The 71,019-nt window shown below is 50.8% G+C and overlaps 2 protein-coding genes and 1 pseudogene across 3 annotated transcripts in view; all 3 read left to right on the top strand.

The window, feature by feature from the left end:
* The window catches only part of LOC139228097 (serine/threonine-protein kinase TBK1-like), a 74,748-nt gene extending 53,744 nt beyond the window's left edge, over nt 1-21,004 (top strand). For both annotated transcript variants that reach the window (XM_070859281.1, XM_070859280.1), the window contains exons 19-21: nt 14,073-14,179; nt 15,401-15,472; nt 18,768-21,004. In XM_070859281.1, the coding sequence (XP_070715382.1) occupies nt 14,073-14,179; nt 15,401-15,472; nt 18,768-18,801 (213 nt within the window). In that variant the 3' untranslated portion in view covers nt 18,802-21,004. The remainder of the gene's footprint in view (nt 1-14,072; nt 14,180-15,400; nt 15,473-18,767) is intronic.
* LOC139228361 (U2 spliceosomal RNA) lies at nt 2,431-2,580 on the top strand (annotated as a pseudogene).
* Nucleotides 21,005-35,847: 14,843 nt separating the features above from the next.
* On the top strand, nt 35,848-70,525 carry LOC139228095 (synaptophysin-like protein 2). Its single transcript, XM_070859278.1, has 6 exons — nt 35,848-36,065; nt 36,170-36,241; nt 57,377-57,498; nt 59,836-60,037; nt 65,472-65,663; nt 69,067-70,525. Exons 1-6 carry the CDS (start codon nt 36,045-36,047, stop codon nt 69,190-69,192), a joined length of 735 nt encoding a protein of 244 aa, XP_070715379.1. The 5' UTR covers nt 35,848-36,044; the 3' UTR covers nt 69,193-70,525.
* The last annotated feature ends 494 nt before the right edge of the window (nt 70,526-71,019 follow it).

Raw genomic sequence — 71,019 nt, 5'->3', positions numbered from 1 at the left:
CGTGTCCGCGCCGGTCGATCAAGAGCTACCCAGCCTAATCCCACTTTCCCGCTCTCGGTCCGTAGCCCTGTAGATTACAGCGTTTCAAGTGCACATCCAAGTACTTTTTAAATGTGGTGAGGGTTTCTGCCTCTACCACCCTTTCAGGCAGTGAGTTCCAGACCCCCACCACCCTCTGGGTGAAAAAATTTCCCCTCAAATCCCCTCTAAACCTCCCCCAATTACTTTAGCTCTATGCCCCCTGGTTGTTGACCCCTCTGCTAAAGGAAACAGATCCTTCCTATCCACTCTATCCAGGCCCCTCATAATTTTGTACACCTCAATCAGGTCTCCCCTCAGCCTCCTCTGTTCCAAGGAAAACAGACCCAGCATATCCAATCTTTCCTCAGCCAAAATTCTCCAGTCCATGCAACATTATTGTAAATCTCCTCTGCACCCTTTTCAGTGCAAACACATCTTTCCTGTAATGTGGTGACCAGAACTGCACACAGTACTACAGCTGTGGCTTAACCAGTGTTTTATATAGTTCAAGCATAACCTCCCTGCTCTTGTATTCTATGCCTCGGCTAATAAAGGCAAGTATTCCGAATGCCTTCTTAACCACCTTATCCACCTGGCCTGCTACCTTCAGGGATCTGTGGACCTGTACTCCAAGGTCCCTCTGTCCCTCTACACTGCTCAGTGTCCTACCATTTAATGTGTATTCCCTTGCCTTGTTAGCCCTCCCCAAATGCATTACCTCACACTTGTCCGGATTGAATTCCATTTGCCACTGTTCTGCCCACCTGACCAGTACATCGATATCTTCCTGCAGTCTACAGCTTTCTTCTTTGTTATCAACCACACGGCCGATTTTAGTGTCCTCTGCAAACCTCTTAATCATACCCCCAACATTTTAGTCCCAGTCATTGATATATACCACAAAAAGCAAGGGACCCAGCACTGAGCCCTGTGGAACCCCACTGGAAACAGCCTTCCAGTCATAAAAACACCCATCAACCATTACCCTTTGTTTCCTGCCTCTGAGCCAATTTTGGATCCAACTTGCCACTTTGCCCTGGATCCTATTGGATATTACTTTCGTGACCAGTCTGCCATGTGGGGCCTGATCAAAAGCTTTGCTAAAATCCACTGGTTACTCCTGGTTACTTCCTCTTAAAATTCAATCAAGTTAATCAGACACGACCTTCCCTTGACAAATCCATGCTGACTGTCCCTGATTAATCCATGTCTTTCCAAATAAAGATTTATCCTGTCCCTCAAGATTTTTTCCAATAATGTTCCCACCACCGAGGTTAGGCTGACTGGCCTGTAATTTCTCGGTCTATCACTTTTTAACCAAATGTACAACATTAGCAGACCTCCAGTCCTCTGGCAGCACACATGTAGCCAGAGAGGATTGGAAAATGATGGTCAGAGCCTCTGCTATTTCCTCTTTTGCTTCTCTTAACAGCCTGGGATACATTTCATCCGGGCCTGGGGGATTTATCCACTTTCAAAGCTGCTAAGCCCCTTAATACTTCCTCTCTTACTATGTTTATCTTGTCTAATATTTCACACTCCTTCTCCCTCATTGCAAAGTCCACATCGTCCCTCTCTTTTGTGAAAAGTATTCATTAAGAATCATACTCACATCTTCTGCCTCCACACACAGATTTCCGTTATAGTCTCCAATAGGCCCCACTCTTTCTCTAGTTATCCTCTTGTAATTAATGTATTTGTAAAACATCTTCGGTTTCCTGAATGCATTTTAGGAATTCCACACCCTCTGTACCGAGAGAACGAGAGGTACGTGGATAGCTCGTTTCAGGCGTTGGTCACCCCACAGATTAAAAGGGTACAGGAGGATAGGGAATGGGTGACCGTCGCACACAAGTGTATGGCGAGGCAGGGAGTGCAGGAGTCCCCTGAGGCTATCCTGCTCTCCAACCGGTACTCTATTCTGACTACTGGCGAGGGCGGTGATGCCTCTGGGGATTGCAGCCAGGGCCAAGTCCACAGCACTGTGGGTGGCTCAGCTGCACGGGGGGGGGGGGGGGGCGGAGAAGAAGACGAGAAGGGCTATAGTGATAGGAGATTAAATAGTTAGGGGAGCAGATAGGCGCTTCTGCGGCAACAAAAGTGACATCAGGATGGTGTGTTGCCTCCCTGGTGCAAGGGTCAATGATGTCACTGAGCGACTGCAGGGCATTCTGGGGAGGGAAGGGGAACAGCAAATGGTTGTGGTCCACATTGATACCAACGACATAGGTAGAAAGAGGGGTGAAGTCCTGAAAGCTGAGTTTAGGGAGCTAGGAGTAAGATTGAAAGCAAGGACCTCAAAGGTGGTAATCTCGGGATTACTGCCAGTGCCACGTATTAGTGAGGGTAGAAATAGGAAGGCTATTCGGATAAATACGTGGCTGGGGCATTGGTGTAGGAGGGAGGGCTTTAGTTTCCTGGTATCTGTTCTTATCAGTTTGGTGTATGGGGACATGTTATTGAATTGATTTTTGGACAGGGAGCTGGATCAGGGGCATGCCCCGTCCAGTCCATGCACCGACCTGGTATTGCAATATTTCCAGGAACGGTGCAACTTCGCCTCTCGGCCTTTTGGCCTAAGATCAAACACATTGGCGCAAAGTGATCTTTGGCGTTAGAGTTGATCTGGAACGAAATTGGATATAAAAAATTTAAAAAAATAAAAAAAATTAGGACCGCTTCTGGGGTAGGTGGGACCTGTACAAGTCGGACAGGTTACACCTCAACAGAGACGGGACCAATGTTCTCGCGGTTGGTTTTGATAGTACGGTTGGGAGGGCTTTAAACTAGCTTGGCAGGGGGATGGGAACCCAGGAGAGGGCTCTGAGCTAGTTCAGAGTGGGTGAGAGCTCAGATGAACAGAACCACAAGAAAGAATGCAAAAGGCAGGAGGCAACAGAGCAGAGTAGCACTGGGGTAAGTGTAAACCACAAGGTGATAGGAAGGGACAATATGTTTGAATATAAAGGGGCTGCAGGAGGGGTCAAAACTAAAAATCATGGTTTAAAAACTAGTAATAAAACGCATGCAGCATTCGAAACAAAGTAAATGAGTTGATGGCACAAATCATTACAAATGGGTATGATTTGGTGGCCATTACAGAAACATGGTTGCAGGGTGGCCAAGACTGGGAATTAAACATACAGGGGTATCTGACAATTCGGAAGGATAGACAAGAGGGAAAGGAGGTGGGGTAGCTCTGTTAATAAAGGATGATATCAGGGCAGTTGTGAGAGACGATATTGGCTCTAATGAACAAAATGTTGAATCATTGTGGGTGGAGATTAGAGATAGTAAGGGAAAAAGTCACTGGTGGGCATAGTTTATAGGCCCCCAAATAATAACTTCACGGTGGGGCGGACAATAACCAAGGGAATAATGGAGGCATGTGAAAAAGGAACGGCAGTAATCATGGGGGATTTTAACCTACATATCGATTGGTCAAATCAAATCGCACGGGGTAGCCTTGAGGAGGAATTCATAGAATGCATACAGGATTGTTTCTTAGAACAGTATGTTACAGAACCTACAAGGGAGCAAGCTATCTTAGATCTGGTCCTGTGTAATCAGACAGGAATAATAAACGATCTCCTAGTAAAAGATCCTCTCGGAATGAGTGATCACAGTATGGTTGAATTTGTAATACAGATTGAGGCTGAGGAAGTAGTGTCTCAAATGAGCGTACTATGCTTAAACAAAGGGGACTACAGTGGGAAGAGGGCAGAGTTGGCTAAAGTAGACTGGGAACACAGACTAAATGGTGGCACAATTGAGGAACAGTGGAGGACTTTTAAGGAGCTCTTTCATAGTGCTGAACAAAAATATATTCCAGTGAAAAAGAAGGGCGGTAAGAGAAGGGATAACCAGCCGTGGATAACCAAGGAAATAAAGGAGAGTATCAAATTAAAAACCAATGCGTATAAGGTGGCCAAGGTTAGTGGGAAACTAGAAGATTGGGAAAATTTTAAACGACAGCAACGAATGACTAAGAAAGCAATAAAGAAAGGAAAGATAGATTACGAAGGTAAACTTGCGCAAAACATAAAAATGGATAGTAAAAGCTTTTACAGATAGATAAAACGGAAAAGAGTGACTAAAGTAAATGTTGGTCCCTTAGAAGATGAGAAGGGGGATTTAATAATGGGAAATGTGGAAATGACTGAGACCTTAAACAATTATTTTGCTTCAGTCTTCACAGTGGAAGACACAAAAACCATGCCAAAAATTGCTGGTCACGAGAATGTGGGAAGAGAGGACCTTGAGACAATCACTATCACTAGGGGGGTAGTGCTGGACAGGCTAATGGATCTCAAGGTAGAAAAGTCCCCTGGTCCTGATGAAATGCATCCCAGGATATTAAAAGAGATGGTGGAAGTTATAGCAGATGCATTCGTTATAATCTACCAAAATTCTCTGGACTCTGGGGAGGTACCAGCGGATCGGAAAGCAGCTAATGTAACGCCTCTGTTTAAAAAAAAAAAGGGGGCAGACAAAAGGCAGGTAACTATAGGCCGGTTAGTTTAACATCTGTAGTGGGGAAATGCTTGAAGCTATCATTAAGGAAGAAATAGCGGGACATCTAGATAGGAATAGTGCAATCAAGCAGACGCAACATGGATTCATGAAGGGGAAATCATGTTCAACTAATTTACTGGAATTCTTTGAGGATATAACGAGCATGGTGGATAGAGGTGTACCGATGGATGTGGTGTATTTAGATTTCCAAAAGGCATTCGATAAGTTGCCACACAAAAGGTTACTGCAGAAGATAAAGGTACGTGGAGTCAGAGGAAATGTATTAGCATGGGTAGAGAATTGGCTAGCTAACAGAAAGCAGAGAGTCGGGATAAATGGGTCCTTTTCGGGTTGGAAATCGGAGGTTAATGGTGTGCCACAGGGATCGGTGCTGGGACCACAACTGTTTACAATATACATAGATGACCTGGAAGAGGGGACAGAGTGTAGTGTAACAAAATTTTCAGATGACACAAAGATTAGTGGGAAAGTGGGTTGTGTAGAGGACACAGAGAGGCTGCAAAGAGATTTAGATAGGTTAATCGAATGGGCTAAGGTTTGGCAGATGGAATACAATGTCGGAAAATGTGAGGTCATCCACCTTGGGAAAAAAAACAGTAAAAGGGAATACTATTTGAATGGGGAGAAAGTACAACATGCTGCGGTGCAGAGGGACCAGGGGGTCCTTGTGCATGAAACTCTTTTGAGTTTACCTGCAAAACATAAAAACATTAAACGGTGCCACCCGACCTGGGTGACACTCCAGACATTAACAAGGCCCTTTTTTTTTTTCCCCCCCTTTTTTTTGGTTTTTTTTTTTGGGCACTAAAATCACAATTTTCCCCAGTGCCCCCTATAAAAGGGAAGGGGGACACTAAAAGCACCGGCAATTAAGACAAATTAAACTTAAAAAACGTAAAATCAAATTAAAATTTGGTTGCCGGGCGTGATGATGCACTCCAGTCCCTCCGGTGCCCACCTCTCGCGGAAGGCCGCGAGCGTACCGGTGGACACCGCGTGCTCCATCTCCAAGGACACCCTGGACCGGATGTAAGAGCGGAAGAGAGGCAGGCAGTCAGGTTGAACGACCCCCTCGACCGCCCGCTGCCTGGACCGGCTGATGGCACCCTTGGCCGTGCCCAGGAGCAGTCCTACGAGGAGGCCTTCGGACCTACCCGCTCCCCTCCGCACAGGGTGCCCAAAGATCAGGAGTGTGGGACTGAAGTGCAGCCAGAATTTCAGGAGCAGCCCCTTCAAATAATGGAACAGGGGCTGCAACCTTGTGCACTCAATAAAAACATGGAACACGGACTCCTCCAGACCGCAGAAATTGCAGGCGGCCTGGGAGTCCGTGAACCGGCTTAAAAATTTATTGCACGGCACTGCTCCGTGCACCACCCTCCAGGCCAAGTCCCCGATGAATAGTGGGAGGACCCCCGCGTAGAGTGCCCTCCATCGGGGACCCCCGCCTCCTCCGGACGGCAAGATGGTACGCCATTGCGTGTCCGGACGGCCGGCGAGGATGGCAAAGTTGTGGGTGTGCAGGAGCAGCCCGTACAGGAAACCCCTCCGCGCGGAACTGAAAGGCACGGAGGGGATTTCCCCGAGGCGGCTCAAGTTGTGAGGCGCCGGCCCCCGAGGGAGGTTCCGGGGTTTGGCGCCGATGAGGAATTCCGTCCGGACGGGGGTCAGTTCGGACGGGATCTCCCCACGTGCTTGAGCCTCCTCGATACACCTAACGGAGTCAGGGCCCAGAGCTGTTTTTAGCGACTCGATGGCATCGGCCGCGTGGCGGACGTTGGCAGAATTTAGGCGCCGCGTCAGCGTGTCTGGCGCCATCCAGCCCGCTCCTCCGCCATCGAGCAGGTCCCTGACCCTGGTCACCTCACCAGCCACAGCCCTCTCTTCCGACCGCCACATAAAACCTCGGCCGTGGAGGTACGGATTCCCGAGCAGCGGTTCCTGCAGGACGGCCGCCACTCCAGCCGGCGGAGAGCTGCGCTTGGTGGAGACTTTGTTCCAGACCCTGATGAGTTCCCTGTAAAAGACAGGCAGCTCCCGGAGGGCGGTCCTGGCACCCCCCAAGTTCACAAACAGGAGCTGCGTGTCATAATTGAGGTCGAGCTGCTGGCGGAAGAAATACCTCGCCAGAGCACACCACCTAGGAGGGGGCTCGACGTAAAGGTATCTCTGCAGGGTCTGAAGACGGAAAGTCGCGAGCTGGGCGCTGACGCACACCAACGACTGACCGCCCTCCTCAAGCGGGAGACTCAGGACCGCGGCAGAGACCCAGTGCTTCCTGTTGTTCCAGAAGAAGTCCACCAGCTTCTTCTGTATCTTGGCGACAAACGCAGGGGGAGGGGTCAAAGTGACCAGCCGGTACCACAACATTGCGGCCACCAGCTGGTTTATGACTAGCGCTCGACCCCTGTAGGACAGCACTCGGAGCAGTCCTGTCCAGCGCCCTAGGCGAGCGGCGACCTTGGCCTCCAGCTCCTGCCAGTTCGCCGGCCAGGCTCCCTCGTCGGGGCTAAGGTAGACTCCCAGATAGAGGAGATGGGTCGTGCTCCAGGCAAAAGGCCTGAGCTCCTCCGGCAGGGAGTCCACCCGCCACTGACCCACCAGGAGTCCGGAACATTTCTCCCAGTTGATCCTGGCGGAGGACGCGGCCGAGTAAATCTCCTGGCACTCACGCATCCTCCGCAGGTCAGCGGGATCCTCTACCGCGAGGAGCACGTCATCGGCGTAAGCCGAGAGGACGACCTCCACGCCCGGCCCTTGCAGAGCCAGTCCCGTCAACCTCGTCCGCAAGAGGCGCAGGAAAGGCTCCACGCAAACGGCGTATAACTGGCCGGACATGGGGCATCCCTGGCGCACCCCTCTCCTAAAGCGAAGGGGCGCCGTCAAGGACCCGTTAACCTTAATCAGACACTCCGCGGCGGCGTATAAAAGTCGGATCCGGGCGACGAAATGCGTCCCGAACCCGAAAGCGCGCAGAGTTCCGAGCAGATAGTCGTGATCCACCCTGTCGAACGCCTTCTCTTGGTCGAGGGATAGGAAGGCGACCGACAGACCAGCCTCCTGGGAACAATGGATGAGGTCCCGGACCAGATGGATGTTATCGTGGATTGTCCGGCCCGGGACCGTGTAGGACTGGTCGGGGTGGATCATGTGGTCCAGCACAGCACCAAGGCGAGCAGACATCGCCCTGGCGAAGATTTTGTAGTCCGTGCTGAGGAGGGAGACCGGGCGCCAGTTCTTAAGGAGGCGGAGATCGCCCTTCTTAGGCAGCAGGACGATGACTGCCCTGCGCCAAGAGAAGGGCATCTCCCCAGTCGCCAGACTTTCCCCCAGGACCCGCGCGTAGTCGCTCCCCAGGACGTCCCAGAACGCCCTGTGGAACTCCACGGTCAGCCCGTCCAGCCCCGGGGATTTTCCCCTCGAGAGCCGGTCGAGGGCACCGGTCAGCTCCGCCAGGCTTAGCGGAGCTTCCAGATTTTCGGCGCCCTCCGGGCTGACCTTCGGCAGGTCCTCCCACAAAACTCTACGCGCTTCCTCGCTGGACGGATCCGGAGAGAACAGAGCCCCGTAATATTCACGGACCCTGTTGTTGACGCCCTCCGGATCCGAGACGAGAGAGCCGTCGTCGGCCAGCAGCATCAAGAGCTGCTTACGGACACTCTGCCTTTTTTCCAGCGAGTAGAAGAAGGGGGAGCCGCGGTCCAGATCCCGCAGGAACCGGATCCGCGACCTCACGAACGCGCCTCGGGACCCGACGAGCTGCAGGTCCTTCAGCGCGGCCTTCTTCGCTTCGTACTCCGTCCGCAGGGCCGGGTCCTCGACGACTTGACCGAGACGGGCTTCCAGGTCGAGCACCTCTTTTTCTAGGCGCCCGACTCTGGCCGCCCGCCTCTTGGTCGACCCCCTCGCGTACTCTTGACAGAAGACGCGGACGTGAGCCTTGCCCACGTCCCACCATAGCCTCAAGGAGGGGAAGCCCCCCTGCTTCCTTCTCCAGTCGGACCAGAATCGACGGAACGAGTCCTGGAACCGCACGTCCTCCAGCAGCTGGTTGTTAAAATGCCAGTACGCGGACCCCGTCCTCGCGCGGAGCGAAGCGAGCTCCGCCCACACCAGGTGGTGGTCCGAACACGGCACCGGCCGCATGGAGGCCGCCGGGACGCAGGAAACGTACGCCCGAGACACGTAAAGGCGGTCGACTCTGGACCATCCAACTCCAGGCCTCACCCAAGTAAAGGCGCTGGAGTCGGGGTGGAGATTTCGCCAGACGTCCACCAAGTCGAAGGACCCGACCAGGTCCCTCAACTTCTCCATCGCCGTCATGCACTGCGGGGCACCGGAGCGGTCCCTCGCCTCGAGGGTGCAGTTAAAATCCCCCCCGAGGACAATGCAGTCGCCGACGTCGACGGAGCCAAGAAGAGCGGACACCTCTTCAAAGAAGCGCGTTTGCTGCGGGCCGGGCTGAGGGGCGTACACGTTCACGAGATGGAGCGGCACGTCCCCCAGGCGAACCGTTACGTGCAGCAAGAGGCCTGGCACGGGCTCCTCGATCCCCAAGATCTCTGGCTGAAAATGCGGGCCCAGCAAGATGGCCACCCCACTAGAAGTGGCGGTGAGGTGGCTCATGCGGACCTCTCCTTGCCATTCCAGGAGCCACGTGGCTTCGTCTCCCGGAACGGTGTGGGTTTCTTGCAGGAAGCACACCGCATATTTCCCCTCCCGCAGGAGCGAAAAATTGTCAAATCTACGGCGTGCCCCTCTGCCGCCGTTGATGTTGAGGCTGGCTATGGTTATCTTCATGGCAAAAGCATAGTGCAACCTCTACCTTAACCTATTGTGGGGGAGGGAGCGGAGTCTTTTGTTGAACTCCGCTCCCTCCGCAGCCCAGCGAGGAGTCCCTCGAGCTCGCGCAGCTCAAGGTGTTGCGCCTTTGTCAAGGGCCCGCCCGCGGCCAAGGTTTTGACGGCGGCGCGGACGGACGCCTTGATCAGCTCCGGCTCGGACCATTTTTCCAGGGCCAGTCGGGCTTGGTCGCGGCGACCCCGGCTCTGGGCCAAAAAGTCCCGGAGTTCCTTTGCAGGAATGAGGATGGTCTCGGCGGCGGCCGCGAGCAGATCCACCGCCTCACTGGCGGTGGTCTCTAGGTCTTCACCCGCGTCCCCCACCGAGTCCCCGTCCTCCTCCGGGAGGTGGCCGCCAGCAGCCAGCCCATCGACCGCACAAGGTACGGCAAATGAACCGGCCGCTCCAACCGGCCCTGGCTCTGCCCCGATCCCACCCCCAGGATCGTTGGCAGAGGAGTCCCCACTGGGCTCTTTTAAAAATGGTGCTGGGTCGGGAAATGACAGCGGAAGGGGTTCCCCCTCCGCCCCAGGAACCGGGGAACAAGGAGAGACCCGGCCATAGGAAATCCCCAGGCTCTCCAAGTGCTCCAGCCCCACAGCAAGAGGCGAGGGTGGGTGTTCCTCCCCCTCCCCGCTGCCACCCCCCGGCCCAGCATCTACAGTTTCATTAAAATCAATAAATTGTGTTTCTGCCGGGTCGAGCGACTCCCGGGGGAAGTTGGGTATTGGCTGGGCGGGCTCAGGTTCGGCCTTTTCGGCCCCGCCCGCCTCAGTCCCCGGGACGCCCGGCCCGGCGGCAATGCATTCTTCCGCTGGCCCCACGCCCCCCACGACAGGCAGATCTTCCACTCCATCCCCGGGAGGCAGAGGCTGGGCAGCCTCAACTGTCTCACCCTCCCCGGGGAAAGACTCTTCGCGCCTGCAGCGCAATTTGGGAGCGCTGGTGGGGGACGCGGTGGGCATCGCCTCCTCCGCGGAGGGATGTTGTTCCCCCTCCGCCTCATTGGGGCGGTGCCTCTTTTTGTTCCTGGGGGCGCGCGGAGGCAGGGAGACCCCCATGTCTGCCGAGGCCTCCCGCTCCGCCCCCCCCTTTTCCTTTTCTTGCCCGCGCCTGGGCCCCTCTGTGGTGTTATTCAAGGGCCCGGGCACGGGCTCGGGGCACCCCGCGCTCGCCGGTGACTGGGTTGGGCCGAGCGCGGTAAACAAATTGTCTGGCGCACCGAGGGGACCCGCCTCTAGATGTCTCGTCTTCTTCCGCGCCTTCCTTCCGTTCGGACGCTCTCCCTCCCCCCCGCCGGAGGCCCTGAAAACAAAGGCCTCCGACGATGCCCGCGCACCTATGGCTCCCGGCACGCGGACGCAACTAGGGGGAGGGGTGGCGGCGGCGCCAGCCTTGGCCGCCTTCGGTGGTTTGGCGGCCTTGGAGGTGGGGCAGTTCTTGCGAACGTGCCCCACCTCCCTGCAGGCATGGCACCGCACGCCGTCCGACGTCCAGAAGACGCGGTAGGCAGTCCCCTCGTGCACCACATTAAAACTTCCCTCCGTCGTGTCCTCCCGCGCCAGCCGGACAAAGAGCTGGCAGCGGAAGGAGAACACGTGGCGCAGGCTGCTCTCCCTGAGGCCGAGCGGTTTGGGGTTGATCCCTGACCTTACCTCCCCCAGTTGTTGTAGGTGAGGGAGGAGGAGCTCAGCGGGAACAAAGGGCGGGATGTTCGACACGATGACCCTCTGCGCGGTGGCCTCGAGAGGGTCCACCGGCAGGAACGTCCCGCCCACCGTGAGCCCCCTTTCGAGGGCCAGGGACACCGCTCGCTCCGACCCCAGGAAGAACACAGCCTTCCCAGACATCTTGGAGGCTGCGACAATGGCCGAGGGGCCGACTACCCCAGCCATCGCCCGCACGCACTCCTCGATGCTCATTGTGGGGTGAGTGTAGCTCTTGACCCCGTGTTTCCTGGTTATAAGTCTGAAAGGTGGCAGGGCAGCGGGTGGCGCAGGAGGTGCCGTGGAAGCGGTTGCCACCTGCGCATACGTCTTCGCTGGCCCTGCCACCGGCGTGGATGGGGTCGCCATCACGGGGTCCCTTTAAGGGCTACACCCACCCCAAAGTCACAGGCTCGTTGGTCTAGGGGTATGATTCTCGCTTAGGGGTTTTAATAATTGAAATGCGAGAGGTCCCGGGTTCAAATACCGGACGAGCCCTGCCAACTTTTAGGGGTCGGGGGGTCTAGTAAGGAGGAGGAACTGAGGGAAATCCTTATTAGCCGGGAAATTGTGTTGGGGAAATTGATGGGATTGAAGGCCGATAAATCCCCAGGGCCTGATGGACTGCATCCCAGAGTACTTAAGGAGGTGGCCTTGGGAATAGTGGATGCGTTGACAGTCATTTTCCAACATTCCATTGACTCTGGATCAGTTCCTATGGAGTGGAGGGTAGCCAATGTAACCCCACTTTTTAAAAAAGGAGGGAGAGAGAAAACAGGGAATTATAGACCGGTCAGCCTGACATCGGTAGTGGGTAAAATGATGGAATCAATTATTAAGGATGTCATAGCAGTGCATTTGGAAAGAGGTGACATGATAGGTCCAAGTCAGCATGGATTTGTGAAAGGGAAATCATGCTTGACAAATCTTCTGGAATTTTTTGAGGATGTTTCCAGTAGAGTGGATAAGGGAGAACCAGTTGATGTGGTATATTTGGACTTTCAGAAGGCGTTCGACAAGGTCCCACACAAGAGATTGATGTGCAAAGTTAGAGCACATGGGATTGGGGGTAGTGTACTGACATGGATTGAGAACTGGTTGTCAGACAGGAAGCAAAGAGTAGGAGTAAATGGGTACTTTTCAGAATGGCAGGCAGTGACTAGTGGGGTACCGCAAGGTTCTGTGCTGGGGCCCCAGCTGTTTACACTGTACATTAATGATTTAGATGAGGGGATTAAATGTAGTATCTCCAAATTTGCAGATGACACTAAGTTGGGTGGCAGTGTGAGCTGCGAGGAGGATGCTGTGAGGCTGCAGAGCGACTTGGATAGGTTAGGTGAGTGGGCAAATGCATGGCAGATGAAGTATAATGTGGATAAATGTGAGGTTATCCACTTTGGTGGTAAAAACAGAGAGACAGACTATTATCTGAATGGTGACAGATTAGGAAAAGGGGAGGTGCAAAGAGACCTGGGTGTCATGGTACATCAGTCATTGAAGGTTGGCATGCAGGTGCAGCAGGCGGTTAAGAAAGCAAATGGCATGTTGGCCTTCATAGCAAGGGGATTTGAGTACAGGGGCAGGGAGGTGTTGCTACAGTTGTACAGGGCATTGGTGAGGCCACACCTGGAGTATTGTGTACAGTTTTGGTCTCCTAACCTGAGGAAGGACATTCTTGCTATTGAGGGAGTGCAGCGAAGGTTCACCAGACTGATTCCCGGGATGGCGGGACTGACCTATCAAGAAAGACTGGATCAACTGGGCTTGTATTCACTGGAGTTCAGAAGAATGAGAGGGGACCTCATAGAAACATATAAAATTCTGACGGGGTTAGACAGGTTAGATGCAGGAAGAATGTTCCCAATGTTGGGGAAGTCCAGAACCAGGGGTCACAGTCTAAGGATAAGGGGTAAGCCATTTAGGACCGAGATGCGGAGGAACTTCTTCACCCAGAGAGTGGTGAACCTGTGGAATTCTCTACCACAGAAAGTTGTTGAGGCCAATTCACTAAATATATTCAAAAAGGAGTTAGATGAGGTCCTTACTGCTAGGGGGATCAAGGGGTATGGCGAGAAAGCAGGAATGGGGTACTGAAGTTGAATGTTCAGCCATGAACTCATTGAATGGCGGTGCAGGCTAGAAGGGCCGAATGGCCTACTCCTGCACCTATTTTCTATGTTTCTATGTTTCTATGTTTCTATGTTAATGGTCTTTAATGGCCTCGTATATTTAACTGAGCAGAGGAGCCCTTAACGAGGCACCTCTCCCCTCGTTGTTGAGGCCAATTCACTAAATATATTCAAAAAGGAGTTAGATGAAGTCCTTACTGCTAGGGGGATCAAGGGGTATGGTGAGAAAGCAGGAATGGGGTACTGAAGTTGAATGTTCAGCCATGAACTCATTGAATGGCGGTGCAGGCTAGAAGGGCCGAATGGCCTACTCCTGCACCTATTTTCTATGTTTCTATGTTTCTATCACCCCTTTTCTGTTCTTTAGTTCAACCCATATGGCTTTGTTTGATGACCCCTCTAACATATCACCCTCCTCGCAGCTGTAATTGTTTATTTAATCAATACTGTGACCCCCCCTCCTTTTTCACCCCCCTCTCTATCCTGTCTGAAAACCCCTGTAACCAGGAATGTTGAGCTGCCATACCTGCCCTTCTTTCAGCTGTGTCTCACTGATACCCATAATATCGTACTCCCAAGTGTCAATCTGTGCTCTCAGCTTACCTGCCTTATGCTGATGGGGTAAGATGGAGAGGGATGTGAGGGGGTTGGTGTGGAGTATAGACACCGGCACGGAGCGGTGGGGCCGAATGCCCTGTTTCTGTGCCGTACACTCTCTGTAATTCTACATAAACAAAGAAGAATATTGGAGAGTTGTGTTATTTACAGTTCAGGAGATGCCTTGTTCATTTTCCTGATTTGGACATCTCTCCCCAACCTATTCCTTCCTGATTTGCAGATATTGGATGTGGGAGCTGCGAGACTCCAAGGGGAACAACAACCCGTGACCAAATCACCAGCTCCTGCTGACTGTGTCGAACAGAAATGTCTGGAAATGACCATCAGGTGTGTCCGACTGTTTCCAGGGAGTTCCCTGACTGGGGGGGGGGCGGGGGTTGGGTGGGGGAAGTAGGGGAGGGGCCAGAGGGTGGGGGAATGGGGGGGGGGCAGTGGGGGGGGAAGGGGGCGGGGGTTGGGTGGGGGAATGGGGGTGCCAGGGGGTGGGGGAAGGGGGGGGTGGCGGGGGTTGGGTGGGGGAAGTAGGGGGGGGGGCCAGGGGGGGTGGTTGTGCAGAATGTTTCCCAATGCAATATAAAACAGAATTATCCTCTCCTATCGTGTCCTGTAGGGGTCTGTGCATCCTTCAGTTTGCTCATTTTAATTTTCTCCCCCTCTTGCTGGTCAGGGATCTGAAGACAGAATCTTACAGCACAGGAGGAGGCCATTTGGCCCATCGTGCCTGTGCTGTCTCTTTAGTAGAGTGATCTAAGCAGTCCCACTCCCCCTGCTCTTTTCCCATAGCCCTGCAAATTTCTCCTTTTCAAGTATTTATTTATCCAATTCCTTTGGAAAATTATTGTTGAATGGAGTTGTTGACCAATCACAGCGATCAATCTCTATCAATGGCCAATCGCAGCGATCAATCTCTATCAATGGCCAATCACAGCGATCACCCTCTATCAATGGCCAATCACAGCGATCAATCTCTATCAATGGCCAATCACAGCGATCACCCTCTATCAATGGCCAATCACAGCGATCAGCCTCTATCAATGGCCAATCACAGCGATCAATCTCTAACAATGAGTCTACAACAGAGCCAGACACAAGGTGAGTTGAACCCCCAGTGGGGAAGAGCTGTGGGAACTAGCGGCCCAAAGTCCCCTGTTCCTCCCGAACGTTTGCCGCCTGCCCTGTGTTGTCGGATGTGGTGCTAACTGGAGACTAGAGCTCTCGAGTGGACCACTTGCCGCTCTGCCTCATGGAGACAGTGGAGAAAGGAAGAGCTATCCTCAGCCCGGTTACAGCCCCTTGCTGCCGGCCGTCGTGGTTAATCTCACCTTGGTCGCCGTGTCCTGCAAGCTGGAGCCGCAGGTCTGGTCACTGATGGTCGAGAAGGGCAGACAAAGAGAAGCATTTTCTTTTATATTGCCTTAGTTGAGCCCAGCTCTGAGGTATACTGCGCAGAGCTAGAATGGTTCACGGTCGTTATTGTTCCAGCTTATTGCAGACTCGAAGCTTTTGCTGAAAAGGTGATTAGCTTTGACTGTGTTTAATTGCCAACAGGATGAAACAGCTCAAGCAGGAGGTGGAAGATGTAACTCGGGAACTCCAGCACAACAACATGATCATCGAAAGGTGAATCAGACCATTCTCCTTCACGGGGCGGTTGGCTTTATTGGGAGGACCGAAGCCATGGTCTTCAGCCCCCCTGCTCCCCAATCCCTACCCCCACAAATTCTGTAACGTTGAGACTGAGTCCATCGCCCTCCCCCAGCCACAGTCTCCAGTCCAACCACAGTGTTCACAATCTCCGCGTCCTATCTGACCCCGGGCTGAGCTTCCGATCCCTGACCCTCTCCATCCCAAAGATCACCCTTTTCCACTTCCGTAGCATTGCCCGTCTCCGCCCCTGCCCCAGTTTATTTGTTGCTGAAACCCTCGTCCGTGCCTTTGTTACCTCCTGACGCGACTAATTTCAATGATTTCATGACCGGTCTCCCATCATCTACGATCAGTAAACTTGAGTTCATCCAAAACTATTTGGTCGAGCTGTCTAACTACTCCCACTCCCCTGTCTTTCCCCGTAGCCCAGCACATTCCCCCCGCCCCCGCTCAGTATTTACCCAATTATACAAGTTATATAAGCAGTCCGGTTATATAAGCAGTCCTCCAATGCCTCAGATTTAAAATTCTCATCCTTGTGTTTAAATGCCTTTCTCCCTCGCCCCTCCCTATCTCTAATGTCTACCAGCCTTACAAACTCCCAACAATCTCCGCTCCTCTGACCCTCAACCATTGTGCATCTCACCGCCTCCAAGTGACACCATCGGTGACCGTGCCTTCAGCCGCCTCGCCCCCATGCTCGGAATTCTCTCCCTCAACCTCTCCTCATTTGACCATCCTTAAACACCACTTTCACCAATCCTTTGGTCACCCATCCTGATATCTCCGTCTCTTGGCTCAGTGTTAATTTTTTGACTACACCTATAAAGCACTTTGGGATATTCTTCTACCTTGAAGGAGTCCTATAAATGCAAGTTGATGATATTGTATGTGTACAGCAAACTGTGTACTGGGCGTATCACTCCTGTATATAATATATAATAACACACCTTGTGTTACTGGGTATAATGTTCCTGTATATATTATATAATAACACACTGTGTGTTACTGGGGTATAACACTCCTGTATATATTACTCTCACACACTGTGTTACAGGGTATAACACTCCTGTATATATTATCTAATAACACACTGTGTGTTACTGGGTATAACACTCCTGTATATATTATATAATAATACACCTTGTGTTACTGGGGTATATCACTCCTGTATATATTACTCTCACACACTGTGTGTTACTGGGTATAACACCCCTGTATATATTATATAATAACACACTGTGTGTTACTGGGTATAACACTCTGTATATATTATATAATAACACACTGTGTGTTACTGGGTATAACACTCCTGTATATATTATATAATAACACACTGTGTGTTACTGGGTATAACACTCCTGTATATATTATATAATAACACACTGTGTTACTGGTTATAACACTCCTGTATATATTATTCTCTCACACTGTGTGTTACTGGGTATAACACTCCTGTATATATTATATACCAACACACCGTGTGTTACTGGGTATAACACTCCTGTATATATTATATAATAACACACTGTGTTACTGGGTATAACACTCTGTATATATTATATAATAACACACTGTGTTACTGGGGTATAACACTCCTGTATATATTATATAATAACACACTGTGTTACTGGGTATAACACTCCTGTATATATTATTATCACACACCGTGAGTTACTGGGTATAACACTCTGTATATATTATATAATAACACACTGTGTTACTGGGGTATAACACTCCTGTATATATTATATAATAACACACTGTGTTACAGGGTATAACACTCCTGTATATATTATATAATAACACACTGTGTGTTACTGGGCGTAATACTCCTGTATATATTATATAATAACACACTGTGTTACTGGGTATAACACCCCTGTATATATTATATAATAACACACTGTGTTACTGGTTATAACACTCCTGTATATATTATATAATAACACACTGTGTGTTACTGGGCGTAATACTCCTGTATATAATATTATATACTAACACACTGTGTTACTGGGTATAACACTCCTGTATATAATATTATATACTAACACACTGTGTGTTACTGGGTATAACACTCTGTATGTATTATATAATAACACACTGTGTTACTGGGTATAACACTCCTGTATATATTATATAATAACACACTGTGTGTTACTGGGTATAACACTCTGTATATATTATATAATAACACACTGTTACTGGGTATAACGCTCCTGTATATATTATATAATAACACACCGTGTGTTACTGGGTATAACACTCCTGTATATATTATATAATAACACACTGTGTTACTGGGTATAACACTCTGTATATATTATATAATAACACACTGTGTTACTGGGGTATAACACTCCTGTATATATTATACAATAACACACTGTGTTACTGGGGTATAACACTCCTGTATATAATATTATATACTAACACACTGTGTGTTACTGGGGTATAACACTCCTGTATATATTATATAATAACACACTGTGTTACTGGGTATAACGCTCCTGTATATATTATTATCACACACCGTGTGTTACTGGGTATAACACTCTGTATATATTATATAATAACACACTGTGTTACTGGGGTATAACACTCCTGTATATATTATATAATAACACACTGTGTTACAGGGTATAACACTCCTGTATATATTATATAATAACACACTGTGTGTTACTGGGCGTAATACTCCTGTATATATTATATAATAACACACTGTGTTACTGGGTATAACACCCCTGTATATATTATATAATAACACACTGTGTTACTGGGCGTAATACTCCTGTATATAATATTATATACTAACACACTGTGTTACTGGGTATAACACTCCTGTATATAATATTATATACTAACACACTGTGTGTTACTGGGTATAACACTCTGTATATATTATATAATAACACACTGTGTTACTGGGTATAACACTCCTGTATATATTATATAATAACACATTGTGTTATTGGGTATAACACTCCTGTATATATTATATACTAACACACTGTGTTACTGGGTATAACACTCTGTATATAATATTATATACTAACACACTGTGTGTTACTGGGTATAACACTCTGTATATATTATACAATAACACACTGTGTTACTGGGTATAACATCCTGTATATATTATATAATAACACACTGTGTTACTGGGGTATAACACTCTGTATATATTATATAATAACACACTGTGTTACTGGGTATAACGCTCCTGTATATATTATTATCACACACTGTGTGCTTTTGTCTCTAGGCTTGGAGCAGTTCCGAAGCCTCAAGGTGTCTGAGGCCTGGGTTGTTGAGGACGAGATGCCGGATGTGATGAGAGAGCGACAGTGTCGTGCTGTGACTTTATAATTCGTTACCACGTCTTTCGAAGGAGCACGCTGTGTCTGAACTCCCCCCACCGAACGCTGGGCGGACCTTATTGCTGAGCAGAGAGGCACGAGGCTCAGACTGCCTGGGGCACAGTGTGACTTGGTGCGATAGTGTATAACAGAAAAGAAATAGAATTATTTAATGGAAATAAAAATGGGTTGTGTTGTAAAATGAGCGGCCGTGTTGCCGACACCCCTTTAAACTATTGAGCAAGGTGATGATATACCCCCATCAGAAATTCTTCATCACTGATTTAAGTTCAGTTTGTGTGTATATACAGTTGCATCTGCCTGTGACTGGGTTTATACTCCAGCACCCCTGACATGGGAACGTTGAGCAATTGAGCCCCCTGATGCAATACTCTGGGGAAACAGTGACATTGGAGACTAAACCGCAGCGACTCCTGCCTGTAGTCGACAATCTGTAGACTCCGTATTAACAGAAAACAAAGACCAACCTTCCCGTTTCTCTTGTCATCATTGAGTCACGATCCATAACCTCCAAGAAAATTGGGCGCTCCCCCAGTGTCTCTCGCTGGGCCCCTGATCCACAGGCCCTGGCTGCTGTCCCATACCAGCTGCATCTGGTCATTCTGCATCAGCCCCGACAGTGAGTGACCCACGGCTATTCCTCACTGGAGGCCATCACAGACGAGCCCTGTCTGCTCGGGCTGCCCGCGCACAGACGCTTCCCAGCAGGGGGGCACTGCACAGCGACGTTTAAGCTCAGCTCCTTCCCTGGTGCTGATCAGATAACTCGGACCAGGGGTCAATCCGAGGGCTTTCCTGGTCCTTGTAGCCCAGTATCACCGAGCAACACACTTAGCAACAGGAGGCCATTCAGCCCCTCGAGCCTGCTCCGCCATTCAATCAGATCGTGGCTGATCTGTATCTCTAATCCCATTTTCCCATCTTTCCTCCGTATCCCCCGATACCCTTTCCCAACAAAAATCTGTCAAGCTCAGTCTTGAAAGCTCCAACTGTGACCCCCAGTGTCCACGGCTTTTTGGGGAAGAGAGTTCCAGATTTCTACTAACCTTTGTGTGAAATATTTCCCAGATTTCCCTTCTGAACGGCCTGGCTCTAATTTTAAGGTTCTGCCCTGTCAGAGGAAATAGTGTGGACCGAGAGAAACTATCAACTCCTTTTAACAGTTTAAACACCTCGATTACATCGCCCCTTAAGCTTCTATACTTCAAGGAATACAAGCCCACTGTGTGCAAACCGTCCTGATAATTTAACCCTTTCAGCCCCGGTACCATTCTGGAGAATCTGCCTCGCTCTCACTCCGAGACCGATATATCCTCCCTGAGGGGCGGGGCCCAGGACTGGACGCGGTTACTCCCGACGGCGTCTGACTGGTACTCTACAACTGAAGCATCGATTCCTCCCCTTTGTATTCCAGCCCTTGAGATAAAGGCCAGCATTCCATGAGCCTTATTGACGACCTTTTGTACCTGTGCACCTGCTCGTGGTGACTTGTGTTCACAGACACTCCGACTCCTCTGTTCCTCCACACCTCCGGGTCACTCGCTGTTAGAAAAAAACAATTCCGATTTGTCAGGCATGGATCCGGAGTGGGTGCTCTGGCACTCCACATGGAACGCCGTCTGCCAGAGTTTTGCCCCCTCACCAAGTCTGTCAAAGTCCCTTTGCACATTCGTGCTCCTGCTTGAAGTGCTGCAACCCACAGGGCTCCCGACCAAGAGCTGGAAAGTGGGATTAGGCTGGGTAGCTCTTTTTGGGCCGGCACGGACACAATGGGCTGAATGGCCTCCTTCCGTGCCGTAAATTGCTCTCCCTCCCTTTTTAAAAAGTGGTGTTACATTAGCTACCCTGCAGTCCATAGGAACTGATCCAGAGTCGACAGACTGTTGGAAAATGATCACCAATGCATCCACTATTTCTAGGGCCACTTCCTTAAGTACTCTGGGATTTAGCGGCCTTCAATCCCATCAATTTCCCGAACACAATTTCCTGACTAATAAGGATTTCCTTCAGTTCCTCCTTCTCACTAGACCCTCGGTCCCCTAGTACATTCGGAAGGTTATTTGTGTCTTCCTTCGTGAAGACAGAACCAAAGTATTTGTTCAACTGGTCTGCCGTTTCTTTGTTCCCCATTATAAATTCACCTGATGCTGATTGCAAGGGACCTACATTTGTCCTCACTAATCTTTTTCTCATCACATATCTATAGAATCTACATTCTGCAGCACTAGTTAGCTCTCAGTAACGGCCCCCCTCCCCCCCGCTGATTTCTCCCTCTCTGGTCCTGAGGCAGACATGTCAGTTGTGGGGCACCTTCTCACCCGCCCCCCCCCCACCCCAATCGGAGGACGACTGACTCTGCACACACCGGGGATCGGATCCCGCACTGGGGCTCAGTTCCACGGCAGGCGGTACGGCAACCCACTGAGCTGTTCCAGCGTGGGGATACACACGCTGGGATCGGAGTGCTGACATCCATCTACCTGGTCCCAAGGGCTCAAAGGGAAGACTTGCATTTCTATAGCGCCTTTCACGACCTCAGGAAGTCCCAAAGTGCTTCACAGCCAGTGAAGTTGTGTTGAGGTGCAGTCACTGCAGTAATGTAGCGAACCCCGGCCACCAAATCTGCGCACAGCAAGATCCCACAAACATCAAGCTGGGTACGGTGGCACAGTGGTGATGTCACTGGGCCAGTAATCCCGAGGCCTGGACTAATGATCCGGAGACGTGAGTTCAAATCCCCCCACGGCAGCTGGGGAATTTAAATTCAGTTAATTAAATAAATCTGGAATAAAAAGCCAGTGTCAGTAATGGTGACCATTAAACTACCGGATTGTCGTAAAAACCCGTCTGGTTCACTAATGTCCTTTAGGGAAGGAAATCTGTCGCCCTTACCCTGTCTATGTGACTCCAGACCCACAGCAATGTGGTTGACTCTTAACTGCCCCCTGAAATGGCGGCTCACCACCACCTCGAGGGTAATTAGCGATGGGCAATAAATGCCGGCCTTGCTGGCAACGCCCACATCCTGTGAGCGAATAAATTTAAAAAACAATGAGATAAATGACCAATGAAATGGAATCATGTCACACGGGAAGGCGATTCGGCCCATCGGGCCTGTGCAGGCTTCTGACAGAGCAATCCAGTTAGTTCCCCTCCCCCTTACCCCATAGCCCTGAAAGAACATTCTCCTCATCTCCCCTTGGTTCTTTTGTCAATTGTCTTAAATGGGTTTAGTCATGTCGATTAAGAGATAAATGTGTTATGCAACCCTTTACGTTGGCTTGAGGGGGCAGACGAGACCTCAGATTATTGTCTCGTCCAAAAGACAACAGTATCACGCTGATGTGAGAGAGATTTGCGGCACGGAAGAAGGCCATTCGGCCCATCGTGTGTGTGCCTGAAGTGTCAGGCGAGATGATATGTTCAAGTCCTGGAGTGGAGCTTGAACCTACAACCTTCTGATGTAGAAGGCAAGAGTGCTCCTGAGCCAAGGCAGAATATCCTTCGTGGCCTCTGGTTCACAGCCTGTTACAGTGAGTTGCTGAGTCTCATTTCCGAACAGTGGTTCATGAACGAAACCCAGAGTAGTTTTAGTCAGTAAAGCTGAGGCTGGGGCTTTACTAATGAATCTGACGCAAAACACTTCAACTTAAATTATTGTGCATGGTGTTCATTTCTGTGCAGAACCGTGGCGCTCTATTTGACCCTGAGCAGAGTTTCCGACCCCACAGCCACACCATCATCCAGAGCGTAATATCGCCTGGCTCCGGCCCGCCTCAGCCCAACTGCGGCTGAAAACCTTAGCCCAACGCTCTCCTGGCCGACCTCCCACCTTCCATCCTCCTGATCTCATCCAAAACCTAGCTGCCCCATGTCTTAACTCGCACCAAGTCCCGTTCATCCATCACCCCCTGTGCTTGCTGCCCCGTGTCCTAACTCGCACCGAGTCCCACTCACCCATCACCCCCTGTGCTCGCTGCCCCGTGTCCTAACTCGCACCGAGTCCCGCTCACCCATCACCCCCTGTGCTCGCTGCCCCGTGTCCTAACTCGCACCGAGTCCCGCTCACCCATCACCCCCTGTGCCCGCTGCCCCGTGTCCTAACTCGCACCGAGTCCCGCTCACGCATCACCCCCTGTGCCCGCTGCCCCGTGTCCTAACTCGCACCGAGTCCCGCTCACCCATCACCCCCTATGCTCGCTGCCCCGTGTCCTAACTCGCACCGAGTCCCACTCACCCATCACCCCCTATGCTCGCTGCCCCATGTCCTAACTCGCACCGAGTCCCGCTCACCCATCACCCCCTGTGCTCGCTGCCCCGTGTCCTAACTCGCACCGAGTCCCGCTCACCCATCACCCCCTGTGCTCGCTGCCCCGTGTCCTAACTCGCACCGAGTCCCGCTCACCCATCACCCCTTGTGCTCGCTGCCCCGTGTCCTAACTCGCAACGAGTCCCACTCACCCATCACCCCCTGTGCTCACTGACCCCGTGTCCTAACTCGCACCGAGTCCCGCTCACCCATCACCCCCTGTGCTCGCTGCCCCGTGTCCTAACTCGCACCGAGTCCCGCTCACCCATCACCCCCTGTGCTCGCTGCCCCGTGTCCTAACTCGCACCGAGTCCCGCTCACCCATCACCCCCTGTGCCCGCTGCCCCGTGTCCTAACTCGCACCGAGTCCCGCTCACCCATCACCCCCTGTGCTCGCTGCCCCGTGTCCTAACTCGCACCGAGTCCCGCTCACCCATCACCCCCTGTGCCCGCTGCCCCGTGTCCTAACTCGCACCGAGTCCCGCTCACGCATCACCCCCTGTGCCCGCTGCCCCGTGTCCTAACTCGCACCGAGTCCCGCTCACCCATCACCCCCTATGCTCGCTGCCCCGTGTCCTAACTCGCACCGAGTCCCACTCACCCATCACCCCCTATGCTCGCTGCCCCGTGTCCTAACTCGCACCGAGTCCCACTCACCCATCACCCCCTGTGCTCGCTGCCCCGTGTCCTAACTCGCACCGAGTCCCACTCACCCATCACCCTCTGTGCTCGCTGCCCCGTGTCCTAACTCGCACCGAGTCCCACTCACCCATCACCCTCTGTGCTCGCTGCCCCGTGTCCTAACTCATCCTCGTTTACAAATCCCTCCATGGCCCTCGCCCCTCCCTAGCTCTGTAATCTCCTACAGCCCTACAACAACAACTTTTATTTAAATAGAGCCTTTAACATAGTAAAACGTCCCAGGATGCTTCACAGCAGCGTTATAAGACAAAAATAAATTTGACACCAAACCACATAAGGAGAGATTAGGGCAGGTGACTAAAAGCTTGGTCAGAGAGGTCGGTTTTAAGGAGCGTCTTAAAGGAGGAGAGAGAGGTGGAGAGGTTCCAGAGCTTGGGGCCCAGGCAACAGAAGGCACGGCCACCGATGGTGGAGCGATTATAATCAGGGATGCTCAAGAGGGCAGAATTAGAGGAGCGCAGACATTGTCAGCCATGGCTCAGTGGGCAACACTCTCGCCTATGTCAGAAAGTTGTGGTTTTAAGCCCCACGCCAGGGACTTGAGCACAAAAAATCTAGGCTGACACTCCAGTGCAGTACTGAGGGAGTGCTGCACTGTCGGAGGGGCAGTACTGAGGGAGTGCCGCACTGTCAGAGGGCCAGTACTGAGGGAGTGCTGCACTGTCAGAGGGGCAGTACTGAGGGAGTGCTGCACTGTCAGAGGGGCAGTACTGAGGGAGTGCTGCACTGTCAGAGGGGCAGTACTGAGGGAGTGCTGCACTGTCGGAAGGGCAGTGCTGAGGGAGTGCTGCACTGTCGGAGGGGCAGTGCTGAGGGAGTGCCGCACTGTCGGAGGGGCAGTGCTGAGGGAGTGCCGCACTGTCGGAGGAGCAGTGCTGAGGGAGTGCCGCACTGTCGGAGGGGCAGTGCTGAGGGAGTGCCGCACTGTCGGAGGGGCAGTACTGAGGGAGTGCCGCACTGTCGGAGGGGCAGTACTGAGGGAGCACTGCACTGTCGGAGGGGCAGTACTGAGGGAATGCAGCACTGTCGGAGGGGCAGTACTGAGGGAGTGCCGCACTGTCAGAGGGGCAGTACTGAGGGAGCACTGCACTGTCGGAGGGGCAGTACTGAGGGAATGCCGCACTGTAGGAGGGGCAGTACTGAGGGAGCGCTGCACTGTCGGAGGGGCAGTACTGAGGGAGTGCCGCACTGTCGGAGGGGCAGTACTGAGGGAGATCTGCACTGTCGGAGGGGCAGTACTGAGGGTGCACCGCACTATAGGAGGGACAGTACTGAGGGAGTGCCGCACTGTCGGAGGGGCAGTACTGAGGGAGTGCCGCACTGTCGGAGGGACCGTCTTTCGGATTAGACATTAAACCGAGGCCCCGTCTGCTCTCTCAGGTGGACGTAAAAGATCCCATGGCACTATTTCGAAGAAGAGCAGGGGAGTTATCCCCGGTGTCCTGGGGCCAATATTTATTCCTCAATCAACATCACTAAAACAGATTTTCTTGACATTATCACATTGCTGTTTGTGGGAGCTTGCTGTGCGCAAGTTGACAGCTGCGTTCCCCACATTACAACAGTGACTACACTCCAAATTGGCTGTAAAGCGCTTTGAGACACCCGGTGGCCGTGAAAGACGCTATATAAATGCAAGTCTGTCTTTTTTAAATCAATGCAAGTTTTTGGTCCATCTCACTCATTGTATCAATCATTGTATCATTGTCTCAATCACACATCGGATCGCAGTTTGCATAAAGTACAGAATGGATCTATCACAAAACATGAAACTATTGGATTATTTCGCCTGTTCTGTTGAAGGAACATCACAACACATGGAATGCATCAATCACAAAATATGGAGCGGACTCCACTAAAGAATGGATGTTTCCATTGCAAGACATGGAGTAGAGCTTCCCAAGCCTGATTGATTGGATCTGCCTACAACAGAACAATTTTTCCTACCTGGATATTTCTTCCGCAAATAGCACGGAAGTCAGGCCGACACTCCAGTGCAGTGCTGAGGGAGTGCTGCACTGTCTGAGGGGCAGTACTGAGAGAGCGCTGCACTGTCGGAGGGGCAGTACTGAAGGAGCGCTGCACTGTCGGAGGGGCAGTACTGAAGGAGCGCTGCACTGTCGGAGGTGCTGTCTTTCAGATGAGACGTTAAACCAAGGCCCCATCTGCTCTCCCAGGTGTGTGTAAAAGATCCCATGGCACTGCGAAGAAGAAGGAAAGACTTGCATTTATATAGCGCCTTTCATGACCATCGGATGTCTCAAAGCGCATTACAGCCAATGAAATACTTTTGAAGTGTAGTCACTGTTGTAGGAAATGCGGCAGCCAATTTGCGCACAGCAAGCTCCCGCAAACAGCAATGTGATAATGACCAGATAATCTGTTTTTTGTTGTGTTGATTGAGAGATAAATATTGGCCCCAGGTCACCAGAGATAATTCCCCTGCTCTTCTTTGAAATAGTGCCCTGGGATCTTTTATGTTCATCCGAGAGGGCAGACGGGGCCTCGGTTTAACATTTCCTCCGACAATGTAGCACTCCCTCAGTACTGCATTGGGAGTGTTAGCCTAGATTTTTGTGTTCAAGGCTGGAATGGGATTTGAACCCACTACCTTTTGACTCAGAGGCGCGAGTGCTACCTGTTATGTCCTTACACACTACTATAAATTCACACGAGGCACATTCTGCAGACAAGGTCACTCTGTGACCCAAACCTATATTCACAGGATCAAGAAGTGATGACCCTGTGTGGGACCTCCCTTTATATACCTGGATGACCAGGTGAGGAATGTCTCCCACAAGTTCACCCCCTGTGGTCAAGGTGTGCATTTCTTAGGTGTATACAGTATGCAGTGTTGTTACATGAAGGTTACATACATGACACTACCCACTGAGCCACGGCTGAGGGGGGGAGATGAGTGCAAGGGAGTTCTCCCCGATTGCTTTGATCTCTGACCCTTGCATGCGGAAGTTAAAATGTAGAGTTACCAATCGCTGTTTGACGGACAGCTGGAATGTTTGAAGGGAGGGGCTGTGGGCAGTTGGGTTGCTGGATTTGACACAAGTCCCAGGTACAATCATCAAGGCTCAATCCATGAGACGCATTTCCTTTCTGTGAAGTATCACCCAGTGCTCCCTATGTGGTTCCCAGCCGTGGCCCAATGGGTTATATTGTGTTCCTAACACAGATGAGACTGCACACAGGGAGGTTAAAGTAATAGTGACCTTTATTAAGACACTCCAGAGTGAGGAACAGGCCTTAGGGGCCGGCTTATATACAGTGCTTCCTTGGGACTTCAGGGGATGCATTCCCTGGTGGCGGAACATGGGAGTGCATGCTTTACAGATACACAACAGGTTACACTCTCTCCTCTCAGTCAGAAGGTTGTGGGTTCAAGTCCCACAACAACAACAATAACAACTTGTATATTTATAGCACCTTTAATGTCGCCGAGCTACAGTACGCAAACGATGCCTGCATCTGTGCACATACAGAGGCTGCACTCCAGGATATAGTCAATGTATTTACTGAGGGGTACGAAAGCAGGGGCCTTACACTAAACATCAGTAAGACAAAGGTCCTCCACCAGCCTGTCCTCACCGCACAGCACTGCCCCCCAGTCATCAAGATCCACGGCGTGGCCCTGGACAACGTGGACCATTTCCCACACCTCGGGAGCCTCTTTTCAACAAGAGCAGACATTGTCGACGAGGTCCAACACCACCTCCAGTGCAGCCTTCGGCCACGTGAGGAAAAGAGTGTTTGAAGACCAGGCCCTCAAAAGTGCCACCAAGCTCATGGTCTACAGGGCTGTAGTGATACCCGCCCTCCTGTATGGCTCAGAGACATGAACCATGTACAATAGACACCTCAAATTGCTGGAGAAATACCACCAATGATGCCTCTGCAAGATCCTGCAAATCCCCTGGGAGGACAGATGCACCAACATCAGTGTCCTCGACCAGGCCAACATCCGCAGCATTGAAGCACTGACCACACTCGATCAGCTCCGCTGGGCAGGCCACATTGTCCACATGCGAGAACGACACGAGATTCCCAAAGCAAGCGCTCTACTTGCCAAACGAGCCAACGAGCCAAAGGTGGGCAGAGGAAACGTTACAAGGACACCCTCAAAGCCTCCTTGATAAAGTGCAACAACCCCACTGACACCTGGGAGTCCCTGGCCAAAGACCACACTAAGCGGAGGAAGTGCATCCGGGAGGGCGCTGAGCACCTCGAGTCTCGTCGCCGAGAGCATGCAGAAACCAAGCGCAGGCAGCGGAAGGAGCGTGCGGCAAACCAGTCCCACACTCCCTTTCCCTCAACCACTGTCTGTCCCACCTGTGACAGGGACAGTGGTTCTTGTATTGGACTGTTCAGTCACCTGCGTTCTCACTTTAAGAGTGGAAGCAAGTCTTCCTCGATTCCGAGGGACTGCCTATGATGACGATGAACATAATGAAACATCCCAGGGCGCTTCACAGGAGTATTATGAGATAAAATGTTTGACACCGAGCCACATAAGGAGAAATTAGCACAGGTGACCAAAAGCTTGGTCAAAGAGGTCGGTTTTAAGGAGCGTCTTAAAGGAGCAGAGAGAGGCGGAGAGGTTCAGGGAGGGAGTTCCAGAGCTTGGGGCCTCGACAGCTGAAGGAACGGCCGACGAAGATGGATGATTAAAATTGGGGATGCTCAAGAGGCCAGAATCGGAGGAGTTAACGAGATTTCAAAGGTTGGAAGGGCTGGAGGAGGTTACAGAGATAGGGAGGGAGCGAGGCCATGGAGGGATTTGAACATGATGAGAATTGTGGATTTGTTAGACACAGATGTGCCGTGCAGGGCTGTGGATCCTCCCGTGTTTCCCCAGGGCGATGATGGATAAATCCAGCTGTGCTGTCAGCGGGAGAGGTGTGAATAGAGCCTCACCCCCCATTCATAGAGTGAGGCAGGCAGTAAGGGACTCGCAGAGTCTGAAGAGTTCACTTCAACTCACTCTCACACCACTGATACCCATAGCACAGCTTTCCTCGATTAGGGGAGAACTTAGACAGCACCATGCCCGATCAGCGCTTCACAGCCAATGAAGTATTTCTGAAGTGCAGTCACTGCTGTAATGTAGGAAACGCGGCAGCCAATTAGTGCACAGCAAGTTCCCACAATGAAACAACGACCAGATAATCAGTTTTTAGTGATTTTGATTGAGGGATAAATATTGTCCAGGACACCAGGGAGAACTCCCCAGCTCATCTTCGAAATTGTGCCGTGGGATCTTTTACGTCCACCTGAGAGAGCAGACGGGGCCTCGGTTTAACGTCTCATCCGAAAGACGGCACCTCCGATAGTGTGGCGCTCCCTCAGTACTGTCCCTCTGACAGTGCAGCACTCCCTCAGTACTGTCCCTCCGACAGTGCAGCACTCCCTCAGTACTGTTCCTCTGACAGTGCAGCACTCCCTCAGCACTGTCCCTCCGACAGTGCAGCACTCCCTCAGTACTGTCCCTCTGACAGTGCAGCGCTCCCTCAGTACTGCCCCTCCGACAGTGCGACACTCCCTCAGTACTGCCCCTCTGACAGTGCAGCGTTCCCTCAGTACTGCCCCTCCGACAGTGCGGCACTCCCTCAGTACTGTCCCTCTGACAGTGCAGCGCTCCCTCAGTACTGCCCCTCCGACAGTGCGACACTCCCTCAGTACTGCCCCTCTGACAGTGCAGCGCTCCCTCAGTACTGCCCCTCCGACAGTGCGGCACTCCCTCAGTACTGCCCCTCTGACAGTGCAGCGTTCCCTCAGTACTGCCCCTCCAACAGTGCGGCACTCTCTCAGTACTGTCCCTCCGACAGTGCGGCACTCCCTCAGTACTGCCCCTCCGACAGTGCGGCACTCCCTCAGTACTGCCCATCCGACAGTGCGGCACTCCCTCAGTACTGCCCCTCCGACAGTGCGGCACTCCCTCAGTACCGCCCCTCCGACAGTGCGGCACTCCCTCAGTACCGCCCCTCTGACAGTGCGGCACTCCCTCAGTACTGCCCCTCTGACAGTGCAGCACTCCCTCAGTACTGCCCCTCCGACAGTGCGGCACTCTCTCAGTACTGTCCCTCTGACAGTGCGGAACTCTCTCAGTACTGTCCCTCTGACAGTGCGGCACTCCCTCATTACTGCCCCTCCGACAGTGCGGCACTCCCTCAGTACCGCCCCTCTGACAGTGCGGCACTCCCTCAGTACTGTCCCTCCGACAGTGCGGCACTCCCTCAGTACTGTCCCTCCGACAGTGCAGCGCTCCCTCAGTACTGGACGGGGAGTGTCAGCCTGGATTTTGTGCTCACGTCTCTGGAGTGGGTCTTGAAGCTACAACCTTCTGACTCCGAGGCGAGTGTGCTGCCCCCTGAGCCGCGGCTAACACTGAGGTCACTCACCCACTTTCCAGCTGTCCATTTTCAGCTACAGTTCATAAGTGAAACTCTCACACCGAGGATCTGTCCCATTGCTGCTTCCAGGTGGGATTAGCAAAGGCCCCCTTCGTTATGCGAGGAATAACCAAGGCAGAGGAGGGAGGGAGAAACATACGCTCTTTATCTTTCAGCACCTGGACTGATTGTTGAGCTATCTCAACAAGAGCTGTAATACTAATGTGTTCCACCATGTGGCGCACTTACTCCATTCCTCGCTGGATTTCCCGAACCATCGAAAGATGCAGAATTTACAGCACGGAAACTGGCCATTCAGCACAACTGAAAGAAAGTCGTGCATTTCTATAGCGCCTTTCACAACCACTGGATGTCTCAAAGCGCTTTATAGCCAATGAAGTACTTTTGGAGTGTAGTCACTGTTGTAATGTGGGAAATGCAGCAGCCAATTTGTGCACAGCAAGCTCCCACACACAGCACTGTGATAATGACCAGATAATCTGTTTTTTTTGTGATGTTGATTTCGGGATAAATATTGGTCCCAGGATACTGGGGATAACTCCCCTGCTCTTCTACGAAATAGTGCCATGGGATCTTCCACCTGAGAGAGCAGACGAGGCCTCGGTTTAACGTCTCATCAGAAAGACAGCACCTCCGACACCGCAGCACTCCCTCAGTACTGCACTGGAGTGTTAACCAATTATTTTGTGCTGAAGTCTCTGGCGTGAGACTTGAACCCACAACCTCTGACACCAGAGGTGAAAGTGCTACCCTACTGAGCCACGGCTGACACACTGCAGATGCATTTAAGGGGAAGCTAAATAAATATATGAAGGAGCAAGGAATAGAAGATCATGCTAATAGGGTGAGATGAGGAGGCTTGTGTGGAGCATAAACACCGGCCTCTGAAATACATCGATACTATTCTCCTCAACCCCTCCCTGTGGCAGCGAGTTCCACATTCTCACCCCTCTCTGGGGAAAGAAGTTTCTCCTGAATTCACCATTGGATTTATTCGTGACTGTCTTATATTGATGGCCCCTAATTTGGAACTCTCCCACAAGTGGCAACATCTCTACCTCTACCCTGTCAAACCGCTTCTTTATTTTAAAGAAAGACTTACATTTATATAGCGCCTTTCACAACCTCAGGATGTCACAAAGCGCTTTACAGCCAATGAAGTACTTTTGAAGTGTTGGAGTGTGTCAAGCTCCTGTGAAGCGCCCTGGGCCGTTTTACTACATTAAAGGCGCTGCATAAATGCAAGTTGTTGTTGTATGTGAGGCGTTCCGAGCGACACACAATCACCAGATTCCTTTCTTTGTTGATTTACAAACCCATTATTTCACTTGCTTTAAACCAGGACTATTTTTCCCCAGTCGCTGATACAAACAGATCTCCGCATTCTCACCCATCCACCAATGGGGTAACAGCAACAAAAGCAGCCCGTCAAACTCTCCAGTCCCACAGAAGTCGAACAGGACAAACCTGTCAGTGAAGCCTAAACACACAAGGACGACTGAAGTGATTAGGTTTCAGTTGCCAGGGACCAGATTGCAAGGGCACGAGGCAGTGGTAAACTACTGATGGTCGTTTGGGCACTTACAGTGATTACTATTTAACAACAACAACAACTTTATTTATATAGTGCCTTTAATGCGTCCCAAGGTGCTTCACAGGATTTTTATAAGACAAAACAAATAAATTTGACTCCGAGCCAAATAAGAAAAAATTAGCACAGGCTTGGTCAAAGAGGTAGGTTTTAAGGAGCGTCTTGAAGGAGGAAAGAGAGGTAGAGAGGTGGAGAGGTTTAGGGAGGGAGTTCCAGAGCTTGGGGCCCAGGCAACAGAAGGCACGGCCACCGATGGTGGAGCGATTATAATCAGGGATGGTCAGGAGAGCAGAATTAGAGGAGCGCAGACATCTCGGGGGGGTGGTGGGGCTGGAGGAGATTACAGAGATAGGGAGGGGCGAGACCATGGAGGGATTTGTAAACAAGGGTGAGAATTTTGAAATCGAGGCATTGCTTAACCGGGAGCCAATGTAGGTCAGCGAGCACAGGGGGTGATGGGTGAGTGGGACTCGGTGCAAGTTGGGACACGGGGCAGCCGAGTTTTGGATCACCTCTAGTTTACGTCGGGTAGAATGTGGGAGGCCAGCCAGGAGTGCGTTGGAATAGTGAAGAGTAGAGGTAATACAGGCATGGATGAGGGCTTCAGTAGCGGATGAGCTGAGTCAGGGGCGGAGACAGACGATGTTACGGAGGTGGAAATAGGCGGTTTTAAGCCGCGGATATGTGGTGAAAGCTCATTTCAGGGTCAAATATGTCACCTAGGTTGCAAACAGTCTGGTTCAGCCTGAGACAAATGCTAGGGAGAGGGATGGAGTCGGTGGCAAGTGAACGCAGTTTGTGGCAGGGACAGAAAACAATGGGGGGGGGGGAAAATTGCGGACGGAGGCTTCCTTCGGATAAACGCCTCCGACCCGAAAAAAAATTGTACAAAAATACCTGGTGGTCCCGGAGATCGCGGTCGGAGGCTTTCATTCGATGTGCAGCGCACGGGGAGGTGAACTCCCTGTATGTACGGACATGCTGGGTCACGTGGGCCTGGACCACCAATCACTGTGCAGTATTCTCATTGCTAAAAATGGGAACTCCTTTTGTCAGGTCTCCCATTACTATCAATGAAAAAACCCCTCCTAAAACACCCAAACACCCAAATAAATAAATAAAACACCTCACATATTTAAAATTAATTGAAATCAAATGTAATTAAATGTTTTAGAAAAAATATATATTTTTTGGAATTTTTTTAATGTGTTTTAATAGGGTTAAAAGTAAAAGTTAATGTACAGGGTTTTTAATAAAAATGAATGATTACATTTAATTTTTATGTGTTTTAAAACTCTTACGCTGGCAAAAGTTAGCTATGTGCCTGCTTTTACCAGGTGTAAGAGTTTGAAGGACATTCTCTGAGCCCGATCTTCCCCACGTGGATGTCCTTCTCCCGGGGAGGCGGAGGATCTGTGCGGAGAAAGCTTGACAGATCGGGAAAGCCGGTTTTCAGCGCATGTGCGTCTCGCCCCGAGAACCGGCTTGAGCCAGGCCTCGCTGGGTCCGGGCGCGCTCCGTACACCCAGCGAGGCCAGAAGTTTCAGCCCAATGGCTTCGGTCTTCCCAATATTAATTGGAGAAAACCTCTGCTCATCCAGTACTGGATGTCAGACAAGCAATCTGAGAATTTAGAGATTGTGGTGGGGTCGAGAGAAATGATGGAGAGGTAGGACTGAGCGTCGTCTGCGTACATGTGGAACCGACTCCGTGTTTTCGGATGATATCGCCAAGGGGCAGCATATAGATGAGAAATAGGGGGGGGGCCAAGGACAGATCCTTGGGGGACACCAGAGGTAACGATGTGGGAGCGGGAAGAGAAGCCATTGCTGGAGATTTTCTGGCTATGATGAGATAGATAAGAATGGAACCAGGCGAGTGCAGTCCCACCCAGCTGGACCATGGTGGAGAGGCGTTGGAGGAGGATGGAGTGGTCACCTGTGTCAAAGGCTGCAGACAGGTCCAGAAGGACGAGGAGGGAGAGTTTACCTTTGTCACACACACACAGGATGTCATCTGTGACTTTGATGAGAGCCGTTTCGATACTGTGGCAGGCGCGGAAACCGGATTGAAGGAATTTAAACATGGAGTTCCGGGAAAGAAGGTCACAGATTTGGGACAACACGTTCAAATACTTTGGAGAGGACAGGGAGGTTGGAGATGTGGCGGTAACTTACAAGCAAAGTGGGGTCAAGGGTTGGCCTTTTGAGGAGAGGGGTGATGACGGCAGATATGAAGGAGAGAGGAACAGTACGTAAGGAGGCAGAACCGTGAACAATGTCAGCTAACATGGGGGTCAGCAGTTTAGAAATAAACACTTTCTACAATGAGGACATGTTTTTTCTTTCAGTCTCTGACACAATGTAAGAAAGACCTGCATTTCTATAGCGCCTTTCACGAGCACCGGACGTCTCAAAGCGCTTTACAGCCAATGAAGTAGAGTTAGGGGAGGAGATCCTAGCAGATTGTAGACATTTGCAAGCGCTCCCCAGAAGTGTCCATATTTGAAAGGGGTTCCCGGGAGTGTGTCAGTATTACAGGGGGTCCCTGGGAGTGTGTCATTATTTACACGAAGTCCCTGAGAGTGTGTCAGTATTTACAGGGGGTCCCTGGGAGTGCATCAGTATTTACAGGGGGTCCCCGAGAGTGCGTCAATATTGACAGGGTCCCCGGGAGTGCGTCATTATTTACAGGGGTTCCCCGGGTGTGTGTCAGTATTTACAGGGGTTCGTGGGAGTGTGTCAGTATTTACAGGGTGTCTCCTGGAGTGTGTCAGTATTTACAGGGGGTCCCGGGGAGTATGTCAGTATTTATAGGGGGTCCTTGGGAGTGCGTCAGTATTTATAGAGGGTCCCGGGGAGTATGTCAGTATTTATAGGGAGGTCCCGGGGAGTGCGTCAGTATTTATAGGGGGTCCTTGGGAGTGAGTCAGTATTTATAGAGGGTCCCGGGGAGTATGTCAGTATTTATAGGGGGTCCCGGGGAGAATGTCAGTATTTACAGGGGGTCCCGGGGAGTATGTCAGTATTTATAGGGAGGTCCCGGGGAGTGCGTCAGTATTTATAGGGGGTCCTTGGGAGTGCGTCAGTATTTATAGAGGGTCCCGGGGAGTATGTCAGTATTTATAGGGGTTCCCGGGGAGTATGTCAGTATTTACAGGGGGTCCTGGGGAGTATGTCAGTATTTATAGGGGGTCCCGGGGAGTATGTCAGTATTTATAGGGGGTCCCGGGGAGTATGTCAGTATTTATAGGGGGTCCCGGGGAGTGCGTCAGTATTTACAGGGTTTCCCGGGGAGTGTGTCAGTATTTATAGGGGGTCCTTGGGAGTGCGTCAGTATTTATAGAGGGTCCCGGGGAGTATGTCAGTATTTACAGGGGGTCCCGGGGAGTATGTCAGTATTTATAGGGGGTCCCGGGGAGTATGTCAGTATTTATAGGGGTTCCTGGGGAGTATGTCAGTATTTATAGGGGGTCCCGGGGAGTGCGTCAGTATTTACAGGGTTTCCCGGGGAGTGTGTCAGTATTAATAGGGGGTCCCGGGGAGTATGTCAGTATTTATAGGGGGTCCCGGGGAGTATGTCAGTATGTATAGGGGGTCCCGGGGAGTGTGTCAGTATTTACAGGGTTTCCCGGGGAGTATGTCAGTATTTACAGGGTTTCCCGGGGAGTGTGTCAGTATTTACAGGGTTTCCCGGGGAGTGTGTCAGTATTTACAGGGGGTTCTGGGGAGTGCGTCAGTATTTATAGGGGGTCCCGGGGAGTATGTCAGTATTTACAGGGGGTCTCGGGGAATGTGTTAGTATTTGCAGGGGCTCCCCGGGAGAGTGTGGATGTTTGAAGGGTTTTATTTGCCGCACACTGAGAGGTTTTTAACATTGGGGTTGACTCTGAGATGTGACGAGTTGAGGTGGATTCCATGTGCCTGGCGTCAGAGGCCGGCTGTGGTCACATGCTGCCGGAGATGTGGAGTTAGTTGCCGGAATTGGAGGCGCTGCTGTGTCGGCGGATTGTTGGCGGTGCTGCGTCCCCCCAATGTACCCCTGAACCCCTCAGTCTCTCCCCCTCCCTCTCAGTGTGGCCAGGAGCTGCGATCTGCCCAAGTGGAAGAACGAAAAGTAACTTCTGCAGCCTCTCGGAATGGAAGCGGCGCCTGCTCAGGTCAGGGACGCGCTGCAGAAAGTTTGCAAAGTTTTAAAAGTTTACTTTTGACGCGTATTTCTTTTATCCGTTGATTAAAACTTTTTTCTTCTTTGTCATTTCAGAAACGCCCCGAGTTTAAGCTGGATGTGAGCCCCTTGAAGGAGCCACTGGGTTTTATCAAAGTGCTGCAATGGGTGTGTGCAACAGGCCTTTCGCTTTCCGCTCCAACATCTCTCTTCCGACCGATGCACACTGCTTGCTGACTGAGAGAACGGGATCCCTCGGGGGGGCAGACTTTGCGGGCTGTCCCGGGGACTTTTAATATTTTTATCTCGGGGGCGTTTGCATTTAAAGTTGCAGCCCTTTGCCCCTCTTACTGTTGAGACGACCAGCCCCAGGTTTGTGTGTCTGTGTCAGGATTAAGATCGGAGTGTTTGCTGGGGCTGAGCGGGAACTCAGAATCATAGAGGTTTACAGCACGGGAGGAGGCCATTCAGCCCATCATGTCCGTGCTGGCTGGCCAAGAGCTACCTAGCCTAATCCCACTATCCAGCTCTCCGTCCGTAGCCCTGTAGGTTCAGGTGCACATCCAAGTATTTTTTAAATGTGGTGAGGGTTTCTGCCTCTACCACCCTTTCAGGCAGTGAGTTCCAGACCCCCACCGCCCTCTGGGTGAAAAAGTTCACCTCCAGGAAGGCAATCTGCTGTCCTTCTGGCCAATGTGTGACTCCAGACCCACAGTAATGTGGTTGACTCCCAACTGCCCTCTGAAATGGCCCAGTGAGACACTCGAGGGGCAATTAGGGATAAGAACATAAGAATTAGGATCAGGAGTAGGCCATCTAGCCCCTCGAGCCTGCTCCGCCATTCAACAAGATCATGGCTGATCTGGCCGTGGACTCAGCTCCACTTACCCGCCCGCTCCCCATAACCCTTAATTTCCTTATTGGTTAAAAATTTATCTATCTGTGATTTGAATACATTCAATGAGCTAGCCTCAACTGCTTCCTTGGGCAGAGAATTCCACAGATTCACAACCCTCTGGGAGAAGAAATTCCTTCTCAACTCGGTTTTAAATTGGCTCCCCCCTATTTTGAGGCTGTGCCCCCTAGTTCTAGCCTCCCCTACCAGTGGAAACAACTTCTCTGCCTCTATCTTGTCTATCCCTTTCATTATTTTAAATGTTTCTATAAGATCATCCCTCATCCTTCTGAACTCCAACGAGTAAAGACCCAGTCTATTCAATCTATCATCATAAGGTAACCCCCTCATCTCCAGAATCAACCTAGTGAATCGTCTCTGTACCCCCTCCAAAGCTAGTATATCCTTCCTTAAGTAAGGTGACCAAAACTGCACGCAGTACTCCAGGTGCGGCCTCACCAATACCCTATACAGTTGCAGCAGGACCTCCCTGCTTTTGTACTCCATCCCTCTCGCAATGAAGGCCAACATTCCATTCGCCTTCCTGATTACCTGCTGCACCTGCAAACTAACTTTTTGAGATTCATGCACAATGAAAAAAAAAAGGGGCCTTGAAAATGTCTGCTGTGTCATCCAGGGCGGGTGGCACGGTTTAATGTTTATGTTTTTTTTCAGGTAAACTCAAAAAGAGTTTCATGCACAATGACCCCCAGGCTCCTCTGCACCGCAGCATGTTGTAATTTTTCCCCATTCAAATAATATTCCCTTTTACTGTTTTTTTTCCCAAGGTGGATGACCTCATATTTTCCGACATTGTATTCCATCTGCCAAACCTTAGCCCATTCGCTTAACCTATCTAAATCTCTTTGCAGCCTCTCTGTGTCCTCTACACAACGAGCTTTCCCACTAATCTTTGTGTCATCTGCAAATTTTGTTACACGACACTCTGTCCCCTCTTCCAGGTCATCTATGTATATTGTAAACAGTTGTGGTCCCAGCACCGATCCCTGTGGCACACCATTAACCTCCGATTTCCAACCCGAAAAGGACCCATTTATCCCGACTCTCTGCTTTCTGTTAGCCAGCCAATTCTCGATCCATGCTAATACATTTCCTCTGACTCCGCGTACCTTTATCTTCTGCAGTAACCTTTTGTGTGGCACCTTATCGAATGCCTTTTGGAAATCTAAATACACCACATCCATCGGTACACCTCTATCCACTATGCTCATTATATCCTCAAAGAATTCCAGTAAATTAGTTACACATGATTTCCCGTTCATGAATCCATGTTGCGTCTGCTTGATTGCACTATTCCTATCTAGATGTCCCGCTATTTCTTCCTTAATGATAGCTTCAAGCATTTTCCCCACTACAGATGTTAAACTAACCGGCCTATAGTTACCTGCCTTTTGTCTGCCCCCTTTTTTAAACAGAGGCGTTACATTAGCTGCTTTCCAATCCGCTGGTACCTCCCCAGAGTCCAGAGAATTTTGGTAGATTATAACGAATGCATCTGCTATAACTTCCGCCATCTCTTTTAATACCCTGGGATGCATTTCATCCGGTCCAGGGGACTTGTCTACCTTGAGTCCCATTAGCCTGTCCAGCACTACCCCCCTAGTGATAGTGATTATCTCAAGGTCCTCCCTTCCCACATTTCCGAGACCAGCAATTTTTGGCATGGTTTTTGTGTCTTCCATTGTGAAGACCGAAGCAAAATAATTGTTTAAGGTCTCCGCCATTTCCACATTTCCCATTATTAAATCCCCCTTCTCATCTTCTAAAGGGTAATCACTCTTTTCCGTTTTATATATCGGTAAAAGCTTTAACGATCTGTTTTTATGTTTTGCGCAAGTTTACTTTCGTAATCTATCTTTCCTTTCTTTATTGCTTTCTTAGTCATTCTTTGCTGTCGTTTAAAATTTTCCCAATCTTCTAGTTTCCCACTAACCTTGGCCACCTTATACGCATTGGTTTTTAATTTGATACTCTCCTTTATTTCCTTGGTTATCCACGGCTGGTTATCCCTTCTCTTACCGCCCTTCTTTTTCACTGGAATATATTTTTGTTCAGCACTATGAAAGAGCTCCTTAAAAGTCCTCCACTGTTCCTCAATTGTGCCACCATTTAGTCTGTGTTTCCAGTCTACTTTAGCCAACTCTGCCCTCATCCCACTGTAGTCCCCTTTGTTTAAGCATAGTACACTCGTTTGAGACACTACTTCCTCAGCCTCAATCTGTATTACAAATTCAACCATACTGTGATCACTCATTCCGAGAGGATCTTTTACTAGGAGATCGTTTATTATTCCTGTCTGATTACACAGGACCAGATCTAAGATAGCTTGCTCCCTTGTAGGTTCTGTAACATACTGTTCTAAGAAACAATCCCGTATGCATTCTATGAATTCCTCCTCAAGGCTACCCCGTGCGATTTGATTTGACCAATCGATATGTAGGTTAAAATCCCCCATGATTACTGCCGTTCCTTTTTCACATGCCTCCATTATTCCCATGATTATTGTCCGCCCCACCGTGAAGTTATTATTTGGGGGCCTATAAACTCCGCCCACCAGTGACTTTTTTCCCTATACTATCTCTATAATCTTCACCCACAATGATTCAACCTTTTGTTCATTAGAGCCAATATCGTCTCTCACAACTGCCCTGATATCATCCTTTATTAACAGAGCTACCCCACCTCCTTTCCCTTGTCTATCTTTCCGAATCGTCAGATACCCCTGTATGTTTAATTCCCAGTCTTGGCCCCCCTGAAACCATGTTTCTGTAATGGCCACCAAATCATACCCATTTGTAATGATTTGTGCCGTCAACTCATTTACTTTATTTCGAATGCTGCGTGCGTTTAGGTAGAGTGTTTTAATAATAGTTTTTAAACCATGATTTTTAGTTTTGACCCCTCCTGCAGCCCCTTTATATTCATACATATTGTCCCTTCCTATCACCTTGTGGTTTACACTTACCCCAGTGCTACTCTGCTCTGTTGCCTCTTGGGGTCCTGTTCATCTGAGCTCTCACCCACTCTAACTTGCTCAGAGCCCTCTCCTGGGTTCCGAATACTCCTTGCATTGAGGCACCGAGCTTTCATGCTTGCCTTTTTATTACACTTTGACCCTTTAGAATTTTGCTGTACAGTGGCCCTTTTTGTTTTTTGCCTTGGGTTTCTCTGCCCTCCACTTTTACTCATCTCCTTTCTGTCTTTTGCTTTTGTCTCCCTTTTGTTTCCCTCTGTCTCCCTGCATTGGTTCCCATCCCCCTGCCATATTAGTTTAACTCCTCCCCAACAGCACTAGCAAACACTCCCCCCAGGACATTGGTTCCGGTCCTGCCCAGGTACAGACCGTCCGGTTTGTACTGGTCCCACCTCCCCCAGAACCGGTTCCAATGCCGCAGGAATTTGAATCCCTCCCTGCTGCACCACTGCTCAAGCCACGTATTCATCTGAGCTATCCTGCGATTCCTACTCTGACTAGCACGTGGCACTGCTAGCAATCCCGAGATTACTACTTTTGAGATCCTACGTTTTAATTTAGCTCCTAGCTCTTTAAATTCGTCTCGTAGGACCTCATCCCTTTTTTTACCGATATCGTTGGTACCAATATGCACCACAACAACTGGCTGTTCACCCTCCCTTTTCAGAATGTCCTGCACCTGCTCCGAGACATCCTTGACCCTTGCACCAGGGAGGCAACATACCATCCTGGAGTCTCGGTTGCGGCCGCAGAAACGCCTATCTATTCCCCTTACAATTGAATCCCCTATCGCTATCGCTCTCCCACTCTTTTTCCTGCCCTCCTGTGCAGCAGAGCCAGCCAGATGGGCGATAAATGTTGGCATTGCCAGGGTCGCCCACATCCTGTGAATTAATTTGAAAAACTCCCCTGTAAACCTTCTACCAGTTACTTTAAATCTATGCCCCCTGTTTATTGACCCCTCTACGAAAGGAAATGGGTCCTTCCTATCCACTCTAAGCCCCTAATAATTTTATACACCTCTAGGGTCTCCCCTTCAGCCTCCTCTGTTCCAAAGAAAACAAACCCAGCCTGTCAAATCTTTCCTCGGAGCCAAAATTCTCCGGTCCCAGCAACATCCTCGTAAATCTCCTCTGCACCCTCTCTAGTGCAATCACATCTTTGCTGTAATGTGGTGACCAGAACTGCACGCAGTACTCTAGCTGTGGCCTAAGTGGTGTTTTATACAGTTCAAGCATAACACCCCCTGCTCTTGTATTCGTTGCAAGTATGAATCTGCTTGTAATTCGGGCTTGACTTCACTTTGGAATTACCCTTCGCTGAGTGCTGCATTTATTATTGTGTTCAGGGCGGAACTCTGTCTCAGAACTCACTGAGCCGTACCCACTGTGGATACCATCCCCCTCACTCTGGGGCAACTGCGCCCAATGCTGTCCCATCAAACACTCCCAGGGCAGGTACAGCACGGGGTTAGATACAGAGTAAAGCTCCCTCTACACTGTCCCATCAAACACTCCCAGGGCAGGTACAGGGGGTTAGATACAGAGTAAAGCTCCCTCTACACTGTCCCATCAAACACTCCCAGGGCAGGTACAGGGGGTTAGATACAGAGTAAAGCTCCCTCTGCACTTCAAGACTGCATACAGAATTTAGAAGATAAGTTTTCACACAGAGGCTTATTAGAGCAGTGAATGCTGTACCACAAGGAGCAGAGACGAGAACATTATTTAAAAGAGAATTGGACAATTATTTGCAAAGGAATATTGTAAAAGGAAAGGGGGAAATATATTTGGAGCAGGCAGCGCCAGTGGTAGCACTGGCACGATGGGCCGAATGGCCACCTGTGCTGTACGTTTTCAGAAAGAGTTTTCATATAAAACCAGGAGCAACAATAATTTAGTAAACCAGAAAATCTGTCAACACCTGAGCGGAGACAAGACAGGATAAAGTTTTGTTCTTAAAGCTTTATAACTTAATTATTTTTTCACCCCGTTCTGTGGTACAGGTATTGTTAACTCCCAATAATGTTTGAGTGAGTAGGCGTCCTGCTCCCTACAACAACTTGTATTTATATAGCGCCTTTAACGTAGTAAAATGTCCCAAGGCGCTTCACAGGAGCGTTATAAGACAAAAATAATTGACACTGAGCCACACAAGAAAAATGGTCAAAGATGATTTTTTTAAACAGCATTTTAAAAGAGGAGAGAGAGGCGGAGAGGTTTAGGGAGGGAGTTCCAGAGCTTGGGGCCCAGGCAACAGAAGGCATGGCCACCGATGGTGGAGCGATTATAATCAGGGATGCTCAAGAAGGCAGAATTGGAGGAGCGCAGACATCTCGTGGGGTTGTGGGGCTGGAGGAGATTACAGAGATAGGGAGGGGCGAGGCCATGGAGGGATTTGTAAATAAGGATGAGAATTTTGAAATTGAGGTATTGTTTAATCGGGCAGTGAGCACAGGGGGTGATGGGTGAGTGGGACTGGGTGTGAGTTAGGACACGGGGCAGCGAGCTCAGTGGGTGATGGTTGAGCGGGACTCGGTGCAAGTTAGGACATGGGGCAGCGAGCACAGTGGGTGATGGGTGAGTGGGACTGGGTGCGAGTTAGGACATGGGGCAGCGAGCACAGTGGGTGATGGGTGAGCGGGACTCGGTGCGAGTTAGGACATGGGGCAGCGAGCACAGTGGGTGATGGGTGGGTGGGACTTGGTGCAAGTTAGGTCACGGGACAGCGAGCACAGGGGGTGATGGGTGAGTGGGACTGGGTGCGAGTTAGGACACGGGGCAGCGAGCACAGGCGGTGATGGGTGAGCGGGACTCGGTGCGAGTTAGGACATGGGGCAGCGAGCACAGTGGGTGATGGGTGAGTGGGACTGGGTGTGAGTTAGGACACGGGGCAGCGAGCACAGGCGGTGATGGGTGAACGGGACTCGGTGCAAGTTAGGACATGGGGCAGCGAGCACAGTGGGGGATTGAAGAGCGGGACTTGGTGCAAGTTAGGACACGGGCTGTCAAGTCTAAAACCAATCCATAAGAACCACACACAGGTCCTGAGGGAAGCTTTCCCCCCCCCCCAAACCCCCTAACGTTTATCTCCCCCGCTCCCCCGTTGCCCGCTCATGGTGGGGAAGCGCTCAGCACAGTGGTTATGTTACAGGACCAGTAATTGCGAGGCCTGGGATAATGATCTGGAGACATGAGTTCAAATCCCACTATGGTAGCTGGAGAATTTAAATTCAGTTCATTAAATAAATCTGGAATAAATCGCTAGTGTTAGTAATGGTGACCATGAAACTACCGGATTGTCATAAAAACCCGTCTGGTTCACTAATGCCCTTTAGGGAAGGAAATCTGCTGCCCTTACCCGGTCTGGCCGATGTGTGACTCCAGACCCACAGCAATGTGGTTGACTCTTAACTGCCCCCTGAAATGGCCCAGCGAGACACTCCGTTGTATACAAGAAGGTTCACCACCACCTTCTCGGGGGCAATTAGAGGTGGCCAATAAATGCCAGTGACGCCCACGTCCCATGAATGAATTTTTTTTAAAGTTTGTTGACAAATAATACAATAAATCAGAGATTCACTGGGTGGAAATCAGCGACGGGGGGGTGGGGGGTGTGTGTGTGTTGGCGGGGTCCCGTGGGATTCCATTCCACCTCGGAACACAGCGTTCTCGGTCTGCAAACTGAGCTGGCTGTGGGCAGGGGGGGCGGAGAGGAGAGAGGACACTTGGAACCTGCCAGACTGAAGTGGGTATTAAAGGCTGCACCTCTTGGCTTGCTCTGTGGACGCAATCCAAGATATAATGCAGGTGTCTCCAGGTTGTGGTTCAGGGCTGAGGTTGGTGGTTGGTACCGAGTGATACTGGCAGGGCTGGTGATTGGGCAAGAGAGAGAGAGAGAGAGAGTTCAGGTGGTTTGGAATGTGGGAGCTGTGGGTTTCTCAGAGACCTGAATCAGACATGATAGATCTTCAAACACGTCTAACCCAGCTTCCTCTTTTTGGAGGGAATTAAGTGGGGTTTCTGACCCCCTCTCTTGTAATCCTTCCCACCTTTTCCAAACCTGCAATCAACAATAAGTACCTACTTTTATAGAGCACCTTCAGCGTAACAAAACATCCCAAAGTGCTTGCTTCACTTTGACACTGAGGCACATAAAGAGATATTAGGGCAGGTGATCAAACACTTTTTTAAGGAGTGTCTTGAAGGAGGAGAGAGACGCGGAAGAGGTTTAGGGAGGGAATTCCAGAGCTTGGGGCCCAGGCAGCTGAAGGCACGGCCACCAATGGTGGAGCGATGGAAATCGGGATGAGCAAGAGGGCAGAATTGGAGGAGTGCAGAGATCTCGGGCGGGGGGGTGGGGGGGCGCGAGGGGGCAAGCGGTTGTGGGACTGGGGGAGGTTACAGGGATAGGGAGGGGCGAGGCCATGGATTTTAAAGTTGCGGTGTTGAGAATGTAGGTCAGTGAGCGCAGGGGTGATGGGAGAACAGGACTTGGCGCGCGTGAGGAAACGGGTGGCAGAGTTTTAGATGAGCTGTTTTCGATTATTTGGTCATTATCACATTACTATTTGTGGGAGCTTGCTGTGCGCAAATTGGCTGCCGCGTTTCCTACATTACAACAGTGACTACACCGGTGTGACGTCCAAAATCCGGAATGTTTTAGAATCCGGACACTGGGTCGATCCGTGGCGGGGTCGTCCGGAAAATGTTCCAAAATCTGGACTCCCCCGCTTTGGTCCCCGGCCTCGGCCCGACTGACCAACCCCCCCCCTTCCCCTTGGCCCGACCAACGCCACCCCCCAGCCTCAGCCCGAGGTTTACGGATTTCGGATGTCACACCTGTATTTTATTGTCCCCTCCCTATCTCAGTAATCCCCCTCCAGCCCCACAACCCCCCGAGATCTCTGCGCTCCTCTAATTCTGCCCTCCTGAGCATCCCTGATTATAATCGCTCCACCATTAATGGCCTTTCCTTCTGTTGCCTGGGCCCCAAGCTCTGGAACTCGCTCCCTAAACCTCTCTTTCCTCCTTCAAGACGCTCCTTAAAACCGATCTCTCTGACCAAGACTTGCGCTAATTTCTCCTTAAGCGGCTCGGTGTTAAATTTCTATCCCATAACACTCCTGTGAAGTGCCGTGGGACATTTCACTACGGTAAAGGCGCTATATAAATACAAGTTGTTGTAAAGCACTTTGGGACGTTATGAAGCTTTGAAAGGCGCTATAGAAATGCGAGTCTTTCTCCAAAGGCAACAACTTTACCAGACCAACTTTGCTAAACCCTTTTGATAATCCTAATCTTGGATGAAGGTCAGACCCTGAATGGAGCAAGGGGGTGGGGGGGTTTTTGGAGCAAGGGGAAGGGAGGCGGAGATATTTGCTTTATCCGGGGGTTTAAAGGTCCATAGTTCTTCCTTGCAGATTCCTGCGTTCAATATTTGCCCCAAGTTCAGTTAATGATGAGCATGTGGGGCAAGGTGATACTTGGACCCACTCCTGGTGTGGGACTGATCCGTAGAATCCAGGCAGATGACAGCACAGGCCAGGCACCTAAGCTGTCAGCTGGCCTCGGTCAACAGTAGGGGGCGCTATAATTGGCCTCAGTGCCCGAGAGTTGTAATTAAGGAGAGGTGAAATCAGCCCAGCTTCCAGTTCCTGATCTGTATACAATTCTTACAGGGCTTGATAGGGTAGATGCAGGGAGGATGTTTCCCCAGGGGTCACAGTCTCAGGTTAAGGGGTCGGTCATTTAGGACTATGAGGAGGAATTTTTTTCACAGAGGGCTGTGGAGGCTCAGTCGTTGAGTATATTCAAGGCTGAGATTGATAGATTTTTGGAGTCTAGGGGAATGGCAGGCAGTGACTAGTGGGGTACCGCAAGATTCTGTGCTGGGACCCCAGCTGTTTACATTGTACATTAATGATTTAGACGAGGGGATTAAATGCAGTATCTCCAAATTTGCAGATGACACTAAGTTGGGTGGCAGTGTGAGCTGCGAGGAGGATGCTATGAGGCTGCAGAGTGACTTGGATAGGTTAGGTGAGTGGGCAAATGCATGGCAGATGAAGTATAATGTGGATAAATGTGAGGTTATCCACTTTGGTTGTAAAAACAGAGAGACAGACTATTATCTGAATGGTGACAGATTAGGAAAAGGGGAGGTGCAACGAGACCTGGGTGTCATGGTCCATCAGTCATTGAAGGTTGGCATGCAGGTACAGCAGGCGGTTAAGAAAGCATATGGCATGTTGGCCTTCATAGCGAGGGGATTTGAGTACAGGGACAGGTAGGTGTTGCTACAGTTGTACAGGGCCTTGGTGAGGCCACACCTGGAGTATTGTGTACAGTTTTGGTCTCCTAACTTGAGGAAGGACATTCTTGCTATTGAGGGAGTGCAGCGAAGGTTCACCAGACTGATTCCTGGGATGGCGGGACTGACATATCAAGAAAGACTGGATCAACCGGGCTTGTATTCACTGGAGTTCAGAAGAATGAGAGGGGATCTCATAGAAACGTTTAAAATTCTGATGGGTTTAGACAGGTTAGATGCAGGAAGAATGTTCCCAATGTTGGGGAAGTCCAGAACCAGGGGTCACAGTCTAAGGAAAGGGGTACGCCATTTAGGACCGAGATGCGGAGAAACTTCTTCACCCAGAGAGTGGTGAACCTGTGGAATTCTCTACCACAGAAAGTTGTTGAGGCCAATTCACTAAATATATTCAAAAAGGAGTTAGATGAAGTCCTTACTACTAGGGGGATCAAGGGGTATGGCGAGAAAGCAGGAATGGGGTACTGAAGTTACATGTTCAGCGAGGAGGCGGGAGCTCGGAGCAGCGCGAGTCCGGGGTCGGCGAGAGGCCTATAAAGGCCAGCGGGAGTCGGGCAGTCAGTCGAGGAGGCGGGAGCTCGGAGCAGCGCGAGTCCGGGGTCGGCGAGAGGCCTATAAAGGCCAGCGGGAGTCGGGCAGTCAGTCGAGGAGGTGGGAGCTCGGAGCAGCGCGAGTCCGGGGTCGGCGAGAGGCCTATAAAGGCCAGCGGGAGTCGAGCAGTTCGAGCAGTCAGTCGAGGAGGCGGGAGCTCGGAGCAGCGCGAGTCCGGGGTCGGCGAGAGGCGTACCGGTGCAGCTACAGGGAGAAGGCAAAAAAACAAAGGTGACGTCACAGCCTAGGGGGTAAGTGATTGGCTGGTGATTGGTGAGTAGTTTTTCTTTTTCTTCTTATATTGGTCAGTAACTTTTAACATTGTTATTACCAGTTTAAGTGTATCTAAGGGTTAAGTCATGGCAGGAGAGCTCGGTCGGGTGTTATGCTCCTCCTGTACCATGTGGGAACTCAGGGACACTTCCGGTGTCCCTGACGACTACGTGTGCGGGAAGTGTATCCGCCTCCAGCTCCTGACGGTCCGCGTTGCGGAATTGGAGCTGAGGGTGGATTTACTCTGGAGCATCCACGATGCTGAGAATGACGTGAGTATCACGTGTAGTGAGTTGGTCTTACCGCAGGGAAAGGGTCCACAGCCAGATAGGGAATGGAAGACCAGCAGGAAGAGCAGTGCAAGGAAGGTAGTGCAGGGGTCCCCTGCGGTCATCCCCCTGCAAAACAGATACACCGCTTTGGGTACTGTTGAGGGGAATGACTCATCAGGGGAGGGCAGCAGCAGCCAAGTTCATGGCACCGTGGCTGGCTCTGCTGCACAGGAGGGCAAGAAAAAGAGTGGGAGAGCGATAGTGATAGGGGATTCAATTGTGAGGGGAATAGATAGGCGTTTCTGCGGCCGCAACCGAGACTCCAGGATGGTATGTTGCCTCCCTGGTGCAAGGGTCAAGGATGTCTCGGAGCGGGTGCAGGACATTCTGAAATGGGAGGGAGAACAGCCAGTTGTCGTGGTGCACATTGGTACCAACGACATAGGCAAAAAAAGGGATGAGGTCCTACGAAACGAATTTAAGGAGCTAGGAGCTAAATTAAAAAGTAGGACCTCAAAAGTAGTAATCTCGGGATTGCTACCAGTGCCACGTGATAGTCAGAGTAGGAATCGCAGGATAGCGCAGATGAATACGTGGCTTGAGCAGTGGTGCAGCAGGGAGGGATTCAAATTCCTGGGGCATTGGGACCGGTTCTGGGGGAGGTGGGACCAGTACAAACCGGACGGTCTGCACCTGGGCAGGACTGGAACCAATGTCCTAGGGGGAGTGTTTGCTAGTGCTGTTGGGGAGGATTTAAACTAATATGGCAGGGGGATGGGAACCAATGCAGGGAGACAGAGGGAAACAAAAAGGAGCCAAAAGCAAAAGACAGAAAGGAGATGAGGAAAAGTGTAGGGCAGAGAAACCCAAGGCAAAGAACAAAAAGGGCCACTGTACAGCAAAATTCTAAAAGGACAAAGGGTGTTAATAAAACAAGCCTGAAGGCTTTGTGTCTTAATGCAAGGAGTATCCGCAATAAGGTGGATGAATTAATTGTGCAAATAGATGTTAACAAATATGATGTGATTGGGATTACGGAGACGTGGCTCCAGGATGATCAGGGCTGGGAACTCAACATTCAGGGGTATTCAACATTCAGGAAGGATAGAATAAAAGGAAAAGGAGGTGGGGTAGCATTGCTGGTTAAAGAGGAGATTAATGCAATAGTTAGGAAAGACATTAGCTTGGATGATGTGGAATCTATATGGGTAGAGCTGCAGAACACCAAAGGGCAAAAAACGTTAGTAGGAGTTGTGTACAGACCTCCAAACAGTAATAGGGATGTTGGGGAGGGCATCAAACAGGAAATTAGGGGTGCATGCAATAAAGGTGTAGCAGTTATAATGGGTGACTTTAATATGCACATAGATTGGGCTAGCCAAACTGGAAGCAATACGGTGGAGGAGGATTTCCTGGAGTGCATAAGGGATGGTTTTCTAGACCAATATGTTGAGGAACCAACTAGGGGGGAGGCCATCTTAGACTGGGTGTTGTGTAATGAGAGAGGATTAATTAGCAATCTCATTGTGCGAGGCCCCTTGGGGAAGAGTGACCATAATATGGTGGAATTCTGCATTAGGATGGAGAATGAAACAGTAATTTCAGAGACCATGGTCCAGAACTTAAAGAAGGGTAACTTTGAAGGTATGAGGCGTGAATTGGCTAGGATAGATTGGCGAATGATACTTAGGGGGTTGACTGTGGATGGGCAATGGCAGACATTTAGAGACCGCATGGATGAAGTACAACAATTGTACATTCCTGTCTGGCGTAAAAATAAAAAGGGGAAGGTGGCTCAACCGTGGCTATCTAGGGAAATCAGGGATAGTATTAAAGCCAAGGAAGTGGCATACAAATTGGCCAGAAATAGCAGCGAACCTGGGGACTGGGAGAAATTTAGAACTCAGCAGAGGAGGACAAAGGGTTTGATTAGGACAGGGAAAATGGAGTATGAGAAGAAGCTTGCAGGGAACATTAAGGCGGATTGCAAAAGTTTCTATAGGTATGTAAAGAGAAAAAGGTTGGTGAAGACAAACGTAGGTCCCCTGCAGTCAGAATCAGGGGAAGTCATAACGGGGAGCAAAGAAATGGCGGATCAATTGAACAAGTACTTTGGTTCGGTATTCACTAAGGAGGATACAAACAACCTTCCGGATATAAAAGGGGTCAGAGGGTCTAGTAAGGAAGAGGAACTGAGGGAAATCTTTATTAGTCGGGAAATTGTGTTGGGGAAATTGATGGGATTGAAGGCAGATAAATCCCCAGGGCCTGATGGCCTGCATCCTAGAGTACTTAAGGAGGTGGCCTTGGAAATAGCGGATGCATTGACAGTCATTTTCCAACATTCCATTGACTCTGGATCAGTTCCTATGGAGTGGAGGGTAGCCAATGTAACCCCACTTTTTAAAAAAGGAGGGAGAGAGAAAACAGGGAATTATAGACCGGTCAGCCTGACCTCAGTAGTGGGTAAAATGATGGAATCAATTATTAAGGATGTCATAGCAGTGCATCTGGAAAATGGTGACATGATAGGTCCAAGTCAGCATGGATTTGTGAAAGGGAAATCATGCTTGACAAATCTTCTGGAATTTTTTGAGGATGTTTCCAGTAAAGTGGACAAAGGAGAACCAGTTGATGTGGTATATTTGGACTTTCAGAAGGCTTTCGACAAGGTCCCACACAAGAGATTAATGTGCAAAGTTAAAGCACATGGGATTGGGGGTAGTGTGCTGACGTGGATTGAGAACTGGTTGTCAGACAGGAAGCAAAGAGTAGGAGTAAACGGGTACTTTTCAGAATGGCAGGCAGTGACTAGTGGAGTGCCGCAAGGTTCTGTGCTGGGGCCCCAGCTGTTTACATTGTACATTAATGATTTAGACGAGGGGATTAAATGCAGTATCTCCAAATTTGCGGATGATACTAAGTTGGGTGGCAGTGTGAGCTGCGAGGAGGATGCTATTAGGCTGCAGAGTGACTTGGATAGGTTAGGTGAGTGGGCAAATGCATGGCAGATGAAGTATAATGTGGATAAATGTGAGGTTATCCACTTTGGTGGTAAAAACAGAGAGACAGACTATTATCTGAATGGTGACAGATTAGGAAAAGGGAAGGTGCAACGAGACCTGGGTGTCATGGTACATCAGTCATTGAAGGTTGGCATGCAGGTACAGCAGGCGGTTAAGAAAGCAAATGGCATGTTGGCCTTCATAGCGAGGGGATTTGAATACAGGGGCAGGGCGGTGTTGCTACAGTTGTACAGGGCCTTGGTGAGGCCACACCTGGAGTATTGTGTACAGTTTTGGTCTCCTAACTTGAGGAAGGACATTCTTGCTATTGAGGGAGTGCAGCGAAGGTTCACCAGACTGATTCCCGGGATGGCGGGACTGACCTATCAAGAAAGATTGGATCAATTGGGCTTGTATTCACTGGAGTTCAGAAGAATGAGAGGGGACCTCATAGAAACGTTTAAAATTCTGACGGGTTTAGACAGGTTAGATGCAGAAAGAATGTTCCCAATGTTGGGGAAGTCCATAACCAGGGGTCACAGTCTGAGGATAAGGGGTAAGCCATTTAGGACCGAGATGAGGAGAAACTTCTTCACCCAGAGAGTGGTGAACCTGTGGAATTCTCTACCACAGAAAGTAGTTGAGGCCAATTCACTAAATATATTCAAAAGGGAGTTAGATGAAGTCCTTACTACTCGGGGGATCAAGGGTTATGGCGAGAAAGCAGGAAGGGGGTACTGAAGTTTCATGTTCAGCCATGAACTCATTGAATGGCGGTGCAGGCTAGAAGGGCTGAATGGCCTGCTCCTGCACCTATTTTCTATGTTTCTATGTTTCTATGAACTCATTGAATGGTGGTGCAGGCTCGAAGGGCCGAATGGCCTACTCCTGCACCTATTTTCTATGTTTCTATGAAGGGATATGGGGATCAGGCGGGAAAGTGGAGTTAAGGGCGAAGATCAGCCATGATCTTATTGAATGGCGGAGCAGGCTCAAGGGGCCGAATGGCTGACTCCTGCTCCTAATTCCTATGAAACCCCCCACTTAAAGACATAGGTGGAGAAGAGGATGGTGCAAGATCGAACTCTCCACAGAACCTCACTGGCAGGGTTCATATGGATCCGTATCCAATAGGTCTCGGCATCTCAGCCGAGGAGAGGCAGAGAGAGGCAGAGGCAGGGAGAGAGAGAGAGAGAGAGAGGTGGGTGGGTGGGGCAGGCAGAGAGAGAGGACACATGTTGCCCTCCCATCAGCCACCTCCTGCGATGGGTACAAAGCAGCATGTTCAATTGGATCCTGTACCAGACTCTGCGTTCCCTGACTGACGGCTTGGGCCCCAGTGTGCCCCCCCCTCCTGTGTGTGAAGTTATATTTAGCTTGTGGAGTGTGTGATTTGCGCCAGTGCGTGTGATCTCAGTGCTTGCTGCCGTCGTAGCTCTCCATTATCTGGCTATTATTAGCCGCTGCGACTGCACTTTGCAAAACAACAGTCAGAGCTGGGTATGGCACCACATGCAGATTAACCCTCCCTATCCCGGGCTGGCACAGGCTTGGGGACTCGCGGTTATCTTCAGCTCACAACTGTTGTTCCAGGATCTGAACAGGCCTGATGCCGTCAATACACTTCCCATGGATTTTTAAAACACCATTTGATTCTCTCTCTCTCTCTCTCTCTCTCTGTCTCTGCCTTCCCTCTCTCTCCGTCTCTCTCTCTCTCTCCCCGTCTCTCTCTCTCTCTCTCTCCCAGTCTCTCTCTCTCTCTCTCTCTCTCTCTCCCAGTCTCTCTCTCTCTCTCTCTCTCTCTCTCCCAGTCTCTCTCTCTCTCTCTCTCTCCCCGTCTCTCTCTCTCTCTCTCTCCCAGTCTCTCTCTCTCTCCCCGTCTCTCTCTCTCTCTCTGCCTTCCCTCTCTCTTTCTCTGCCTCTCTCTCGCTCTGCCTCTCTCTCTCTCTGTCTCCCTGTCTCTCTCTCTCTCTGTCTCCCTGTCTCTCTCTTTCTCCCCCTGTCTCTCTCTCTCTCTCCCTGTCTCTCTCTCTCCCTGTCTCTCTCTCTCCCTGTCTCTCTCTCTCCCTGTCTCTCTCTCTCCCTGTCTCTCTCTCTCCCTGGCTCTCTCTCTCCCTGTCTCTCTCTCTCCCTGTCTCTCTCTCTCTCTCTCCCTCTCTCTCTCCCTGTCTCTCTCTCTCTCTCTCCCTGTCTCTCTCTCTCCCTGTCTCTCTCTCTCTCTCTCTCCCTGTCTCTCTCTCTCTCCCTGTCTCTCTCTCTCTCTCTCTCTCCCTGTCTCTCTTTCTCTCTCTGCCTGTCTCTCTCTCTCTCTCCCTGTCTCTCTCTCTCTCTCCCTGTCTCTCTCTCTCTCTCCCTCTCTCTCTCTCCCTGTCTCTCTCTCTCTCCCTGTCTCTCTCTCTCTCCCTGTCTCTCTCTCTCTCCCTGTCTCTCTCTCTCTCTCTCCCTGTCTCTCTCTCTCTCCCTGTCTCTCTCTCTCTCTCTCTCTCTCCCTGTCTCTCTCTCTGTCTCCCTGTCTCTCTCTCTCTCCCTGTCTCTCTCTCTCTCCCTGTCTCTCTCTCTCTCCCTGTCTCTCTCTCTCTCCCTGTCTCTCTCTCTCTCTCCCTGTCTCTCTCTCTCTCTCCCTGTCTGTCTCTCTCTCTCTCCCTGTCTCTCTCTCTCTCCCTGTCTCTCCCTCTCTGCCTCCCTCCCTCCCTCTCTGTCTGCCTCCCTCCCTCTCTGTCTGCCTCCCTCCCTCTCTGTCTGCCTCCCTCCCTCTCTGTCTGCCTCCCTCCCTCTCTGTCTGCCTCCCTCCCTCTCTGTCTGCCTCCCTCCCTCTCTGTCTGCCTCCCTCCCTCTCTGTCTGCCTCCCTCCCTCTCTGTCTGCCTCCCTCCCTCTCTGTCTGCCTCCCTCCCTCTCTGTCTGCCTCCCTCCCTCTCTGTCTGCCTCCCTCCCTCTCTGTCTGCCTCCCTCCCTCTCTGTCTGCCTCCCTCCCTCTCTGTCTGCCTCCCTCCCTCTCTGTCTGCCTCCCTCCCTCTCTGTCTGCCTCCCTCCCTCTCTGTCTGCCTCCCTCCCTCTCTGTCTGCCTCCCTCCCTCTCTGTCTGCCTCCCTCCCTCTCTGTCTGCCTCCCTCCCTCTCTGTCTGCCTCCCTCCCTCTCTGTCTGCCTCCCTCCCTCTCTGTCTGCCTCCCTCCCTCTCTGTCTGCCTCCCTCCCTCTCTGTCTGCCTCCCTCCCTCTCTGTCTGCCTCCCTCCCTCTCTGTCTGCCTCCCTCCCTCTCTGTCTGCCTCCCTCCCTCTCTGTCTGCCTCCCTCCCTCTCTGTCTGCCTCCCTCCCTCTCTGTCTGCCTCCCTCCCTCTCTGTCTGCCTCCCTCCCTCTCTGTCTGCCTCCCTCCCTCTCTGTCTGCCTCCCTCCCTCTCTGTCTGCCTCCCTCCCTCTCTGTCTGCCTCCCTCCCTCTCTGTCTGCCTCCCTCCCTCTCTGTCTGCCTCCCTCCCTCCCTCTCTGTCTGCCTCCCTCCCTCCCTCTCTGTCTGCCTCCCTCCCTCCCTCTCTGTCTGCCTCCCTCCCTCCCTCTCTGTCTGCCTCCCTCCCTCCCTCTCTGTCTGCCTCCCTCCCTCCCTCTCTGTCTGCCTCCCTCCCTCCCTCTCTGTCTGCCTCCCTCCCTCCCTCTCTGTCTGCCTCCCTCCCTCCCTCTCTGTCTGCCTCCCTCCCTCCCTCTCTGTCTGCCTCCCTCCCTCCCTCTCTGTCTGCCTCCCTCCCTCCCTCTCTGTCTGCCTCCCTCCCTCCCTCTCTGTCTGCCTCCCTCCCTCCCTCTCTGTCTGCCTCCCTCCCTCCCTCTCTGTCTGCCTCCCTCCCTCCCTCTCTGTCTGCCTCCCTCCCTCCCTCTCTGTCTGCCTCCCTCCCTCCCTCTCTGTCTGCCTCCCTCCCTCCCTCTCTGTCTGCCTCCCTCCCTCCCTCTCTGTCTGCCTCCCTCCCTCCCTCTCTGTCTGCCTCCCTCCCTCCCTCTCTGTCTGCCTCCCTCCCTCCCTCTCTGTCTGCCTCCCTCCCTCCCTCTCTATCTGCCTCCCTCCCTCCCTCTCTGTCTGCCTCCCTCCCTCCCTCTCTGTCTGCCTCCCTCCCTCCCTCTCTGTCTGCCTCCCTCCCTCCCTCTCTGTCTGCCTCCCTCCCTCCCTCTCTGTCTGCCTCCCTCCCTCCCTCTCTGTCTGCCTCCCTCCCTCCCTCTCTGTCTGCCTCCCTCCCTCCCTCTCTGTCTGCCTCCCTCCCTCCCTCTCTGTCTGCCTCCCTCCCTCCCTCTCTGTCTGCCTCCCTCCCTCCCTCTCTGTCTGCCTCCCTCCCTCCCTCCCTCTCTGTCTGCCTCCCTCCCTCCCTCCCTCTCTGTCTGCCTCCCTCCCTCCCTCTCTGTCTGCCTCCCTCCCTCTCTGTCTGCCTCCCTCCCTCCCTCCCTCTCTGTCTGCCTCCCTCCCTCCCTCTCTGTCTGCCTCCCTCCCTCTCTGTCTGCCTCCCTCCCTCCCTCTCTGTCTGCCTCCCTCCCTCCCTCTCTGTCTGCCTCCCTCCCTCCCTCTCCTCCCTCCCTCCCTCTCTGTCTGCCTCCCTCCCTCCCTCTGTCTGCCTCCCTCCCTCCCTCTCTGTCTGCCTCTCTCCCTCCCTCTCTGTCTGCCTCCCTCCCTCTCTGTCTGCCTCCCTCCCTCCCTCTCTGTCTGCCTCCCTCCCTCCCTCTCTGTCTACCTCCCTCCCTCCCTCTCTGTCTGCCTCCCTCCCTCCCTCTCTGTCTGCCTCCCTCCCTCCCTCTCTGTCTGCCTCCCTCCCTCCCTCTCTGTCTGCCTCCCTCCCTCCCTCTCTGTCTGCCTCCCTCCCTCCCTCTCTGTCTGCCTCCCTCCCGCCCTCTCTGTCTGCCTCCCTCCCTCCCTCTCTGTCTGCCTCCCTCCCTCCCTGTCTGCCTCCCTCCCTCCCTCTCTGTCTGCCTCCCTCCCTCCCTCTCTGTCTGCCTCCCTCCCTCCCTCTCTGTCTGCCTCCCTCCCTCCCTCTCTGTCTGCCTCCCTCCCTCCCTCCCTCTCTGTCTGCCTCCCTCCCTCCCTCCCTCTCTCTCTGTCTGCCTCCCTCCCTCCCTCTCTGTCTGCCTCCCTCCCTCCCTCTCTGTCTGCCTCCCTCCCTCCCTCTCTGTCTGCCTCCCTCCCTCCCTCTCTGTCTGCCTCCCTCCCTCCCTCTCTGTCTGCCTCCCTCCCTCCCTCTCTGTCTGCCTCCCTCCCTCCCTCTCTGTCTGCCTCCCTCCCTCCCTCTCTGTCTGCCTCCCTCCCTCCCTCTCTGTCTGCCTCCCTCCCTCCCTCTCTGTCTGCCTCCCTCCCTCCCTCTCTGTCTGCCTCCCTCCCTCCCTCTCTGTCTGCCTCCCTCCCTCCCTCTCTGTCTGCCTCCCTCCCTCCCTCTCTGTCTGCCTCCCTCCCTCCCTCTCTGTCTGCCTCCCTCCCTCCCTCTCTGTCTGCCTCCCTCCCTCCCTCTCTGTCTGCCTCCCTCCCTCCCTCTCTGTCTGCCTCCCTCCCTCCCTCTCTGTCTCCCTCCCTCCCTCCCTCTCTGTCTGCCTCCCTCCCTCCCTCTCTGTCTGCCTCCCTCCCTCCCTCCCTCTCTGTCTGCCTCCCTCCCTCCCTCTCTGTCTGCCTCCCTCCCTCCCTCTCTGTCTGCCTCCCTCCCTCCCTCTCTGTCTGCCTCCCTCCCTCTCTGTCTGCCTCCCTCCCTCTCTGTCTGCCTCCCTCCCTCTCTGTCTGCCTCCCTCCCTCTCTGTCTGCCTCCCTCCCTCTCTGTCTGCCTCCCTCCCTCCCTCCCTCTCTGTCTGCCTCCCTCCCTCCCTCCCTCTCTGTCTGCCTCCCTCCCTCCCTCCCTCTCTGTCTGCCTCCCTCCCTCCCTCCCTCTCTGTCTGCTCCCTCCCTCCCTCCCTCTCTGTCTGCCTCCCTCCCTCCCTCTCTGTCTGCCTCCCTCCCTCCCTCTCTGTCTGCCTCCCTCCCTCTCTCTCTGTCTGCCTCCCTCCCTCCCTCTCTGTCTGCCTCCCTTCCTCCCTCCCTCCCTCTCTTCCCCCCCCCCCCCCACCCCCTCCCCCCCCCGGCCCAGGGATGTGGAATGTGGAGCAGTCTGTTCGATGAGGACCATGGGTATTTGGTCTCCGGTCTCCGGCCTGTACTTTGAGCCCATTGTTGCACTGTAAACACTTCCCTCTAAGTGATGACAATCTATAGAAAGCAATCCTTCCTGTTGTCGGAGGATTTGCTAACAGGCACTGACCTGTTGTAGTTGCTTGTCCTGTGCTGTGTCTGGTTATAACCCCTTTTGTCCTCTGACCCTGTGGCTTTATGTAAAGTAAGAGCGCTTGCTGTTAGTGATCCCACCACACCATCATTTCTCAGTTTTGGGTCGGACCTCATGTGCACAGTTCTGGTCGCCAGATTATAAATGGATGGTGCAAAGAAGATTTACACAGATGATACAGAGCTGAGAGATTATAACTATCAGGAACGATTGAACAGCCTGGGGCCCTTTTCGCCGGAACAGAGAAGGCCGAGGGATGACCTCACAGAGCTCTTTAAAATGATAAAGGGGTTCGATAGGGTAGACGTAGAGAGGATGGTTCCAGTTGTGGGTGAGACCAGAACCAGGGGCCATCAATATCAGACAGTCACTAATCAATCCAATCGGGAATTCAGGAGAAACTTCTTTACCCAGAGAGCGGTGAGAATGTGGAACTCGCTGTCACAGGGAGGGGTTGAGGCGAATAGTATCGATGTATTTAAGGGGAGGCTGGACAAGCCAATGGGGGAGAAGGGAATAGAGGGTTATGCTGATAGATTTAGATGAGGAAAGACGGGAGGAGGCTCGAGTGGAGCATAAACACCGGCATGGACTGGTTGGGCCGAACGGCCTGTTTCATGTAAATTCCGTGTAATTCTTGTCTTTATTCAGAGTTTTTTTGTTTGTCTCTGCAGATCTTTGCTGTGTTCGCCTTTGCCACGTGTGGTGGTTACTCGGGGGAGAGTGTGGCGTCCGTTAAGTGTCAGCACGAGAAGAAGGCGCAGCTGATCACCGTCCATTTTAGTTATCCGTTCAGGTGGGGCTCGCCGGGCTTTGCCGCTGTGTAGCTCTCATCCGTAATCCCACCCTGGCGGGGCGGGGGCAGGATTAGGGAGGGGAGCAACACAGAACCTTCCCCGGCCCCGCGTCGCTGCTCAAACCCCCCGCCCCCACTCACACTACCATCGATGGGAGAACCTCCAGTCACCGTGGCTCCACGCACACTCGTGATACTCTCCACCTAACTCCCCTCGCCCTGTCGCTCACTCTCTCCGCACTGTCAGAAGTCTCCTCCAAAACCTCTGCGTACAGTTCCTCACCGCCCCAACGTTCCGGAGGGAGTTCCAGAGCTTCGAGCTTAGCCGGCTCAAGGCACAGCCGCCAGTGGTGGGGCGAAGGATGCAGGGCTGCACGAGAGGTCAGTTTACCAATGAAACACTCAGATTCATTGGTTCATTGCCTTTTTTGAAAGTCAGGATCTCCAGTGCGCTCCCTCGGCACTGCCCCTCCGACAGTGCGGCGCTCCCTCGGCACTGCCCCTCCGACAGTGCGGCGCTCCCTCAGTACCGCCCCTCCGACAGTGCGGCGCTCCCTCGGCACTGCCCCTCCGACAGTGCGGCGCTCCCTCGGCACTGCCCCTCCGACAGTGCGGCGCTCCCTCGGCACTGCCCCTCCGACAGTGCGGCGCTCCCTCAGTACTGCCCCTCCGACAGTGCGGCGCTCCCTCGGCACTGCCCCTCCGACAGTGCGGCGCTCCCTCGGCACTGCCCCTCCGACAGTGCGGCGCTCCCTCGGCACTGCGCTCATCTTCCTGGACTGGGACTTGAACCCACAACCTTCTAACTCAGAGGCGAGAGTGATACCCAATACAGTTTGGAATAGGTGAAGTGTTGGATTTTACAGGGATTAGCGGATTTGTTTGTAATTACCTCCATCATCTAGAAGGACAAGGGCAGCAGGCACATGGGAACACCACCACCTCCACGTTCCCCTCCCAGTCACACACCATCCCGACTTGGAAATATATCGGCCGTTCCTTCATCGTCACTGGGTCAAAATCCTGGAACTCCCTCCCTAACAGCACTGTGGGAGCACCTTCACCACACGGACTGCAGCGGTTCAAGAAGGCGGCTCACCACCACCTTCTCAAGGGGCAATTAGGGATGGGCAATAAATGCCGGCCTTGCCAGCGACACCCACGTCCTGAGAATGAATTAATTATAAAAAAAAACAAGGGTTTAGATCTGAGCCTACTCCAGAATCGACATTTAATTTCCTAAAGACAGGACACCAATATTTTGTGTTCTGCATTTGGAGCCACGTACTGTGGGGGGTCAAAGGTTATATTGTCATGTGACCTTCCATCAATGTTAAAGATCTATCAGTAAATTGGATGTGATGGGACAGTGGGTGAGAGCATGCAAGCCGTGACCATGTTTCGTGCCCATGTCCCTGAATGTCACTGGGTTCCTCCTCTCGGTCGAGTCACTGTGGTGGTGCCATGCTGGGGCCTGGGGGGTCTCCCCCTGTGGCGGGGTCTCCCTGCAAGAAGGGGGAAACATTGTCAAGCAGGGTCGCTCTTCTTGGCCCTTGGGTTGAAAATCTGCCCCTTCCCAAAAGCCACGGCACCCACTGGTCCTACAATCTTCACACCAGCCTTTCCCTCCTGAAAGAAGCAAATCGAAAGTTGATTGGTCTCCGATTTTCTCAAATCTGGTGTCTTTTACATCGAATTACAGAGAATGTACGGCACAGGAACAGGCCATTGGGCCCACCGCTCCGTGCCGGGGTTTATGCTCCACACCAGCCCCCTCCCACCCCTCTCCATCTCACCCCTCTCCATCTCACCCCATCACCATATCCTTCTATCCCTTTCTCCCTCGTGTGTTTATCCAGCTTCCCCTTAAATACATCGATACTATTCGCCTCAACCCCTCCCTGTTGTAATCTAAGAACATAAGAAATAGGAGCAGGAGTCGGCCATTTGGCCCCTCGAGCCTGCTCCGCCATTCAATAAGATCGTGGCTGATCTGATCATGGACTCAGTTCCACTTCCCTGCCCGCTCCCCATAACCCTTGACTCCCTTATTGTTCAACGAGTTCCACATTCTCACCACTCTCTGGGTAAAGAAGTTTCTCCTGAATTCCCCATTGGATTTATTGGTGACTATCTTATATCGATGGCCCCTAGTTGTGGACACGCCCACATGTGGAGACTCCACATCTGTCCTGGCGAGACCTGTCAGCTCAACCCGCATCCTCTTTGCTGCAGCAAGGCGCAAACCTGTCCAGACTTCCCTGATCTGTGGAGCCACTCTGCCCTGATACCATCCTTGTGACCATTTCTAACCCCCTCTCTGGTCTTGTGTTGCAGGTTAAATCTGATTTCTTACCAAGCAATCACCTGCGAGAATGTTACCGCTGACAACACCCTGTATCTCAGCGGGGACTTCTCCTCATCGGCAGAGTTCTTTGTCACGATCGGCGTGTTTACTTTCCTCTACTGTACAGCGGCACTGGTGCTGTATGTGGGTTACCAAAGCCTTTACCAGCAGAACAAATACCTGCCGATTGCTGTAAGTGCCTGAACCACGTGGCCTGGTGTAAGGAAATGGTTAATCAGACTTTCCCCAAGTCTGCTAGTACAATATTATACGTTAAAAGTACTTGGATGTGCACTTGAAGTGCCGTAACCTACAGGGCGACGGACCGAGAGCTGGAAAGTGGGATTAGGCTGGGATAGCTCTTGTGCTATCGGCACGATGGGCCGAATGGCCTCCTTCCGTGCTGTAAATTTCTGGGTCTATGATACACTGCCAGTAATTTCTCTTTGTATTGTTATAGTAATAACCTTTAGCTTCTGTCCATTAAGTAAGGAAGCACAAGTCAATTTGGATGTAACTGTTGAATTAAGACAATGGTTAGTTTAGTCAATTCAATAAAACTAATTTTAAAAAATTTGTTCGTGGGATGTGGGCATCACCAGCAAGGCCGGCATTTATTGCCCATCCCTAACTGCCCTCGAGAAGGTGGTGGTGAGCCGCCATTTCAGAGTCAACGACATTGCTGTGGGTCTGGAGTCACCTATAGGCCAGACCGGCAGATTTCCTTCCCTAAAGGACATTAGTGAACCAGACGGGTTTTTACGACAATTCGGTAGTTTCATGGTCACCATGACTGACACTAGCGATTTATTGTAGATTTATTTAATGAACTGAATTTAAATTCCCCAGCTGCCGTGGTGGGATTTGAACTCATGTCTCCGGATCATTAGTCCAGGCCTCTGGGTTACTGTTCCAGTGACATAACCACTGTGCTACCATTCCCACGTTCTAGTGCACACTGATGTATATATTTGAGAATTTTCATCAGTTAATAACAAGTTCCACAGCGGGAAACATCTGAGTATCCATCCTCCTCCGTTTTACGGTGGGAGATTGGTGCGGACCTAGAATTAGAATCTTCACTTGGTGGAATAGCAAATGTAGTAACGAGTGAAACTATTGACAAGGGAAAGTTTACGGAAAAAGAACTTGTTAAGAATCATAGAAATTTACAGCACAGAAGGAGGCCATTCGGCCCATCGTGTCTGCGCCGGCTGACAAAGAGCTATCCAGCCTAATCCCACTTTCCAGCTCTCGGTCCGTCGCCCTGCAGGTTACGGCACTTCAAGTGCACATCCAGGTACTTTTTAAATGTGGTGAGGGTTTCTGCCTCTATCACCCTTTCAGGCAGTGAGTTCCAGACCCCCACCACCCTCTGGGTGAAAAATATTTTCCTCAAATCCCCTCTGATCCTTCTACCAATTACTTTCAATCTGTGCCTCCTGATTGTTGATCCCTCTGCTAAGGGAAACAGTTCCTTCCTACCCATCTATCCAGGCCCCTCATAATTTTATACACCTCAATGAGGTCTCTCCTCAGCCTCCTCTGTTCCAAAGAAAACAAACCCAGTCTATCCAATCTTTCCTCATGGCTAAAATTCTCCAGCCCAGGCAACATCCTCGTAAACCTCCTCTGTACCCTCTCCAGTGCAATCACATCTTTCCTGTAATGTGGTGACCAGAACTGCACGCAGTACTCCAGCTGTGGCCTAACCAATGTTTTATACAGTTCAAGCATAACCTCCCTGCTCGTGTATTCTATGCCTCGGTTAATAATGGCAAGTATTCCGTATGCCTTCTGAACCACCTTATCTACCTGGCCTGCTACCTTCAGGGATCTGTGGACCTGCACTCCCAGGTCCCTTTGTTCCACGACACTTCTCAGTATCCTACCATTTAATGTGTATTCCCTTTCCTTGTTAGCCCTCCCCAAATGCATTACCTCACACTTCTCCGGATTGAATTCCATTTGCTACTGTTCTGCCCACCTGACCAGTTCATTGTTATCTTTCTGCAGTCTACATTATCACACAGCCAATTTTAGTTTCATCTGCAAACTTCTTAATCATACCCCCTACATTCAAGTTTAAATGATTGATATATACTACAAAAGGCAAGGGACCTAAGTACTGAGCCCTGCGGAACCCCACTGGAAACAACCTTCCAGTCACAAAAACACCCATCAGCCATTACCCTTTGCTTCCTGCCTCTGAGCCATTTTGGATCCAACTTGCCACTTTGCCTTGGATTTCATGGGCTTTAACCTTCCTGACCAGTCTGCCATGTGGGACCTTGTCAAAAGTCTTGCTAAAATCCATGTAGATTACATCAAACGCACTGCCCTCACCAATCCTTCTGGTTGCCTCCTCAAAAAATTCAATCAAGTTAGTCAAACATGACCTCCCCTGAACACATGCATGCTGATTGTCCTTAATTAATCCATGACTTTCTAAATGATGATTAATACGGTCTTTCAGAATTTTTTCCAACAATTTGTCCACTACCGAGGTTAGGCTGACTGGCCTGTAATTAGCCAGTCTATCCCGTTCTCCCTTTTTAATAACGGTACATCTCCACCTCCAACCCGATCACCTCCACGTTCCCCTCCCAGTCACACACCATCCTGACTGGGAAATATATCGGCCGTTCCTTCATCGTCGCTGGGTCACAATCCTGGAAATCCCTCCCGAACAGCACTGTGGGAGCACCTTCACCACACGGACTGCAGCGGTTCAAGAAGGCGGCTCACCACCACCTTCTCAAGGGGCAATTAGGGATGGGCAATAAATGCCGGCCTTGCCAGCGACGCCCACATCCTAGGAATGAATTTTTAAAAATCATTTTGGACGTAACAATAGGGGAGAGTAAATGTTGAGAAATTTTCCCCTTCAGTTATTTATCCAATTCCTTTTTGAAAGTTACTATTGAATCTGCCCCTGGCAGCACTTTCCCGATCACAACAACTTCCTGCATTAAAAAACAAAGAAACGTCAGACCAATTGAACAAATACATCGGTTCTGTCTTCACGAAGGAAGATACAAATAACCTTCCGAATGTACTAGGGGACAGTGGGTCTAGTGAGAAGGAGGAACTGAAGGAAATCCTTATTAGGCTGGCAATTGTGTGAGGGAAATTGATGGGATTGAAGGCCGATAAATCTCCGGGACCTGATAGTCTGCATCCCAGAGTACTTAAGGAAGTGGCCCTAGAAATAGTGGATGCATTGGTAATCATTTTCCAACAGTCTATCGACTCTGGATCAGTTCCTATGGACTGGAGGGTAGCTAATGTAACACCACTTTTTAAAAAAGGAGGGAGAGAGAAAACAGGTAATTATAGACATCAGTAGTAGGGAAAATGTTGGAATCAATCATTAAGGATGAGATAGCAGCGCATTTGGAAAGCAGTGACAGGATGGGTCCAAGTCAGCATGGATTTATGAAAGGGAAATTATGCTTGACAAATCTGGAATTTTTTGAGGATGTAACGAGTAGAGTGGACAAGGGAGAACCAGTGGATGTGGTGTATTTGGATTTTCAAAAGGCTTTTGACAAGATCCCGCACAAGAGATTGGTGTGCAAAATCAAAGCACATGGTATTAGGGGTAATGTACTGACGAGGATAGAGAACTGGTTGTCAGACAGGAAGCAGAGAGTCAGGATAAATGGGTCCTTTTCAGAATGGCAGGCAGTGACTAGTGGGGTGCCTCAGGGCTCAGTGCTGGGACCCCCAGCTCTTTACATTAATGATTTAGATGAAGGAATTGAGTGTAGTATCTCCAAGTTTGCAGATGACACTAAGCTGGGTGGCGGTGTGAGCTGTGAGGAGGACGCTAAGAGGCTGCAGGGTGACTTGGACAGGTTAGGTGAGTGGGAAAATGCATGGCAGAATGCAGTATAATGTGGATAAATGTGAGGTTATCCATTTTGGGGGCAAAAACACGAAGGCAGAATATTATCTGAATGGCGGCAGATTAGGAAAAGGGGAGGTGCAACGAGACCTGGGTGTCATGGTTCATCAGTCACTGAAAGTGGGCATGCAGGTACAGCAGGCGGTGAAGAAGGCAAATGGTATGTTGGCCTTCATAGCTAGGGGATTTGAGTATAGGAGCAGGGAGGTCTTACTGCAGTTGTACAGGGCCTTGGTGTGGCCTCACCTGGAATATTGTGTTCAGTTTTGGTCTCCTAGTCTGAGGAAGGATGTTCTTGCTATTGAGGGAGTGCAGCGAAGGTTCACCAGACTGATTCCCGGGATGGCAGGACTGACATATGAGGAGAGACTGGATCGACTGGGCCTTTATTCACTGGAGTTTAGAAGGATGAGAGGGGATCTCATAGAAATATATAAGATTCTGACGGGACTGGACAGGTTAGATGCAAGAAGAATGTTCCCGATGTTGAGAAGTCCAGAACCAGGGGACGTAGTCTTAGGATAAGGGGTAGGCCATTTAGGACTGAGATGAGGAGAAACTTCTTCACGCAGAGAGTTGTTAACCTGTGGAATTCCCTGCCGCAGAGAGTTGTTGATGCCAGTTCATTGGATATATTCAAGAGGGAGTTAGATATGGCCCTTATGGCTAAAGGATCAAGGGGTATGGAGAGAAAGCAGGAAAGGGGTACTGAAGGAATGATCAACCATGATCATATTGAATGGCGGTGCAGGCTCGAAGGGCTGAATGGCCTACTCCTGCACCTATTTTCTATGTTTCTATGTTTCTCCTCATCTCCCCCTCGGGTTCTTTTGCCGATGATCGACAATCTGTGTCCCTTTGGTTACCGACCCTCCTGCCCCTGGAAACAGTGTCTCCTGATTACTCTATCGAAACCCCTCATGATTTTGAACACCTCTATTAAATCTCCCTTTCTCTGCTCTAAGGAAAAGAAAGAAAGACTTGCATTTATATAGCGCCTTTCACGACCACCAGACGTCTTTCAGCGCTTTACAACCAATGGAGTACTTTTGAAGTGCAGCCACTGTTGTAATGTAGGAAACACTGCAGCCAATTTGCGCACAGCAAGCTCCCACAAACAGCAATGTGATGAGCAGATAATCTGTTTTTTGTTATATTGATTAAGGAATAAATATTGGTCAGGACACCGTGGAGAACTCCCCTGCTCTTCTTTGAAATAGTGCCGTGGGATCTTTTACATCCACCTGAGAGAGCAGACGGGGCCTCAGTTTAACGTCTCATCCGAAAGACGGCACCTCCGACAGTGCAGCACTCCCTCAGTACTGCACTGGGAGTGTCAGCCTGGATCTTTGTGCTCAAGTCTCTGGAGAGGGACTTGAACCCACAACCTTCTGACTCAGAGGCGAGTGTGCTGCCCACTGAGCCACAGCTGACAGGAGAACAACCCCAGCTTCTCCAGTCTCTCCATATAACTGAAGTCCCTCATCCCCCGGACCATTGTGGTAAATCTCCGCACCCTTTTCACGGGAAGTTTTTATGCTTGACTGAAGTCAAGTGGAGCGTCTACGAATCAAACGTAGAGGGTAAAGTTGGTGAATAGTAATAATCTTTTCTTGTTGGATCTGCTGTTAATCTCCCAGTTAGAAGTGGTGATTTTGACACTGTTTGCTCTTTGTAACTAAAATATCTCTCTCTCTCCCTCTGTCTCTCTCCTAGGACCTGGTCATGACTGCACTTTTCGCTTTCCTCTGGCTGGTCTGCTCCTCGGCCTGGGCACAAGGTCTAACCGACGTTAAGAACGCGACGAAACCGAACGTTCTGATCGGTGGTGTCAGTGCGTGCCAGCGACAGGCCGTGGTCTGCACAGCAGGTGCTCTGCCCCCCATGGGACGCCTTAACGCATCCGTGGTAAGTGTCGGGCGTGCACAGGGTGCCGGGGCTCCGAGGGTTCTGGGCCGGACAGCTGCTGCCTTGCTGCTCGCATTTATATAGCGCCTTTCATCACCTCAGGACGTCTCAAAGCGTTATACAGGCAATGAAGTACTTTTGGAGCGTAGTCACTGTTGTAATGTAGGAAACACGGCAGTCAATTTGCGCACAGCAAGCTCCCACAAACAGCAATGTGATAATGACCGGATAATCTGTTTTTGTTATGTTGATTGAGGGATAAATATTGGCCCCAGGACACCGGGCTAACTCCCCTGCTCTTCTTCGAAATAGCGCCATGGGATCTTTTATGTCCACCTGAGAGAGCAGACGGGGCCTCGGTTTAACATCTCGTCCAACATTCTGCCATCTATCTTCATATCGCACAATCAAACCATGATGTTCAGGCTAAAACTGATGAGTTAAATTTACTTACAAATGAAATAATTACACAGTAGTCAAAATAAACAGTGAAATAAGGGGGAACCAGTGCATGTGGTGTATTTGGATTTCCAGAAGGCATTTGACAAGGTGCCACATAAAAGGTTATTGTACAAGATAAAAGTTGACTGGGTTGGGGGTAATATATTAGCATGGATAGAGGATTGGCTAACTAACAGAAAACATAGAAGATGAAACATAGAAGATAGGTGCAGGAGTAGGCCATTCAGCCCTTCGAGCCTGCACCACCATTCAATAATTTCATGGATGATCATTCCCTCAGTACCCCTTTCCTGCTTTCTCTCCATACCCCTTGATCCCCTTAGCCGTAAGGGCCATATCTAACTCCCTCTTGAATATATCCAATGAACTGGCATCAACAACTCTCTGCGGCAGGGAATTCCACAGGTTAACAACTCTCTGAGTGAAGAAGTTTCTCCTCATCTCAGTCCTAAATGCCCTACTCCTTATCCTAAGACTATGTCCCCTGATTCTGGACTTCCCAACATCGGGAACATTCTTCCCGCATCTAACCTGTCACGTCCCGTCAGAATTTTGTATGTTTCTATGAGATCCCCTCTCATCCTTCTAAACTCCAATGTATAAAGGCCCAGTTGATCCAGTCTCTCCTTATATGTCAGTCCAGCCATCCCGGGAATCAGTCTGGTGAACCTTCGCTGCACTCCCTCAATAGCAAGAACGTCCTTCCTCAGATTAAGAGACCAAAACTGAACATACTATTCCAGGTGAGGCCTTATCAAGGACTTGTACAACTGCAGTAAGACCTCTCTGCTCCTATACTCAAATCCCCTAGCTATGAAGGCCAACATACCATTTGCCTTCTTCACCACCTACTGTACCTGCATGCCAACTTTCAATGACTGATGAACCTCACATTTATCCACATTATATTGCATCTGCCATGCATTTTCCCACTCACCTAACCTGTCCAAGTCACCCTGCAGCCTCTTAGCGTCCCCCTCACAGCTCACACCGCCACCCAGTTTAGTGTCATCTGCAAACTTGGAGATATTACACTCAATTCCTTCATCCAAATCATTGATGTATATTGTAAAGAGCTGGGGTCCCAGCACTGAGCCCTGCGGCACTCCACTAGTCACTGCCTGCCATTCTAAAAAGGACCCGTTTATCTCGACTCTCTGCTTCCTGTCTGCCAACCAGTTCTCTCTCCGTGCCAGTACATTACCCCCAATACCATGTGTTTTGATTTTGCACACCAATCTCTTGTGTGGGACCTTGTCAAAAGCCTTTTGAAAGTCCAAATATACCACATCCACTGGTTCTCCCTTGTCCACTCTACTAGTTACATTCTCAAAAAATTCCAGAAGATTTGTCAAGCATGATTTCCCTTTCATAAATCCATGCTGACTTGGACTGATCCTGTCACTGCTTTCCAAATGCGCTGCTATTTCATTTTTAATAATTGATTCCAACATTTTCCCACCACTGATGTCAGGCTAACCGGTCTATAATTACCCGTTTTCTCTCTCCCTCCCTTTTTAAAAAGTGGTGTTACATTAGCTACCCTCCAGTCCATAGGAACTAATCCAGAGTCGATACTGTTAGAAAATGATCACCAATGCATCCACTATTTCGAGGGCCATTTCCTCAAGTACTCTGGGATGCAGACTATCAGGCCCCGGGGATTTATCGGCCTTCAATCCCATCAATTTCCCTAACACAATTTCTCGCCTAATAAGGATATCCTTCAGTTCTTCCTTCTCACTAGACCTTCGGTCCCCTAGTATTTCCGGAAGGTTATTTGTGTCTTCCTTCGTGAAGACAGAACCAAAGTATTTGTTCAAACAGAGAGTTGGGATAAATGGGTCATTTTCCAGTTGGCAAACAGTAACTAGTCGGGTGCCGCAGGGATCGGTGCTGGGGCCTCAACTATTTACTTGGATGAAGGGACCGAGTGTAATGTAGCCAAATTTGCTGATGATACAAAGATGGTTGGGAAATCAAATTGTGAGGAGGACACAACAAATAGACAGGCTCAGTGAGTGGGCAAAAATTTGGCAGATAGAGTATAATGTGGCAAAATGTGAGGTTATCCACTTTGGCAGAAAAAATAGAAAAGGAAATTATAATTTAAATAGAGAAAAATTGCAAAGTGCTGCAATACAGAGGGACCTGGAGGTCCTTGTTCATGAAACACAAAAAGTTAGTCTGCAGGTACAGCAAGTAATCAGGAAGGCAAATGGAATGTTGGCCTTTATTGTAAGGGGGATAGAGTATAAAAGCAGAGAAGTCCTACTACAACTGTACAGGGTATTGGTGAGGCCACACCTGGAGTACTGCGTACAGTTTTGGTCTCCGTATTTAAGGAGGGATATACTTAAGGAGGCTGTTCAGAGAAGGTTCACTAGGTTGATTCTGGACGTGAGGGGGTTGATTTATGAGGATAGGTTGAGTAGGTTGGGCCTCTACACATTGGAGTTCAGAAGAATGAGAGGTGATCTTATCGAAACATATAAGATAATGAGAGGGCTCGACTAGGTGGATGCAGAGAGGATATTTCCACTGATGTGAGAGACTAGAACTAGGGGACATAATCTCAGAATAATGGGCCATCCATTTAAAACTGAGATGAGGAGAAATTTATTATCTGAGGGTTGTAAATCTGTGGAATTCTCTGCCCCAGAGAGCTGTGGAGGCTGGGTCATTGAATCTATTTAAGGTGGAGATAGGTAGATTTTTGAGCGATAAGGGAGTAAAGGGTTATGGGGAGCGGGCAGGGAAGTGGAGCTGAGTCCATGATCAGATCAGCCATGATCTTATTGAATGGCGGAGCAGGCTCGAGGGGTCAGGTGGCCTACTCCTGCTCCTATTTCTTATGTTCTTATGTTTGCAGACGTATTTCACTGATCATGATTTCTGAAAATGGGCTGTTAATTCTCTTTTTCTCTGTCTCTCTCTGCAGATATTTGGCTTCATGAACTTCATCCTGTGGGTGGGCAACAGCTGGTTTGCCTATAAAGAAACCTCTTGGCACCAGCCGGCTATTCCACAGGGTGATGCTGAGGAAGGCCCCAATGTGAAGTACTGATCTGACCTTCAGCTGCCCTGTTCTCCCGCCCCCCCGTTCCCATGCCCTGCTCCCCCCTCTATCCCCCTCATCCTGTTACAGAAGACCCTCGTTCAGATGCCTCGGGGCAGAGTCGGGCCACATGGTCAGCCTCCAGCCGCCTAACCCAACGGATGCTTCAAATCCAAAGCCAGTCAGATCATCGGATTATCGCTTCTGTCTCTCTCTCAATCCAAACTGCCCAGTAACGTGACCGTGCGGGTTCCTGGGGAAGTGCGTGAGTCGCCACACGGCCGAGAGGGGAGTGGGAGGGAGGCCCATTGAGCCGTGACCTCACTATCCTGCCCCACAAACCCCCCGCCCAATGATTACGTGGCCCCATGCACCTCCCCCCGACACTGACTCTTTTATAGAGAGCGCTTATTGCATTCAAATCATCCCCAATTGCGAGGTATTCTCCGATGAGCTTTAGCCAATATCGGAACAACAAATGTTAATCTTTGTAATTTATTTGAAAATACTGGGACGCCGCTCACTCCAGGCCTCAGAGTGGGTAACTCCGTATCTCGGGGCTGGCCAATCCGGTAACATTATCACTTTAAGAGTAGAGAGTGAATCTATTACAGATGTAAAATACTTCCGATGTGACAGAGTGTGAAAAGTACAGGGGAAGGAGGGGAGGGTGGAGGAAGAAAGAAAGCCAGTCACTTCGGGCTGTATTTTATTTCCTGATTTGGAGCCTAAAAAGTGCAAGTGTACTGCCCACATGCAATTGAACTCTCGGTGACCACCGCCCATGTTTCCTGACTGGTCGACCTTAAAGCGGGCTCCACCACAGCACTGTAAAACACTATCGCCCGGCTTCCTTTGGACAATGCCATGGGAGCAATTGCTCAGTAAAACAAAACAAAAATAATACTGGAGCTCTTTGCATTTTGAGAACCCTCCCCCTCCCCCCCTCCCACCACCAAATTTGCCGTGTTTCACTCTTGTTACTGTTAAGAATTTTGGAGTTTTTTTGTGCCCTGATGTGTTGTGTTTGGCTCCCGGTGTGTTGATGTCCGATGATTGGAAATCGATGCATGTTTACCTTGAGGCTGAAACGTTCTCTAGACGATGTGGCTTGCCTGAGTTTGGTCGGGGGGGCGGGATGTGGATTTGTGAGCCGAGCATGTTTTTAAAACAAAACGATCCATTGGAGTGCTGGGAGTCGACGTTCTGCTTTCATTCTGTCCAATCATTGCAAACATCAGCTGCTTGACCGCCAAACGGTCGCTGTCTACGGTGGGAAACACCAACAGGCAAGTATCGCCTGAGGGAGAGGGGGGCAGGAGGGTGGGGGAGAGAGGGAGGGGGGCAGGAGGGTGGGGGAGAGAGGGAGGCGGGGTCTCCTAGGGACTAGAAAACCTTGGGAGGCGGAGGGGCTAATTAAATGGGTTCAGGAGCACTTGAGGGGATGTAGATTGTTCAGTTATGGGGGAGGGGGGGAGCTACTAAGTTAGATCCAGGGGTGGGGGGGGGTTATTGCGTAGCACATTACTGGGTGACGGTTGCACATGAGGGTGGGAGGGGTATTAGCACTTCCTTCAGAGCCAGTTAACTGCTTGTCTGATCATTCACTCCAAACACTGGCCTCATGAGCTACAAATGTTTCCTGTTTCTCGGGGAGCTGGTTTACAAAACATTGAGATTTTTCGAATGGACGCAATCTGTGAGCAGAGAGCCACGCCCTTGCAACAAGCGTGAGCGTCTGTGTGTGTGATTGTCACACTCCCGCTGATCAGGCGTGCAAACAGCTTCCTGCTTGTGTCGACAAACTGTGACCTTAACGCTCGGGGAAAATGTAAT

Source organism: Pristiophorus japonicus, chromosome 17 (genome assembly GCF_044704955.1).
Source record: "Pristiophorus japonicus isolate sPriJap1 chromosome 17, sPriJap1.hap1, whole genome shotgun sequence".
Lineage (NCBI taxonomy): Eukaryota > Metazoa > Chordata > Chondrichthyes > Pristiophoridae > Pristiophorus > Pristiophorus japonicus.
This window is presented reverse-complemented; position numbering and strand designations above follow the sequence as displayed.

What these genes read in the sequence shown, in the direction of transcription:
- LOC139228095 (XM_070859278.1), top strand. Translation starts at nt 36,045, where the DNA reads ATGGAAGCGGCGCCTGCTCAG. An exon ending in CATTTTAGTTATCCGTTCAG is followed by an intron (nt 57,499 to 59,835) that starts GTGGGGCTCGCC and finishes CTTGTGTTGCAG; the next exon opens with GTTAAATCTGATTTCTTACC. An exon ending in GACGCCTTAACGCATCCGTG is followed by an intron (nt 65,664 to 69,066) that starts GTAAGTGTCGGG and finishes CTCTCTCTGCAG; the next exon opens with ATATTTGGCTTCATGAACTT.